This window comes from Leuresthes tenuis, unplaced genomic scaffold (assembly GCF_036924035.1).
Source record: "Leuresthes tenuis unplaced genomic scaffold, fLeuTen1.0.hap1 SCAF_24, whole genome shotgun sequence".
Classification (NCBI taxonomy): domain Eukaryota; kingdom Metazoa; phylum Chordata; class Actinopteri; order Atheriniformes; family Atherinopsidae; genus Leuresthes; species Leuresthes tenuis.
Window position 1 is genome coordinate 5,099,242 of NW_027325378.1, and position 72,089 is coordinate 5,171,330.

At 40.3% G+C, this 72,089-nt stretch overlaps 1 protein-coding gene across 1 annotated transcript; it reads right to left on the minus strand.

Moving 5' to 3' along the window:
- Nucleotides 1-830: 830 nt before the first annotated feature.
- tmtopsb (teleost multiple tissue opsin b) lies at nt 831-42,088 on the minus strand. The gene is made up of 4 exons (XM_072378364.1): nt 41,722-42,088; nt 29,909-30,237; nt 15,515-15,748; nt 831-1,616 (listed from the first exon to the last, which is right to left on the minus strand). The coding sequence occupies exons 1-4, from the start codon at nt 42,086-42,088 to the stop codon at nt 1,320-1,322; spliced, it is 1,227 nt and encodes a 408-aa protein (XP_072234465.1). The 3' UTR covers nt 831-1,319.
- Nucleotides 42,089-72,089: the final 30,001 nt, after the last annotated feature.

Below are 72,089 nucleotides of genomic sequence, written 5' to 3' on the forward strand. Positions count from 1 at the left end.
ATCCTCCTGGTTTACAACGGCTTCTGAAACAACAATTATTGTGCAGTTCTCAATGAGGTGAAAAAGAACTAAAGGGTTACGGTAAAACACCCACAGAAATCGCTACAACATTGTTTTACTTTCACACGAAAATAAATCAACAATTAAAGAAGAAAATCCATGATTTGAAATGGTTACAGCAGAGGAAATGCTGCTTAGCTGAAACAGTTTGTGGGGAGGACAGGTTCAAGATTTGTTCCATACAAATAAGTAATAAGAAACATTTAGAAGATACTCTTTCCAGCCTGCATCACGAGGGATTACTCTGTGTTTATTATAGACATTAGTTCAGTCAGGTTGTGTGTCTGAAATTATGACGATGATGAAAATCTATCCATGTAAAATCCATGTATCTTTTGCAACTGATTGTAATATACTGAGTTTTGTTAAGGATCTCATAAAACCTCATCTTAAATCAAAACAAAAAGTCCCTTTAGGTCTTCCTGTCGCAGTATATAAACATAAAATTCATGGTTTATGACACAACACAGCCTTACTTTGCAGTCGTGGAAAACATTCTGTTTTAATGAATGCTTAAAAAATACTTTTGGATGTCCACAACCACATTATAGCGCATTATAAATAATTTAGTGAACTGTGAGAAAGTGCTAATAGCTACTAAATAATACTGGGATTAAAATAAATCTTCTCTCAAACTAAGTTGGTGGGTCAAACATTTTAAAGACGATGTTTATGAGGGCAACGGAGCCTGCCACCAACATGAGTCATCGCTTTGTTAAAATGCGCACGCTCACTCCGTGTGGGCCGTATTCTGACCCCACAGCCCTGACCTTTTCCCACAAAGAAATTAAAATCAAGTTCTGCTGTATGGAACAAGTAGCTGCCCTGACGAACTAATACAAAGTTTGTTGAATGTAAATCTAAGATGAATCCCTCGAGGCCCTTTTTGCTAAACTTCAGGCAGAAATAAGTAAGCTTCAACGCAACGCTTGTGCTCTTGTGCATGACAGACGTGTTTATGGCAGATGTGTGTAATGTCAGCATGAAGCAATTGGTAGCCCTAATCTTTGTATCTTCCCTCTGCTTTGTACAGAGTAAGCAGGATGAGATATCTTGTGTCTTTTGTTTGCTGACCTCGCAGAGCAGCGATAGCCTGTTCTGGGATTAAAATGTCCCAGTAAGTATTTAAGATTCTGTCTGCTCACTTTGCTTTTGCACTTTACTGTTTTTAAGAGGATTTGTCTTCATCGGAGACCTGCTCCCCTGTTCATTTGTTCCATCTCTTATCAGTGAAAATCAAGCTCTTGTTGTTTCTCCCGTTATTCTTTGTAGTGAGCCACCAGAATGAATTTAGGTTTGCAGCCGACAGCAGGAGGATCCTCAGAACGGCCGCAGCCTTGATTCGTTGAAGACGGCACCATGTGACTTGCCCCCTGTGAGGACCGGTGGATGGAGTTGGGCGTGGGCAGGACTGTGGATGGGGCTGCGGCGGACACGTGGAGGTCTCTCTCCTGGCGAGGTGTGCGGAACGTCTTAGTTGCCCGTGAAAATGTCTTTAAAGTGGAGCCATGCTCGGGGGTGGAGCAGCAGAAGAAAGCCCGAAAACACCTGTAAAACTACGCACACACACACACACACAGGAGGGGATTAGATCACTGTTTGTCGTGTGGTAATAACTTGCAGGAGCAGTGTGCAGGAACATCTGTACTTAGGGTGGGTTGGAACTCCAACAGTCACAGTGGGAGATTACCTCTGAAGTTGATGGAAAATGACTTGGACTTCCAGATCCAGACTAAATAAACTCATGATGGCTAACCAACCACATATTATTATTATCTGACAGAATACAGGAGAAGGCAGTAGCGATAGCAATTCTGCTTTCTTTGAAAGCTACATTAAGAAGAAGGTTGTCCAACACCAAGGCCTAAGATGTGGGAAGTGAAGACAACGGTGGTGCCAGAGGGAATCAGCCCTTGCAGCCATGACCCAAACTGGGAGAGTGGCTCCAACAGATCCAACAACATCAGAGATCTCTGTCCAAGGACAATCCCAAGAGCTCAGTCCTATGAACGACTAAAATACTGTGCAGACCCTCATGGTTCCAGGCCTCCGGTAGAGGACCTAATTTCAAAAGCATGAAACATCTCAGCACCAACATGTTTTGATCTTCTTCACTGTGTATGTGCATGTTTTTTGTTTAGTCATTAAAGCTGCTGTTTTGATATGGGACTGCTCTGCAACAGAGGTCCAAATCACCAGCGCAGCTGCTGACCATAGCAAACATGCCACCGGGAGAGTGGGGAGAGCTGCGGAGAGCTGCGGATAAAAGTTCAACCTCTGTGTTAAAAAAACACTGTGTGCACATACTTTGTGGTTCTGATTGTAGTACTTTTCATTTGTATGCCAGATTGGACATTAATACACATTGCACTGTGCACATTTTATGCAAGTATCTAGTACATTTTATATGTGTAGCACATATATGGTCTGTGTAGTTGGAGGGTAATTACATAGTGGCTGTTCTCCCTGATACCTAATTTTCTCAGAGTGGACCTTCTAGTGCTTGCTGCATTTTTGCTGCAAGTTTTAAAGAGTTAGTTATGTGATTATATTGGAAAAAAAAGTGGTTATCACGATGTGTACAGGAACCCTAAAAGTGTCTGAGGAGTCTCAGGGGATTTGCAGCAAGTCAGTTTGTATGCCACACTCACCCTGCTGTCCAGCTCCACAATCAAACTGAAATGCATTGGGAAGAAAAGCTCTCATGACGATGACAATACTTCTGTTTTTATTACGGCTTTTCAAAGATGGCCAGAATAGACGTCTTGAAATCTCTCACTCTGGCTCCTCTGAAGACGCCATCCAGACGTCCATGACTCTGGATGTGATCTGGACTATTTCTGCTCAGTGGGTAGTTAGCAAAAATCCAATATGGCAGACATTAGAGGGTTTTTTTTGTAAAGCATTTTAAATTTCAAGTCAGTTTGACTTATGACTGTACGAAAAATGCATTTTTAAACCTTAATTACAGCGCCACCATGGTGCCACATTTAGACAATTTGCACAGTCGTTTGGCCACGCTTCATGTTTCGGGCTCATTCCAGCTCACGGTATTTGGCATAAGAACAGAAATAATATTAATAAACCAGCACCAACATAATGGTTCAACCCCTTTCAGAAAAGAACCCTAATTAAAGGCAAATACAGATACAAGTAACATACTGTAACGGTGGCAATAATAAGTCTTTCTGTCTTCTTTCCTCCGTATTTGAAGCCAAGCAGGCAGCCCCTGGATAAACGTAGTGTACTTAGTATACTCTATAGTTCCACATGTATACTTAAAGTCAACTACATTTCTCCAGGGTGCCACAGATGCAACAGGCGTACTGCATGAAACCTCACACTCCATTGTATCTTATTACATCATCACAGTGCCCACTTCCCCCAGCATGTTCCCATCCTTGAAAGAAACAAAAATTAGAACAGTTTGAAGTGGGATACTAAGCAGTGGCCTGACAATGAATCGTATATTAACCACTTTTTGTCTGTCACAGAAGAAATTATACATTTTACAGAATCAGTTCTTCTCTTCTTCTAGTTTCTCAAATTCCTGTGTATTAATCTACTGGAGAGCTGTGTTTGTAAGGACTTAAGAAGGTGTTTGTGTGAAAGCAAAACCCTGGAGGAAACAAATAGGCAGGAAGTGCGAAGCGGGGGTGAAAAGTGTGAAGAAAATGGAGGGGAGTGGAGGGGAGTGAAGATACAGGAGGATCGGCTGACGTCAGGAGGGATTACAGGCACAGATTGGGATTTTAAGACTGTCGAGAGAACAAATCCTCACATACAACTCCAAACCTGCTTCTCTGAGAGATTCACCAATGATACTGAACTCAGCACACTGCTGTGCAGGTTTATGTACATTTGTGTGGTTTGCATTTAGGGATGTCTGGTGGGGGGTTGAAGGAGGATTTTATTGTACTCCAAAATGAAGCTGGCAGTCTGTTTTCACCCTGAGGAGTGTCTGCAGGCACACACATGCACAAGAAAAGGGAAGGTATGTGCGTGATAAGAGCGCAATATGGAAGCAATGTTTTTAATGAATTATAAAATAAAATAAAAGCATTTAATACAGCACTAGCTCAACCTGAAAAAACAGTAAAACTAAGTCAATCGATGATGCCAAATCCCAATGTTTCATGTTTTAGATACCTAAAAGAAGCCCCCGTTTGCCTTGATGAGAGCTTTCTTGGCACATTTATGAAGTTGTCACCTGGAATGGTTTTCACTTTGCATGTGAACCTTTATGACAACTGAATGAACAAATTCAACTAACCCCAACAATTCATAGTTGACTCCACAGTAGAAAAGTAAGGAACACAAGTAGTAGATACAACTGTGCAGGACGAGTTTAAAACCAGCAATCTCCTGCATGCTGAGAGGCTCTTATACATCATACTGATGCCAAAGAGGCAACAAATGATGACAGCAAAACCCCCGAGCTATATCTCCTCAAGTTGGCAGCATTAGAGAAAAAATTTGCTCTTGACCACTGCAAAGACAGCCTCTAACTGTACATTGTATACAAGACGTTGCTGTGCATAATGGAGCAGGAGTCAATAAATTACTCATAAAGGTAAGGTTGTATGTGTGGCAATATTTCACACAAGCCCTGATGCTCAAGCACACCTGTTTTGTTCAGTATTACTGCAGACATTAACTCAAACGAGTTGCAGGACGTTCTGTCTGTAGTACAGACAGTGTGTGTAACATTGAAGAAGTATTTTATCCAGAAACTGGACCATGAAGAGAAAAATCTAAGGGGAAACCTTGCTGCTGAAATAGAGGCACGTCAAGTGAGAAGGTGGTCCTTCAACAGGCACCAGGACACATTTGCACTCTCTGAATGTGGCCAAGTTGCATCCAAGATGTTTTATTCTGTTCTGATAATCCAAGGGTGTTAACACCAAGTGTAAAGAGGATCAAACCCCAAAACCCGGCCAGTCTGGAAAATGATATGTTTGAGTTTCCCTGCTGAATGACCAACTCTTCTTCTCATTCCCCAGTTTGTGTGTTCTCGGTTTCTCTAGGTCCCTCTGACTTGTGATGCAAGTTAAAGACACAAGGAGTCATGAGGAGAAAGCAGTCATTGCAGCAGGCATGCAACAACATAACAGAACTGCTTCAGAGCCATCATTTAAAACAGACATCAGTAAAATATCGACAGCTGCATCATCTGTCGCATGAATGATGGGATTAATATGTCACACCCTCTTTAAACAGACCACATGCTGAAGACTACACTTGTGCATCTTCACTCATAGATCCTCTCTGCGGCAGGTGAATTACAAGAGGTGAGACATTGCTCAAGCTGTTTGCTGAGATTTATATCTGGTCAGACACAGGACGGACGGAGGAGACAAGGAGGCAGGGAAATTAAAAGACCCTCCAGACAATCATTAGTGTTAATTAATTGTAGCACAGCTTCGAGTCCACTTGCCTAAGTTTGAGCTGCAGACACAGCTCAGCATCAGCTGTTTGGAGGAAACTTTGTAAGTGATTGAATGGATGCAAGGAATCCACTGCAGAGGGAGAAAACTAAGATGAAGATGAAGAGAGCCTGCATGGACATGAGAGTATGAGCAGATGGCATCTACAGGTGTGGCTCCCACCATGAAGCTTAGAAGAGGAGCAGTGAGGGTGTGAGGAAGGCTTTGCTGGTGATGCTGTGGGATATTTAATTAGAAATCAAAGTAATGCTTCCAGTAACCAGCACGCCATCCATTGTCACCTGGACAGTGAGATAAAACACACATCTAGGCATTGCATCATTGGACCTGGCCTTCTCAATCACTGACCCAGATCCAGCTGAGCAGGTGATGGAAAAGCAGCCGAAAGGAGCTCAAAGTATGAGATAACACTGTTGGAAACACTGCAGGGCAGCAACTTGAGAAGAAAAGTCAATACGGGGAGGAATCTAAAATCTCAAACACAGGATTTCTTAGTTTTTGTCTTCATTATAAACCCCTTATCTCACAAAGATGAAGCAACTTTATCCGAGAGGCATTATTTATATATATATTTATAAGTCATATAATATTGTGATAAAACATACGATTTATTGCTTTACAGTATGTCTTTGGAAACTTTGACAGTCTGCTAACTTCAATCGTAAGACGCACTGAGAGCCTCAATAGGAAAATAATTCAATTACACTCTATTACCCACATTCATATATTGTGTTACTTTGTTACATTTGATGAAAAAGATTCTTATTGTGTAGATAAAACAAATTACCCTGGTGACTTTGCTTCTTTCAGAACACATCCTGACAATTTGCAGCTAATCAGCAGCCTGTAAATGTAAAGGGAAGCAACAGCATGACGGAGCAAAAACCAGTTCAGAAAAAGCTAAAACTTCTGATAAAACAGAGAGAAGAAGCTATAAAACGAGAAGGAGCAGAGCTGTCAGCATTTGCAGTTTCACCACAGCAGCTGATAAAAAACCCTCAGGAGACATGATGGGGAAAAAAATTGATTAATGGGAAAACACACATGACATTTATGGTGCCAAGAAGCCACGGAATCCTGCAGAGTATCAGAGGTCACAGAGACAGTGTTCGTCCCTTAATATTAAGCCACACGTGGTGAGATTATGAAAAGCTGAGGATGATATATTCTAAACGCGATGCTTTAAGATTCTGACCTTTTCAGACCACAGTCCCTGGAGGTGTTAAGAAATCTTCAAGTGGAGGTTATTTTTCCAGCACATTGTTATCCAAGTCAATTATACAAACTTCTTACTACTTCAAATCTCTAAAGATTAAATTAAAAACAGTCACTGTTTCTGCACATGCACACATGTTTCATTTTAACCCACTCACACCTGATACAAGAGATGTGTTTTTACCTTAGAGGCCTCATTTTCAAGGCAACTAATGGGGGATCACACTATTCAGCCTCGCTGGGAAAGTTAGCTACAGGGTAATGGTTTGACTGAATTTAAGGTTTGACAATCACTCAGACATGTTGCACTCCAACAGGGCTGCCCTTGTGACCGATCCTGGATCTCGAGGCTTTGTCGCGGACAGGAAGGCGTCTGGTTTGTGAATCTCTGCTTTCTGTGGATGATGTGGTTCTGTTGACTTAGTGGTCGGGATGAAAGTCTTAACTAGAAAAGGGTGGAGCACTCCCTCCAGGTCAGGGAGTTTCTGCTTCAAGAGGAGGAGATTAAGTATCTTGGGATCCGGCTCACAAGACACAGATTGGGGACTTTGTCAGCACAAATAAGGGTGTTGTGCTGGTCTGTTGTTGTGAAAAGAGATTTTTATTCCAACCCTCACCTATGGTCACAAGTTTGGATAGTGACTGGAAACATGAGATCCCAGATAAAAGCAGCTGAAATCAGTTTCCTTCAGTGCCTGGCTGGGCTCAGTCGTAGAGACAGGGTGTGGATTGAAATGAGTCAGCTTCGGTGTTTCAGGCATCTGATTAGAATGTCAACTCTCTTTGGAGGTTTTATTTTGGGCATATCCAACTGTGAGGAGGCCCTGGGGAAGACCCAGAACACACCGGAGGGATTATATGTCCCTTCTGGCCGAGAAACACCACAGGGTCCTCCAGAAGCAGCTTGACAGTGTCACTGGGAAGAGTGTTGCCTCCATGACCCAACCTCGGATAAACATATAAAATAAAAATGATGGATGGATGGTTTCTCTTCTCTAATGGTCATGTTTCTAGTATCCATAGAGGCTGAGAAAAGAAAAGGTTTCCTCACGAACCCCTCAGGTATTAGAAGACTTTTTCAAATGAAGTCAAAGGTCTGAATGGTTAAAAAAACAAGAGAAAGAGAAGTTCTACCCGAGCATGTTCAGAAAATCTGAAAAAAGAAAGTAAGAAGTAGAATTATCTATTGAATACAGGAAAAACCTTCAAACTAATAGAAAATTCATTCTTATTGTAGCCTTTGAGCATACATATGTAATTTAATCGTAAGCAAAAACATTATTTACGCCAGTAAAGGTAAACAAAAACTGTGATAAATGAGTTTGAACCAGAACATTATGCATTATGCAACACCCCTGGATTAGTGAGCTGAAACCCTCCTTTTGTTTCCAAAACAGATGAAAACGTAATATTCATGACTTTCAGTGCAAATAAAAACAGTTGTTTTTTATAGCTGGTACAAACTTAAATAAAAAACATGTTTCTTTTTAAAAAAAACCATCCTCAGTTTCCAACAACAACCGTTATTTCCTACTGTGACAACACCACGCTGAAAGAGATCCTCCACAGGCTATTTTAACCTCTGGATCTTATATCTTTTTTTTGCCATTCAGCCACAGAAAGTTGACATTGGTTTCTCTTTTAGCCGTGCACTGAACTGACACAGGTTGTTGAACACACTGAACCACAGAACAGGCAGTTCCTTGTAATTCCTCCATCACACGTCGGCTCACCTAACCCACGACCTCACCGTCAACCCGTTCCTTTGTTTAGGTTTTCAGAGGGTTTATTCTTAAAAAAATGACACAGCTGCTGATAATCAGTTTAACGACAAAATTAAAATCTTTATAGACTTTAGAAACAGGAAAAAAGTTAAGAATGCCACTTAAAAGTCACATCTTCTTGTTGGGATATAAAGCATTATATAAAGAGGTGGAAGAGCATTACTGTCTTGTTTTTTTTCTCAAGTTAAGTGAAGTTAGTCAGTTTAAGCTAATGTATCCATGTGGGTGAAACATTAAATTGTATTACATGAAATAAATTGTTTTATTTATTTAGGTTATATTTATGTTAAATGGGACAAGTCACTTGCTACTGTCCCTACACTAGTGACGTAGGAATAGTTGAGTGGGTTTAGGCTCTTTTCAACTTGTTATCTAAAAGCTCACGACAACAACTGGGACTCAACCTCAGCTGATGGTCTGTGCGGTCAGATGTGGGCATCCTGTTAGTGTAAGTAGCCATATTTGAGGCGGATCACATGCCGCAGCATTATGGTGTGTTGACAGCTTAGCCCCAGGGGTGCAACTACCTACTTTCTGAGGGGTATGCAAGTATGGCCTATGAAGACCTAACTGTTTATTCTATGCAAAATGTATTATTTGCAGTTTTAAATGGGGCTGGTGATGACAAGGTCTCATACTGCAAAAAAAAAAAACATTGTCTTTTAACCACTTTGAAAACGTTTCTTTCATACCTTCAAAAGCCCCAGAGAGCTTTCTCTTCTGTTTCTCCATATTTCGCACCCCGTCATCAGATGATTCAAATGAAAACACTCGCGCACGCTCTGGAGCGCGACTAGTTTGTGTGGCGAGGGGGTGTGAAAGGAGGCGGGGGCGCCTAATCAGCAACATGCCTCTGTTATTTATCATACCATTTACACATGCACAAAAGCTGTTAAATAACAAAAATGCCTACTCAAAATTGTTTTCCCCATCGCTTTAGCGCCCCTCCATTGCAGCGCCCCAACGCGCCGCAAACAGTGCAAATCCACTTTTGGCGCCACTCCAAGAATCCAAAATGCAGACCACCCGGCGCGTCGTTGCATGATTTTTCATCAAATGGAAAAACTTTATACGATATAAAAGCTTATTACGTCTATGGTTTGTCATGATATTGTGCAATAAGAACTTTTACTCAGAAACACAGTGGACACAAAGTATTCACTGCAAAACAGAGCCTGTCCCTGAGAGGCTGGAAGCCATTTAAGCACTCATTCCGGAATCTGTTCCACAGTCGATTGTGCAATAGATCTTTACCATTTTAGGCACTTCTCTGTGCTTTCCAGATGGTCAAACAGTTAGCGGCCATGCAGGCATCTGTCTCTTTGCCACTCAGTGGCTAAAAGTTGGCATAACCAAATAGATTTACATGTCTGATGACTGAAGGTGCATTCCAGAATATGTCCCCTTTAAGTTAAGACTTTGTTTTTGATTTACAACAATACATCAGCGTTCAAATATTAAAATATAATTATAAACTGTTTGCGAGGCGATGCTTGCAGAATGTTCCCATTTATTCACAGCTGACCAGCTTGACCAACGCATCCACTTCTGTAGGTGTGTGTTTAATTTCAGAACCTTGTTTACAACCCAAAGCAACATTCTTTATAAAAGTCCATGCAAAATAGCTAACATGATGAACTGGAAATCTGTACGTCAGTGATGGCACCTCAAGCGTGCCAAACCAGAAGGTGTCAGTTGTTCGATGACAGCTGAGGTCCAGGGTGTGAATCTGCGCAGCGCTTGAAGTCTTCAACTCGCCTCAACACACTGCTGCTATAATTATGGGCTGGGAGGAACTGAAGACTGAAAGCGCCACACAGCGCAGCCTCCTGTGCGTTCATCTGCAAGTCCAGTTAGCAGTTCAATCTTCCCTTTTCCACTGCTGCAACAAGTCAGTCATCAAAGAGAGTTAAATGTCTCACAAGCTTGAAAGTGACGACCTGAAAACCTGAGTGACAGATGGAGGTAGAGGCAGATAAAAAAAAAAGACAAAGGTAGATTAAAGAGTGTGTGTGTGTGGGGGGGTGTCGCTCCCTGATTGTAACATCACATGCTAATCAAAATCAAAGCTATGTTACCTTTAGGAGATTAAAAGAAGTTTCATCCTTCATGTCTCCTGATGGTGACCTTTCGCTTCCCCACCTGTCTTTTATCTTAATGTCTTGCATTCATTTCCAGTTTTTTCTGCAGTTCTTTCTCTCCTTCTTCACCTCTAGCCTCAGACTCTCATTTCCATCCTCTCTTTCCATCCTGATGCCTTTGCCTCCAGCATCTTTCCTCTTTCCGCTTTCATTCAAGCATCTCTTCTTCTTTCTCCCTCCATCCTCATCAGGCTCTCTTTCCTTAAATTCTCTGTTTTTCTTCTTCTTCCACTGTGATGTCTGAATTAAAGAGCTCCAGTTCTGTTTTGCTCCACAGTGCAGTGCAGTGTTTCTGAGGAAACCCGTCCTCCCATCACAAAATACCACAAACACTTTACACAGCATCAGCAAAACATCGAGAAAGCTCAATTTAATTCAACTGAAAAAAGGAAGCAGATCATTTTCTGATGTTTTAGCAGCTCTTAAGGAAGCAAAGTCATGATTTTATGTTGTTGTGTGAGACAAATGACTGTTAATAATATGGATTTTCTGTCAGGCAAATCTTGAGGACTTTATAGAAACACTTGCTTATTCCTTTAGCTATCTGTCCTCATTTATCTACATTTTATTCATTACTCATACATGCATGTGTTTGACTCGTCAGTATAATCTAAATCAACACCAGTCATCACACACTAGATCACTGATGGTCTCTCTAGTGCCAAAAAGAAAGAAAATTTAACTCTGGTCTAAATAACGTTTAGGTTGTCTGGTCCGTGTGTTCAGGGCAACAATCAGTTAGAAGTCCAGGAAAATAATATTTTGATATTATTTGTTTGTTTGAAAGCAGGCCATAAAGCTTTCTCAATCCTACCCGAGTACTTCTTCATACCTTACCTTCAATATATTGTAAAGTGGAAAACAGCAATGAAACAGCGAGTGAACACAAAAATGACATTTAAAAGTTTCTCGGCTTGATAGTCGTGTGTGTCGCTCCACCAACCAACTCCGAAGACCTCCAAATGGGTTTTTCACCAGCTAAATATGATGCAACAGTTGTCTGATGACTATTTCACGAAATTATGTGACATTGCTTCTAGAAGTAAATTAAGCAAAGTTGGTTATATTGTAGACTTTTCTAAAAGAATATTGAAGAAATTGTTGTTGTTTTTTTTATTTAGTTTAATCAATTATCTCCACAGCAAAGAAAGACACTCCACCTTCATGGTTTCTTTAATATGTGGAATCTTTCTGCCTTTGTTTTAAACAATTAATCTAACTAAATTGTAAAAGATTAAACAAATAGCTTACTATTTATGCAAGAAACCTCAAATAGTCTCTTAAGGTGGATTTCTTTCAAGCCTGTGACTTTTAAACATGGCAAACCTCAGAAACCTCAAAAGTTCAAGCTAAAGTGCTGAGGGTGCTTGATCAGACACAGACCCATGTAGGCTCCACCTTTTAATTCAATGTTTGCAGTAGAGAAACCTCAGACATCGGTATCCTGTTCGAACTAAAAAAAATGTACAGACAGGTGTATTTCACTTGTGATCCAGCAGTGGGCGCTTTAGTATCGTCTTGACGTAAATTGATAATATCTCAATGAATGAAGTTAATGTTTGCAGTGACTAACAGGTGTATTTCACTTGTGATCCAGCAGAGGGCGCTTTATTATCGTCTGGACGTAAAGTGCCCTGATAATATCTCAGTGAACGAAGTTACTGTTTGCAACGCTGTTACAAAAACTGGAAAATTCCAAAACCAAATAACCTGATTTTACACTGTAACAAACAAAGGCTTTTTGTTTACTTTGTACAAAGCAGCTGACAACAAATCTGCAGACTTGCCTGCTAGCTAACCCGCCACTCGAGTGAGGGAGGGAAAGTCCCCCATATAAACGTGTTACAATCGGCCACAGTCAGCCAAATTAGGTGCCTTATCAAAGATGTGTAAATATTAGAATATTCTAACTCAACACGAACACATTTGAAGAATTGCGCAATCATTTAAAATCATTTAAAAAAACTCTAGCATCGAAGCCTTTCTGCTATCCTATGTTAACGTTTCCCCTTTCGAAACTAGAAAACACCTCTTCCATAAACTGCCGTGAAAATTCACTCCCATGTGTAATCACGTCCACATACACAAAAACAAACTACAGTCAAAATGTGTTTGGTTTTCCCTTCATAAGGTTATTTACGGTCTATCTGATTCAACTGATTTATTGAGACAACACGTAAAAAAATAGAACTGAAATATTTTGCTTTCACGTTATAGGGACGAAAAAAGATCCTCGGTATCAAAACCTGCAACACAGTGTGAAACTGTGCTGCTCATACTTGTCCAGAGTCATTATATTAATCTACTAATGACTTCTTTAATGATTTATTGATTGTGAAATGCTGCACAAAGCACCTTGAAATTGGCTCTGCTGTCAATTAGGAGCAGTAGTGATGGAAACCAGATTACTTCCTCTTATCATTCTTTTTTTTTGTTCTGTGCTGCGTCCTTGAATGTCAGTGATATGTATGGCAGCCATGTGGGAGTGTGGGGGGTGGGCTAGTTTATGTGTACTCTGTCTGAAGGTGTAAATAAAGGCAGACAGAAAGTGCAGTCTGCTCACTCCTCCAGTGGGTATAAATCACATAAAAGTTTAATTAGTGGCCTGGTTGTCTTGTAATTACACCCAATCTGCTGTTAGACACAAAACAGATGAGTGATATTCAACTTTTTTAGTCATTTGTTGAGTATTTCTTTAACTTGGGCTCACTGATGATTCTAAAGCAAACAAGTGAGTGGTATGATGTGGTCTTCATTATCTGTTTCTACAAATTATAGATGTTCACAGGAGGAAAGCAGTAGTTAATGAACACATTAACATTTTATATATCTGCTCTCAGCTACATTGTAGTATGCTATAAGTATAAATCAAATGACTGTAAAAACTTCAGAAGTGCTTCATTTTTGCTGAACTGTGATTGTTCAGATGATTTTTGCTCAGTAGAAAGCCCAGCTTCCATTAGGCATAATAACCTGACAACGTGAAAGTTTAATTCCGGCTTCTGAACAAGTAATTTATGGAATTAAGGGTAATTAGCTGATCTATTCTGCTGCTGGCAGTGTTCATTTCAACACGCGGAGGCACTGAACAGTAAGCTCGGGTGTAAATCAGTAGTAGCTCTGTGATGTACTCTGCGCTTTGCTTAACAAACAGAGAACACAGATGAAAGTTTGATTCATAAGCCTTGAAGCATATTTTGCTACTTTGCTCATTTCAACCTGCTACTGAGTCACAATTCTGCAGCCACCACATCACACATGTTCAAAGATATGGTTGTTTGAATGCTTGTGGGAAGAATCAAAGGAGAACACTGAACAGCTGAGGAAAAAAAAGGGGGTGATGCACTTGTCAACAGAGAGAGTCAGACTGGTGTTTGGGGGAGCTGTGCACCGAAACAGAAACAGGCATCCCCGAAAATCACAAAAGAAAAGAAACTGTTTATTTTGCTAATATACGCCGTAGCTTGTTTGCAAAGCCAACCGGAAGCAATGGAAAGTTCTGGGATGGTGTTTGGAAACACAGGGGGTACAATGAAGTAGTTTTTATTCTCACACAGCCCAACTTTAATAAGAATGATGGTGGCTGCATATAGTTTCAACAGCTCTCTTTAAAATTTCTAATGCTACCATCAGGGTTCATCTATAATTTAAGTGCCGGCAATTGCTGTTTCTTTGTTTCTATTAAAATATATAAATGAAAAAGATAGATGGAAACAAAGAAAATAAACTTTTATTAGCAAATTTAAGGTGGTTTTTACCCATTTCAAGGAATTGTTGATGTGCATTAAGATGAGTAAAAAAAGACTGTGAATCACATCTGATTAACTCATTGATTAACAATGACATGACTCACCAGCTGCTTCTGGTTCGAGACAAAAAAAACCAATACCTCACATGACTGATTAGCGTCTTCTCCCATGTGATATCATATCCCAGATATTCCCAGAAATCAATGTAATTCCTGAAGAAAAGCTCTCTCCATTTCCCTTTTTCTTTTCCTCCTTGACATTTGTTTCCAGTTAGTACAACTACTTCCTTTACTGAATTACACCCACAAGTGCCATAGACTATACCGTCACCCTCTGGTGACCCTTCACAGCCTAGTTTACTCAATTCAACGGAAACGTGTCTGCTTCACATTGATTATGTGCAACTTTTGAAAAGATCACTTTAGATTTGCTTTGCTCATGAATGGAAATCCGACTTGTGAGAATACTCTATCAGAATAACTGAAAGCCTAACCAACTTAGGCCATGTGTTGAAAAAACAAGTGAAATGTCCTTTAAGTGTAGTACTATGATTTAAAAGTTGGGTTTCTTGTTGGGAAATGACATTGAAATCAGATTTGAAAATGCAGCAGCTGCTCTTTTCATGAAAACAGGTAAAGTCCTTAAAGAAGTGCAACACAGTGCCTGAGAGCAGCTCTGGACCCTGGACATGTCCCAGTTAGTCGTGTTAATGGAGCTTCTGTTCAATCATCCAGTCAGTCCTGCAGAGTTTGCTCATTTTCTTACTCAGCATTCAATAATTGTATCTGCTCTATGCACCACAGTGTTCCCTCATTTGGATGTTAAACTCCTCCAAATGATCCCCCTCAACCTCCCATCGGCTTACTGCACAGGGAAACTTATCTCTTCATTTATATTGTGCTTATTCATATGCAACAACTGACTTGGCTGAAGTGTAAATAAGGCCTCTGTCACAGAGATGATGACATACATGGAAAGAAAGCATTTACTTTTGGTTTAACTGTGCAAAGTTTGAATTTAGAGACATCTTGAGCACCTGAATCTGAACAAAAGTTATTTAAATTATGCAGCAGAGAATTAGCAAAGAATTAGGGGGATACATCAGAGAGAAAACTCACCTGTTTGTTCATGAATATGTATATCAAAGGGTTGACAACAGTGGAGAATTTGGCCAGCAGAGATGGCGTGATGCTCGCCTCCGGGGTCAGCAGGTCATGGGGGCCAAAGGTGGCGAGCAGGGCTGCGACTCCATAGGGCAGCCAGCAGACCAGGTAGCACACCACCATGGTGATGACCATCGCCAGCACCCGCTGCTCTCGTCGGCGGGTCACCACTGAACTCATTCTGCGGACCTGAGAGACAAAAAAATGCTTTATTTCTGCACTCTGACGGCTGGAAAACAAACCAGTCATCCGTTTTTCGTGGTGCCTCCACTGCCTTACTTGAGCTAGCAGGTGAGTGTGCAGCATGCAGATTTATTGTTGATGCAGAGTAAGACTGCTGCTTTGTGCAAAGAAACACACAGTTTTATACACTTTTATACACAGTGTAAAAATCCCCCAAACTCCCAAACATGTTCAGGACGACTTTGCTCACTAGTTTCAATTTTAGTAGTTAAGTAGCAAACACAACATTAGCTTCTTTTACCAGCTAATTCAATGCGAGGTGTCTGTGCTACCAGAGACTGTAGTTTCAGGACCCATATTTTCAACGTGATCTCATGGCAACACATTAGAAGTAGTTCACCTTATTATTATTATTATTTTCATTTGAGCGGTTGTTCGAACGTTAAAGAAAATTTCATCAAAATGACCTGATCCAAAAAGAAGAAATCAATATTTTATTGACTATAAAGCGAAAGGCATACACTGAAAATTTAGGCAGTTCAGTTATAAAAGGTAATAATGTTATTTTTGTATTTTAACTTCAGTTTTCCCACAGGAGCGAAGAAACAACAAACATAGATATGTCTAATGAGTTAGATAAATTAGTGTTATGCAAGAAAGAAACTTTACAAACTACAGTATCAAAACTCTAAGTTAGCAAAGGTATTAAGTACTAAGTGGTAGGTTTGTAAAGGGTCAGGAGAGTTTATTCATACATCGTCTTCATATTTCATGTAACTGGCCTGTGAGGTGAGCTGCACAACAAGTAATGCTCCTGCCTAAGTCGATCCCCACTGCTTTACCTTGTTTTTCTGCTCCCTGCTCCTACTTAAATCAGGATAATGCAACAGTCTGTGAGGTAAAGCTGACGTGGAAGTGAACCATGCATCTGACAGCCAGAGAGACACATGACAGATCAACTTATCTATTGATGGATCTCCCGAGATGACAACTGAATCTATGAAATTTTTCCTTGCCGAGAGCTGCAGTAGCTGAACTGACATTCAAACCTGCACAATCAGACCCTTTTCTGCCAGCATGAATATTGCATTCAGATGCGTCTAAATATTCATAAACACTGCAATATAATTTTAAAGTCAAGAGTAAACAGAGAGAGATGGAGAGACAGAAAGGTTCAGCCAGTGCAGATGCAGGTTTGATTAGGTTTAAAAGGACATATCCAGCACTAATGCTGCCAACTCCTCTGAGAGAATTAACCCCCGGCAGCTCTCACTTAAAAAATATCAAGAGAAATTCTGTTCCTGCACAGTGACTTACTTTTCATGCAAAGTCCAATCTAACCTTTCATGACTTTATGCGTTTTTTTTTGTCAATTTCTCATGTCTAAGAATTCAAATATCCACTTTAACTTAATCTCAGTCTTTGCCAAAAACCGTTGTTTCCTCTGAGTTTTCACAAATATTTTGTGTGCTTCAAATCCAAACGCCTCAATTTGGTCAATTCACTGTCAGATATCAGTTGTTTTGAAGAGGCACTTTTTAAAAAAAACTTTTGTTCAAGAAGAATTCAAGAAACACCTCATATCAAACAACAAATCCCTTCAGTTGTGAAATTAAGATTTATAATATAGAGACAAACTAATCTTAAACCTAAAATCATGGATAAAATCCCACTTATTCACTCCAATGCATCCAAAGGCTTCTGTTTGAGCTCTAAGTTTCTGCTTAAAATACCCCCTGATTCAACAACAGCTGCGAACTACAGACGACTTTGAAATACAAAGGTAATTTCCAACTTGGTTGGGAGGTTTTAACAAAAAATGTGGCAAAACTTCAATCTGTACCCTGTTTATTCCATTTTAAGCATAAATTAACAGACACAAATCCAAATGCATGATTTTCACTAATCAACCTCATTGTAATGACAACATCTAAACAAATGTAAAACTTGATGCCAGCAGCACATTAAAAAAAGTCAGGAAAATGAGGAAATAAGACAAACAATTAGTATAACTATTAGTTTAACTATTAGTTTAGCCTTGCTATTTCCTCAGTTCCCTCCTGCCAGTCATCAGCTCCACTCCTTTCACCCGTGTTAATCCTCATCAGCTGCACTCAATCTCTAATCACTCTCCCCACAGTATTTAGTCTCCCAGTTCTTTTCAGTCATTGTCAGATTCTCACCGTCTAAATGCTCATGATTTTCGTCATCTCTATGATTCAGCTGCCGAGTTTTGTACAGTATAGTTTTTGTTATTTCTCCCTTATGTGATTGTTGTGTGTTTTAGTGTTTTAGTTTCATGTTTTTTCCAGTGTTAGCTGTGATTTTTATTACAATAAACCCTTTAAGTTTCCTTCTGGCTCCTGTCCCGTGTCTGCATCTCGGTCCTTCTTCGTCTCCATCACCAAACATTGACAAATTAATATCACAGTACAATGCTCTGGAAGAGTCTACAACCAGCAGATTAATTGGTGACGGGTCATTGTGTCACAATCATTTGTGATTGTGTCACAAATGATTGTGTGAGACAATCATCAGCAAGAACTGTGAGATTTTCAACATCTACAAGGTATAATATGATGCAAAAATGGATATTATAGGAATCTGGCGAAGTGCATAAAGGCCTAGAAACCACAGCTGGATGACCTTCGAGCCCTCAGGCAGCAGTTCATCAGAAACTTTTAAGGCACCGTAATCAATATAGCCACATGGGCTCAGTATTCATACTATTCTTAGCATGAATAGTGTAATTCCAGCTAACACTGGATAAGATGTCAGTTATACCCTAGATAAGTTGCTTCATAATATAGCCAAACTGTGGCCTGCTATACTTGCCAAATCACATAGGACCATAAATGTCGTACTGTTAGGGTAATGTGCCAAGTTTTGAGGTGTGACTTCTTCAACAATGATTCTATGTTACTCTGAGAAACCCGCAGCCTTTCAATCTAGATGACAGCTGCTGTGTCAGCTGGATGTCGATGAAGTTCTAAGAATATTTCAGGCTCACATGGAGTAGTTTTTAATGGCAGCGTATGCAGGAAAAACTATATAATATGTTACAACATGTGACAGAGTCAGGTCAATAATGGAGCAGACAAGGTGACGTGATCAAGGACATGCTCCATCGTGTTAGTGAGCTGACAAACATCAGCGACACTGCACACGTCACCGTCAGGATACAGGGAGCACTGTGAGTAAAATGGAAGGTCATAAGGAAAAGCAACGAACCATGATCTGACACACATCTAACAAGGAGTAATTCAATAAACAGCAGAAAGACATGAATGAAAGCTAAAGATTGCACAAAATTTGTATTTCGAAGGTCACAGTCCACGCCTGAGGGAGAATCCAAATGCAGTCTTTACTCAAGAGACGGGAACATTTAAGGCACTGCAGAGGCGTGGTATCTAAGTACACAGAAAAGTGTACTAAGTACACAGAAAAGTGTATTTAGATACTTTAAAGGAGCACGCAGTCTTTTGTTGCCTTTGCACAGACAAATCAGCTGTTTGCACCCCTTCCTGCCTACTTGCTAAGCTAACTGGCTAACATACAAAAAAAAATTACACTGTTACAAATGTTTGGAACTTAAATTATCTAAAGATAGATTTTTTTTAAAAGTCAAAACAAACAGGATGTTCAAACCTTGAAAAGGGAAGCCTGAAAATGTTTAACAAACAACTAAGTTTTATATTCTGCAGAAGCATTCTGTGACGTATTTACAGGAACTGGTCATACAGTTTGCCTCATACTCTGTTTATCTCTAAGTACATGTAGGTTTCATTAGTATTATGACTACTATTTGTAGTCAAGTCTTGCACCTTTAACTCATCAGGACCGCAACAGGCAGAAACACAACCTTCGTGTTTTCAGTATCTTCACCAAGATTAGCACCCTGTAATATATGCTTATCTTTGCTAACACAAGGACATAATTAACCTTGTGACATCATGAATGTGTTATTCACTTCACTTGCATCAGTATAATATCACGGTTTACTTTGGCTATAAACACAATGGAACAACCTATGAGAAAACACACTTAATCCTCGAGATTCCATGTCTATTAACTGCTGCAACAAGCACATAAACAGGACTGAAAGAGAATCGGTCATATCACATCTCCTCTAAATGATATCATATCTCCTTTTACCTCCATCTGTGAGATTTATCATTTAATCACACACACACACCAGTATATATTCTGGTTGTTTCACTTCGACAAGACTGACCTCAGGCTGCTCTGTTCTGTTTCACACCAGTTTCACACAAACAGCTCACCTCAGTTTAGCCTCGTGCAATAACACCACATGACATGGAGTAATAACATGCCAAGTTTCATGTTATTCCTATGTGTCTGTTCTCATTGTTGAGCATCAATCGGTGGAGTCACGGAGTACTTAGCAAAACAGGCATACAAGGCAGGATGCTTTTGTACTGGTTGGCCTGATGTTGGTGGCTTTTGACTCATGCTGTGATTTTTACATCAGAGATAACTCTTGGTCTCAAATGATTACGTTTGTAATGTCTTTTTACTGCGGCCTGTATGAATCAATTCGGTCACAAAACTAAAGAATTACAAATATTAATGAACCAAATGTACATTAAATGTACAGTAAATGACCCTTTACTCCTTCGATAAGATTATATCAACTCAGATTTATACTAACACAAGAATGACTCGTTAACATGAAAGCTTTAAGCAACGCATAAAAAAGGAGCACATCCACAAGCCAAGTATTTCAATTTTGCATTTAAGTAAGGCAAGAATACTTCATTACACCTTCCTTAATCAAAGGCTTAAGTACAAAAGTATACTTAGACTTTCTTTCTACTTGTCATTATAAGCCAAGCAGATTTAAATGTAAAATATCATTGATTACATTGAAAATAGAATCTGATTTTTAGTTACTAATAATAATAATAATAATCCTTTAGGCTGCATGGTGGTTAGCACCGTCGCCTCACAGCAGAGGGTTCCAGGTTCAATTCCCAGCTGGGGCCTTTCTGCGTGGAGTTTGCATGTTCTCCCCGTGTATGTGTGGGTTCTATACAGGTACTCCGGCTTCCTACCACCCCCCAAAAACATGCATGTTAGGTTAATTGGTGACTCTAACTTGTCCCCAAGGTGTGAGTGTGAGTGCCGAGCCATTGGGGAGCACAGGCCAGTGAATTTCTAGTACCAGTCCCAAGCCCGGATAAATGATGGGGGTAAAATGTGCCAAATCAATGATGCGAGATCCGACTCATGGTGGCAACCCCTGATAAATGGAGAGGTCAAAAGAAGAAGAAGAAATAGCATATTTCCTTTATTTTAATAAGGAAAATACTAATCAGTGTGAGCCCCAGCTCCAAAAGCAGTTGGAATCCCATAAAAAATCATGACTATGCCGTTAGAGTTAAAAAGCTCTGTGTGAGAGAAAAGAAGGTTTCATTTTCAGCTTTACTGGCAGAGGGATGCAGTAAGTGTTGGGTTGCCTCATTAAAATTTCAAAGACAACATCTCATAACAACAAGGTCAACCTCCTGACATTGGGGACAACAATGCTACGGACAGAGGGCAAAATCAGCCCTCCAACGCCAGGGATGACCACAAACTCGTTCATGTCACTCGCCAACCATAGCATGACACCAAGCGACCTACAAAAAGAACGGTAAATAGTAGCTGGGGTGCGATGCATGGAAAATGATAGACTGAGAAAAGTCTGCAGGGGTAGAGATGAAAGAAGGACCTCATCAATGTAAAGAAAAGAGTCAAGGTCATGTTTACAAAAGGCGATAAGAATTTGATTGTAGTGGACAGAGGTAAGGTCATCTTTTCTGTCCAACTTTCACCTTTGCCCAACATCTGTCTCATAGTTAGACACAGATCTGAAGAGATGCACAAGAGGGCACCCAATGTGAAAGATGCTTACATAACGCAGGCTGGCCTTTGAGAGGGAGGTGTGAGTCAAGCAAGGTTATCGTGAAATTTCTGTTTTTTAAGTGTATTGGATTACAAATGGTTGATGGATAAGCAAACTTTTCAAATACCGTCTGACATAAAAGAATAATTCCAAGATGTGAGCTTAGAAAGGAATCTTGATGATGTCGCTACCATTTTTTAGCATATTGTCTGCCCTGTTGTATCAAAGGCAAACATTAAATACAGTCCTCCTGTTTGTTCCAAATAACTGAGCTGAAACAACTATTCTATGCATCACCACTGAGATCTGAAGAAGTCGGAAAGTCTGCAGTCTTATTATCTTTTTTATTCTGAAGGGACTGAAGGACAAATGAGACAAACTCCGTACAATAGTCAGCAGAGGAGAAGCCTGCATGTGCTCCCTGAATGTAAATTGGAAGCCTCTTCAGACACAAGGGATAAAAAGTTCTCCTGGAACTGTATATACATACAGATTAATCTCAACTTTTTTGCCCCTTTCCTCATTAATCAAATCTTTCATTTTTTAAAAAGATTTCCATCCATCTTCTATACCTGCTTAATCCAACTGTCGGGTCACTGGAGCCTATCCCAGCGGTCATCGGGCGAGAGGCGGGGTACACCCTGGACAGGTCGCCAGTCCATCACAGGGCCACACGGAGACAAACAACCACACACACCTAGGGACAATTTTAGAGACACCAGTTGACCTAACATGCATGTTTTTGGGGGGTGGGAGGACTCAGGTACTCAGATGAAAAAAGTGAAACATAATAATAACCAAGTCACGTGCAAACAGGGCGACTGGTGTGAATGATGCTATTTCTTAGAATTTATCGGCTCTATTAGTCTTTGGAACAGTGACAACAAGAGGCTGGAAAGATCTTAGCTTTGCTTTTTGTTTCTGTGAGGTGTTTGCTTATTAGTGCATTTATTTATTCCTTGTGCACTTTGTTTCTAGTCCCTTTTGAGAGACTATGTTTTCTCGTTTGTCAGAATTTAGATTCTGTTTTGGTTTCTTTCCCCAGTTTAGCTTCACGTGTTTAAACTGTTGGTATTTTTTGTTCACGTGGTCTTGAGCTTGTATTCATTGTGTTTTCTGTTTAGTTTTTAGTTATTTTCTCAGTCCTGATCTTGTTTAAATTCTACTTTATTCTGTTTCAGTTGCTCATACAGTAGTTGTCTTCAGTTCTCTGTAGGTCAGTTCCTCTCACATCTGGTTATCTCCCTGTCTGGTTGTTCTATCATTTTGCTTTCCAAGCTTGGTTCATGGTTGCCCGGCTCAGCTGCGCTTTCTTTTTCTTTTGAATAAAGACTTTCATCAATCATTTATCAGCTGCTGATTCCTGCATTTGGGTCCTCCATAACCTTTCACTAGCGACATTGTAACAGTATTACAGAGAAACTAGAGGAACACGTTACAACTAATCACGTTAATTGGAAACAGGTCAGTAACGTAATTGGCTATTTTAAAAAAGAGCACCTTAAAGAGGTAAAGTCTACCAGAATAAAGATGGGTGGTGGTTCAGCGGTCTCCAAAATAATTCCATCTACAAATTGTGTAAAAATTTCATAACAATGTTACTGGGTGTAAACTTGCACAGACATTGAATTCTCCATAATGTGCAGTACTTAACATAATGAAAAGATTCAGAGAATCTGGAGACGTCTCTTTGCGCGAGAGACACAGCTGAAAATCAATATTGGATGCTCGTGACCTTCAGGCCCTCAGGCAGCTTTGCCTCAAAAACAGACATGATTCTGTCATGGAAATCCCTGCATGAGCTCAGGCACACTTCCAGAAATCACAGTTCACCATGCCATCCACAAATGCAGGTTTAAGCTTTATCATGCAAAGAAGAAGAAATATGTCAGAATAACTACAGAAAGACTAAAGAGGAGAGGCGCCAACCATCTTGTTATCAGCGCTCAGTTCAAAAGCCTGCATCTCTGATGGTATGAGTGTCCATTAGTGCCTTCAAACTGACAACTTGCACATCTGGAAAGGCCCAATCAGTACTCAAAGTTATATACACATTTTAGAGCAACATATGTTACCATCCAGATACTTTTCAGAGAAGGCCTTGCATATATCAGCAAGACAATGCTAAACCACATACTGCATCTATTACAACAGCATGGCTTTGTCATCTAAGAGTCCAGGCGTTGGGCTGAGCTGCCTGCAGTCCAGGTCTTTCACCAACTAAAAATATTTACAATACAAGAACACCCAGAATGATTGAGCAGCTAAAATTATATATCAGACAAGGATGGGACAACATTCCTCTCCCAAAGATCCAACAACTGGTCTCTCCAGATGTTTACAGGCTGTTGTTATGCTGCACAGTGGTGAACATGAACCTGACACTTTTATATGGTACTTTTATATAAAGACAGATCATGGGCAGAACTAGTCGGTGTTATATTTCTGCTAGTTTTACCAGCTAGAATGTCGTACATAACAAACCTAAAGGTCTAAAACATCGACTTGTGGGGTACAGCACACCTGACAGACCTGATGAGTGTTTACAGTGTGCTTTAGTAGTCGAGCTAAAGGCTAATTTTCTGTATGTTCTTATTAGATTCCAGCTAACTGTGACAGACTACTGTTGTTCTGCTGCTTTCTTTCTTTTCTTTGTGTCTTTCATGTAAAATATGTGGTTCCACTCACTTTACTGAGCAGCTTCAGTCATGGTTATGGCTTCACCACAATTCAGCAAATGTCACGGGTTAAAATACACACACACTCTAAGCAGAGTTGAGTAAAACAGACAACCAGCACAGCAGATGAGAGATGAGGGAGGAGAGGTGAAGATTAGTAACTTGAGCTGATGACGGCACATCATCAATCAAAGTGTCTCAAAAAAATGTTAATCTAGTGAAAGAGAAGACACAATATGTTCCAAGACTTCCATATTTAGAAATTAGGCACAGAGTTTTCCTCTTATGCTCCAAAATAACTTAAGAAACTGATGATCAGTGTTATGTATGCCTCAGTGGACCGGCAGTCCAGGCTGCCTTGGGTCTTTTTACAGAGGGAGGGTGAGGTTTGCCGTTCAAATAGTGGAGGGGTAGATAGGAATAATTTGAATAGTGATAGATCTCACAAATACTCAATGACAAAAAGGTCTAAGGTTGCATCTAATTAATTTCAAGGATCAATGGAATTACCCATCCATCAATTTTCTGTATCCACTTTATCTTGTTCATGGTCAAAGAGGCGGGAACCTATCAAATCTGACACTGGGCAAGAGGTACTTCCCGCACAAGCTGCCTGTCCATCAAATGATAATATTATTTTCTGATTGGCTAACTTTAGGAAGCCTGCGGGGTGGCAACTTTAAACGTTTTTGAGCTTCATTCCTTGTATTTTGCAATACCTTGACAGTCTGAGACAGTCTGTGATATAAATGTATCACCCAAGATTGAATATTTTCACAAGATTTACTTATATGTTCTTGATATTACACTGAAAAAAAGTTTGATATGGAGCAAGCTCTCATGACAACAGCATCTATTTTGTAAATGAAAGCTATTATCCTGCAGTAATAGATCATAATCATAATTCACACGACTGTACACATAGCTGGAGAAGTGCACTATAATATGTATTACTGCTGAATCATTAGAAGTTAGGGGCAGCATGGTTTATAACAGAAAATTTGTGTTGTAAAAATGATAAAAAGTCACACATAAAATTCAAAGTAAAGACAAGAAACTTGTGCTACGAAAAATGGACCAGACTAAGTGAATAATTCCCTAAATTCAATAATTAACCTTCTAATACTGACTCAGTACCTAATGAAGAACCTCCCTATAATATACAAACCCTGGTTCGGGTTGGGGGTAATGAAAGTGTAGAGGGTGCCAAAGGTGGCTGCAGGACAAGACAGAAAAGAAATCATGCAAAAAACTGGCAAGATGTGTGTTTTTGCCCTGCAAGTGCAAAAAATGCATGCTGCGTAAGCAAGGGATTATCTAACCCTCAGGTAACCTTACACCTAGGCTGATGCGAAATAACAATCACACACACACTGTCCTGCTCAATATTACATACAAGACAGCACATCATATTTAAATGCACTGCATGCCTGATGCCAATCTTCATCACCTTCTGCCTTTGTCCCTTTTTTTTATTTTTTCATTAATGTCTCTAACCAACAAATTTTAAAGAGATCCTCAGACGTTAGATTATCAAATCATTGTATCATTCCAGAGCTTTTAGACAATAATTTGGATCTTGCACAATGTTGTATCTTCCATGCAGAAGAAACCTTCTGATCAAATTAAAATATAACAAATAGAAGTTATCTCATGAATAATAATTATTCGGACGGACGGTTAAATGCACTCCACTCCATTTAATCTACTGAGAGCTGTAGCAGTTATGTAGTTTTACCTTATTGACTTACAGTGGACAAATAATCCTACCTGTACAAAAATTGTGAATTGAAAGTACCAGAATTAACTTAAACTGCTTAAGTAATAACTGCACAATCATCGGTGTAATTAAATGAAGCATAAACCACATCCAGAGTAGAGAAATGCTATAATCATTTAATCATAAACATAGAAACATATGTTTGAACGCTGAGGTAATCATTTAACAATATTACATGGATCACTTTTAAGCTAAAGAAGAGTTAAATTATTAGATTCTAAGCGGTTATAACCTGTTTTGGCTGTGTTAAACCCTTTTTACATTTGTCAAAGACACCCACCAACACTGCTAACTGACTGAGTGCAGCGGTTAGTCGTGTATTCTGTCCCACGTCACATGACTGCTGTAGTTGCAGGTATTCATCAGCTTCAGCTCTAATCAGCATTGATGGCAACAGAACACCTGAGTGCACACACTAGTCTTTAATGAGGATGCTGCAGTTGGGACTGCATCTTTACAGAGATACAATTACTTACTCAACGTCTGGCTCTGACACTGACAGCAACAACTTGCAAACAAAAATACATGAGACTGATTGATTTCACCTGTCTGTGAAACAGCTGGCAGCTCACTTTAGTCCCACTGTGTGGGCTGACATCCTGGGTCCCTTTAAAAACAGTGAACAACACTAATTATCTCAGAAAGTAGAGCATATCAGAAACGGTTGTCCAATTCAGCCAGTTGTCTTAGTTACAGACTTCTCCTCTGGGAGGTAGTAGTTTCTGGACCTGTTCTGAATTAATTGTAGCCCCCCAGAGTACTGAGGATAAACATTCTACTACTGACAGTGGGAAAGGATTTAAGCAGCTTGTTTGAGAGGGTGAACTCTTATATGAAAAACCTATTTAAGGTGTAAAAACGGCACAGCTGGTGAGTAAATGTAGAAAAGTAGAAAGTCATCTGTATTTCTGCAGAATGGCAGGCTGTCTTTGTGCTTTTTACAGTTACACATTAGGTTCAGCTAGAAAAGTTCCTGCATAGCTGTTTGATTTCAGTGCAGATGTTATGTACTATTGCATAGATTGAGAAGGCAAATGGATGAAGCCAGCAGCTGTGTCAGGCTTCTTCTCCATACTTTCATTGTATTTAAAGAAGGCATAACTTTGAGCTAAATACTAATGCTGGTGTGGAGTTCAACAGTTGTGAGTTTAACTGTGTCTACCATCTTACTTAAGCTTGGAAGGATGTTAGTGATCAGTTACCAAGTCATGTTTCCTGTCAATCAGTCGAGTGCAGATTTAACTTTTTGAAATTTTAATTCAGAACCACTTCAGAGATGCAGTGCAGAATGAAATACAGAGGAGTTTATGGTGGACTCAATGACTGCAAGGTGCCCAGGTCCTGTGGTGGTAGAACAAGCCCAGATCATCAGCCCTCCACCACCGTGCTTGACAGCTGGTATGAGGTGTTTGTGCTGATATGCTGTGTTTGGTTTCCTCCAAACGTGCTGCTGTGCATTATGACCAAACATCTCCACTTTGCTCTGGTCTGTCCAAAGGACATTGTTCCAGAAGTCTTGTGCTTTGTTCAGATGCAGCTTTGCAAACCTAAGCTGTGCTGCCATGTTCTTTTTAGAGAGAAGAGGCTTTCTCCTGCAGCCCTTCCAAACAAGCCATCCTTGTTCAGTCTTTTTCTAACTGTGCTGCCATGACCTTTAACCTTTAACATGCTAACTGAGGCCTGTAGAGTCTGAGATGTAGCTCTTGGCTTTTTCACCTTGGGGTGAACTTGCTGGGACGTCCACTCCTGGAAAGATTGACAGCTGTCCTGAATGTTTTCCACTTGTGAATAATCTTTCTCTCTGCAGAACGATGAACTTTAAATAGTTTGGAAATGGCCTTATAACCCTTCCCAGATTGAGCAGCAAAAATTGCTTCTCTGAGATCATTGCTGATGTCATTCCTTCTTGGCATTCTGGTTACACACACCTGAATGTTCCAGTTTTTATAGGAGGTGCTCACACTTACTGATGATCAATTAATCAGTGCATTGATCACGGCTGTAGCTCAGGAGGAAGAGCAGTCGCTCACCAATCGGAAGGTCGGTGGTTCGACTCCGGCTTCCAGGCTACATGTCGAAGCGTCCTTGGGTAAGACACTGAACCCCACGTTGCCCACGTTATCACTGGGGTATGAATGTGTGTGTGAATGATTGGAAAAAGCACGTAGTTAAGTATCTTAAGACGTGCTGTGTGAGTGGGGTGAATGCGGCATGTAGTAAAGCGCTTTGAGTGGTCAGTTAGACTAGAAAAGCGCTATACAAGTACAAGTCCATTTACCATCAGAATTACTGACCCTCGTAATTTCAGTGTGCTTTGTTTTTGGCTTCATTTTCTAAAATGAGCAATAACATTGTGTAATATGTCAGAAGGTGCTGTTCATCTGAGGGTGTATTTACATATTTAAGGACAAGAATATTCTAATATGCCCTTATATGTAAAAACCCACATGACTATTTGTAGAAACCACAAGAACAAAGTTTTTATAGGAGGTGCTCACACTTTTCTGTAGTGTAGAAACCACAAGAACAAATTTATTCATACAAAATATGTGTTTCGACAACTGACTTTCTAGTCCTGCAGTGCGTAATTAGTGTGTACGTGTAAAATATATCCTCCTCCTCAGGTCATTAAAACCTCTGCGCTTTCAAAGACAATATGAAGGTATGCACTAAGTGTCATCTGTTATACTTAAAGCCTCTGTATTACACACCCAAATGCACATACACACGGCTACATGTAGAATTTCTGTCTCTAGTGATAAGCTGACAGTGGGTAAAAATGCCTGTAGCCTTGAGGTTTAATGAAGCGCCTCAGCAGTGTGTAATGAAGACAGTTGTCTGTAATCCTGTCATTAACACCAGCCCGCATCTGTGCTGCTCTCTACTCCACTTCTTATTGCGAGGAAACCTTTGAGATGAGAAGTGAAACACCTTCAAGAACCAAGCAGAGAAGTTCAGTTGCCTTTACTCAAGATTTTAGGATTACCATAACCCTCATGACTGGGAATCCAATGTAACATGCAGTTTCCTCTGCATTTGTCAGTCAAGTGAGGGGAGATTCAGTAATGTTACATCTTGCATTATATCTAAGCAGGGATATGTACTCACATCTTAAAATCTACTTCTTATTTTCAAATCCTGCCCCAAACCTCCACCATTTGCCTTTGCATCCACATCATGCAAAACTTCGGCGCAGATCTCACATTCAGACAGAAATTTAGGTCATCGCTCAAGATTTCTTGAGTCTGCTACTTCATCAAGACCTAAACTATGCTTCTGGAAATACGACGTAGCTTCAGACGTTTTGGCCTTAACATCTCTGACAGTTGGAGATGGTGTAAAGCTCACAGCAGGACAGGGAATTGACGTTGGCAGGTTTCATGACTATGTTGATCAGATGTCACACCCAATTCTCCAATCAGGAAGACATTTCTTATCTCTCAGGCTCGCATCTCTGGAATATCTGAACTTGTGTTCCTTGCTATGTTGTCAGCCGAGCAGCCCTGTGCTGAACATGCAGACTGGACAGAAGCTTTTGATGTAGTCATGGTTGAAATAAGGTTACGGATAAAGAAGAACATTGCTGGTGTGCACTTGACTTGCAACTAGATTTACTTTTTCTCCTGGAGTCTTATCTCCAGTCTACACTGGAGTGATTTCATTGGCTCTTTTACGGACAGCTGGAGCAACGAAAACCAAAAAAACACCCTAATAACGTAGGCAGTATAATCTTTTTTTCCAGAAGCTTTCTAACTTTGGAAAAACTCCCTCTTATGACATTTACATCTGCAGAATCGCACCTGTCTGATGGCGTGCAGTAGCTTGCCATAGGAGTAGACGATAACGCTGAAGGGCAGGACCAGGCAGAAGGTGAACAGGCAGATGATGTAGGATATATTGTTTGGTGTCTGCGTCCTCCAGTCCACAGAGCACGTGGTCCCGGGACCCTCAGGCCCGTATTTGCTCCAGCCCAGCAGCGGGGGCACAGTCCAGGCCACAGAATAGAACCACGAGAAGCAGATCCCTCCCAGTGCTGAGCGAAAGTCTCTGCCGTCAGCCATATTGGGCGTCATCATGGTGCAGTAACGCTCGTAGGACAGAACCGCCAAGGAAATCAGGGACACAATACCTGAGGGAGGAGAAGTTCAGAAAGAAGTGGTCAGCGAGTGTGCGACTGTCGGTGTCACACAAATGTGGCAAACAAAGAAGTAGACCCTGAAATCAGCTCAGTTTATACAAACTGGAGCATCTGTTCCAAGATGACTGAGATGCATTTAGATACAAAGTGAAGTCAATTTTCCACATTCTTTGATCATCTTAATGATTTTCGGTTTAGCATTTTTGAGCCGCAAACACGGAGCTCATCAACTGATATTTCCTGCGATAAGATGTCACTACTACTTAAAGCGCAACTAATTCCAATATGTATGTCTAGAGACTGAACTCATGAAGGTCTTTTAATCATTTTGCAGAATTTCAACCAGTATTTTTGTTTTTATAATGATTTTATGTCATAGAAAACATTAAATCCCAGCTGAGGCCTTTCTGTGTGGAGTTTGCATGTTCTCCCCGTGTGTGTTCTCCCTCTCCAGGTACTCGGGCTTCCTCCCACCGTCCAAACATATTAGGTTAACTGGCGTCTCTAAAATTGTCCCTAGGTGTGTGTGGTTGTTTGTATCGTTTGTCTCTGTGTGGCCCTGTGATGGACTGGCGACCTGTCCAGGGTGTACCCCGCCTCTCTCCCAATGACAGCTGGGATAGGCTCATACTTGAATAATTCAGTTTATTCATTTATATTGTTTCATTTTTCCTTATTACTTCTCACATTGCCTTTTGGCTTTTTTTTGTTGTTTGTCAGTAGCTTTTGTCATTGCCATCTCCACATTGCTTTCACTGCTTCCCCACTTGGTGAGCTGCACTTATAAAAGTTATTGTGATTATGCCAATCGCTTGGACATTAAACCCGGGGTGAGTTTTACCACCTTTTAAACATTTTTCTGTGGATAGAATTGGACAACAAAATGCAACACACAAGAAAAGCGTGTTACTGGTACCAGAGGAAAAGTTCACACAGTCTTGCGTATACGCTGTATGACTGCAGCCGCATTTTAAGGGTAGGACTTCTGCAGGTCATGCCACATTGAAAAGCTCCTGCTTAGCCAGACTACTTGTTTTCTCCAAGAAGGTGTAAAAGACACTGCTCTGCACAAATATGAGGTCCAGCTATGATCAGAGAAACCTCTCCCATGTTCCCACCACAAAATCTGGCACCAGATGTTGGCAAATTAATTTTTACAATGAAAAGATTTGACGACAATGAGCAAAATTGGGGCAGAAAAGTGCATTCATTTTTGTAAAAAAAAAAAGGTGTTTGGGGCGGAAATGTGCATTAATTTTTGTAAAAAAAAAAAAAAAAAAGAACACCTCTCCAACTCTTAACCACAAAGAAGACTGAAGTGTCATTTAGCCTGCGTGGGTCATCCTGTCTGTAAAATATATGAAGATAAAAATAAAATCAGTGTTATTGTCCTCAGCACATCTAAAAATGCACAAGATTATTTTTCTTTTTATTATGGCTCAAACAAACAAAAAATCTGTGGACAGACCTGAGCAGGGCAGGGCATTAAAGAAAGCCCAAGAATGTTGCTGAATTAGAGGCTCTCGCAGAAAGCCTGAGTAAACACCCCACCCATTAAAGAGCTGAACGATTCTTAGCTGCTACAGAAAATGTTGAAAGCTCTAAAACTTGCCAAAGGTAATATTATCAAGTACCGAGCACATGAAAGATTCCTAAACTTTCTGATGTCTCTATTCATTATAATTACAATTAATATAAGGGCTGCATTCATTATTATTGTCCATCATTGAACTGCTAATTATCTTCTTGGACTGTTACTGGAGGACATTTTAGTGCATGTGACAAATCCCTTGACCTCGAAACATGTCTTTTTAAATGTCACTATAAGAATAAAAGGAAAGTCTATCTTTGAGGAGAAAGAAATGCAAACTGGTGATTCCTGGCGATTCGAGGGGCTGTCATTAGGAGAAGGCGGCAAGAGGTGTTATTTAATGCCCTTACCCAAGCAGAGATCGGGGTGAAAGTGCGCTACGTCAGACTTGATGCGAACACAGCTGTTTCCATCCCTTTCGAATCAACCAAAACCGGCGCTTGCGAGTGTATTTTCATTTGTGTGAATCAGGGGATTTTAATTCAAATTATGGCGTTTCTATCATAATTTTCGGATGCGATACTTCTCGATGTACATCTAAACAGGCTGATGGAAACGCACATAATAAGCAGTGGTGGAAAGTAACTAAGTCCACTTAAGTACAATTTTAGATGTGTTTACTTCACGTGAGTATTTCCAGTTTTTCATACTTTTACTTCTACTCCACTACACCTCAGAGGCAGATATTGTACTTTTACTACACTACAATTATTTGACAACTTACTAGTTGCTTTAAATATTACTATTACAAAACATACAGTAACCACCTCAACACTATATATACTTCAGCTATTTGAAAATAGCTGATCTACAAGCTCACAATATGCAATATGACACGTGAGTGTGCAGATCTGCTATTAACAGATTAACATTACCACGTCTATTAATTTTAGTTTGCAGTATACTGGGTCCGTAAGGCTTATTGTCGAATTACATTTAGCCTTTAAACGTTCTATTAAGTAATTATTATTTTCACCTCTTTTTCAGTAAACTATCACAGCCTCTTATGGACAAGTTTCTGCAAAAAGCAAAAGCCTGCACCTCTGCACAGTCAGCTGAACTGACAGACAGCGTTTTAAATATGCTGGTCACAGAGATGCGCCCGCTGAGCACGGTGGAGGATGGCGGCTTTAAGGCGATGATTTCCACTTTCCATCCCAATTATGAACTTCCATCAAGAACCGTCTTCACAAAACTGTTGCACAAAAAGTATGACGACATCAAAGAGGAGATGAAGAAATTGGAGATTTTTATTGGAAATTTTGACTTAAACGGTTTACTACTTTGCATAATATGTATAATAAATAAATGTCAGTTTTTCTTGAAAAGGAAAATAATTGGTTGTTATTATCAAGTGCTGTCTTGTTTTCTATTGTATATTTATAACTGGGCTTTAATTAAGCAAAAGTATGTTTTATCCGAATACTCGATCAATCGATAACCAAAATAATCGATAGCTGCAGCCCTAAATTAAACCATGAGTCGTGACATTGTCTGTGCTCACTTACACTACGACTATCCACCCAAACAAAAACACTGACTTGCACAGCCATGCGCTGTCCCTTTCTACACAACAGTTCTTAGCTAATGAGAGCAGTCCACAGTGGAGTAAATTATTGCTGAGGTGACTTGTCTTAAATCAGAGGATTTAGCCTGTACACACTAAAAGTGCTGATCCAAAGGCACTTTACCTCAATTATAAAGAGTGTAACAGGAACGGGGATTTTGATTACAGACAACCACAGCAACTCGGCACATAATAAGGCCCTGTGATTGGTTGAAAATGTTCAATGTTTGGTGGACCTGCAGGCTGTGGCTGCAGACCATATGGTAGCCCATGGCAACAAATAACAATGGAAATTAGTGTGCTTGTCAGTCTATGCAAGCTGGATATTAGTGAAAGCTGTATGTGCGTGTGTTTGCAGGTGGTTGAAGCAGGATGTAGAGTCCACAAGTGTAGCTCTCCTGTCAAGCAGATTATTAACATTCAGAATTAATAAATCAATAAAATATTCCATGTTTTATCAAATAGTGTATAATACTAAAAATGGATACAGACAAAAATTAAATCTAAACATAAGAAAATTTGTATAACTTTACGAGTATCTAAACCCACCACTAGGGGTCACTAAAGTCAGAAATGTTTATATGTGATATTTAAAAAATATAGAAAGCAAATTCACTGCACAAGTATAATGTCATTAGAATAATAATTTCTTACGCATCTGTTCATGTTAGTATAATGTTCGGTTAGTGGCAGGTACAGCCTATCGCAGCGGTTCCCAACCTGGGTATCAGAGCATTATGGAGCCCCTAAAAGTCCCCAGTATGGAACATATTTAACTTTACTTTAGCACCTCACAGTAAGTTTTGTTATTGTTCTGACCCTGGTGAATTGGTCATTTTCAATTATAATACACTACTCATGAAGGGAAACACTCGGCAGATACTACAGAAAGGAGATACAGTGCCTCGCAAAAGTATTCACCCCCCATGGCTTTTTACCTATTTTGTTAGATTCCAACCTGTAATTTCAATGTTTTTTCACTTAATGTCTTATGTGATGGATCTGCACAAAATAGTCTAAGTTGATGAAGTGAAATGAGAAAAATATTTTAAAAAATGGGATGTGCATGTGTATCCACCCCTTTGCTATGAAGCCCCTAAAAAGTTCTGGTGCAACAAGTCACATAATTAGTGAAATGAAGTCCACCTGAGTGCTATCTGTTGGATGATCCATCAGTGTAAACACACCTTTTCTGAAAGGCCACAGAGGCTGCAACACCACAAAGCAAGAGGCATCACACCATGAAGACCATGGAGCTCTTCAAACAAGTCAGGGACAAAGTTGTTGAGAAGTGCAAGTCAGGGTTAGGTTATAAAAAAATCTTTGATGATCCACTGGAGCACCATCAAATCCATTATCTTCAAATGGAAAGAACATTGTACCATAACAAACCTGCAAAGAGAGGGCCGTCCACCAAAACTCACAGACCGGGCAAGTAGGGCATTAATCAGAGAGGCAGCACAGAGACCAAATGTAACCCTGAAGGAGCTGCAGAGTTCCACAGCAGAGACTGGAGTATCTGTCCATAGGACCGCAATAAGCTGTACACTCCATAGGGCTGGAGTTTATGGAAGAGTGGCTAAAAAAAGTCATTACTTAGGCACGTTTTGCAACTCCCCAAATGTATGGAGGAAGGAGGAAGTCAAACCCAACCCACAGTGAAACATGGTGGTGGCAGCATCATGCTGTGGGAATGTTTTTCAGCAGCAGAGACTGGGAAGCTGGGCCGAGTCGAGGGAAAAAAGGATGGTACAGGGATATTCTTGAGCAAAACCTGTGTCAGTCTACCTGTGATTTGAGACTGGGATGGAGGTTCACCTTCCTGCAGGACAATGACTCGAAGCATGCTGCTGAAGCAACCCTGGGAAAGATTTAAATGTGTTGGAGTGCCCTCGTCAAAGTCCAGACCTCAGTCCAATTGAGAATCTGTGGTTGAAGATTGCTGTTCACAAGCCAAAACCATCCAACATGAAGGAGCTGGAACAGTTTCACCTTGAAGAATGGGCAAAAATCCCAGTGGCAAGATGCTGCAAGCTCATAGAGACATACATGTACATTATGTGTACAGCACATTATTTTTGGTGTACTATAGAGGGAGTTTGTACTCTACTTTATAGTGAAATTAAAGTTTCAGCTGAAATAGGACTACAAAATGGCTGACTCACTATAGTGCACTGTATAGTGTGGACAGTTTCCTTTGACTACCCTCGATGTATCGCTGAGCAGGCATAGCAGGTCTTACAGCTAAAATGTTTACAAGTTTGATGAAAGCACCAGATTTAGAGCCAAAAGACAAAAAAAGGAGCTAAAAGAGGCTAAAAAGATTTTTTTTTTTAAGATAGATTCATAAGACTGCATCTTAAACCATGATTTTCTTTGGGTTCATCAGTGTTTTTGCTTTCATATTTGGAAATCAGATATCATGATTGACATGATTATTCAATAATGTGTACACAAATCTAAGTAATGATACTATTCAAAACCTCACCAGTCTGGTAAAGTGGCCTCCCTTTGTTGGAGTGGACCGCTTCCTCGGCAGCTGGGCAACTTCTCTCAACAGTCTGTAGTTTTCCAATTATTTCCTGCAACAATTGTACAGTCTATATCCTGAGTCTGGTGGGAATATCAGTCCCTAAAGCTGGCTTTGGTCCAAATTGATTCTTCAGCATGCATTTTAATAGGTTTGTCACCTGAGGCCTCCTCTTCACCCAACTCAAAGGTGTGGAATGAATTAACAGTAAAATGAATGACCCACTGTCCCAGGGCTGAGTCAGCACAGGAGCTAATCATCTGTCACTGTCTCTGGCTTTTGCGGTCATTCTATTTCTACTTCCTTTAACTCTGTTCCTTTGTCTGTCTCACTGCATCCCTCTTCCTTTGTTGCTACTTCATTTTTTTATTGCTTCCGATCCTGATAGCAAAGCAGAAGGACCTAAATCATACCATTTGTCAGTGTGGAATTCTTGCTTTCTCCTCAGCACAATCATACATGCATCTCCTGTTAGTAACGAGGTTACTGTAACCTGATTCATTCAACGACAAATATTAGAGTCTGGTTTCTGTAATCAGGATAGATTAGTTAAACCTGATTTCACCAGCTGGATTTCTGGGGAAGGAAACTCTCAACAATGTGAAGCACAGCCAGCATGTGAGCATGACTTCGAATAAAGAGTAAAGCATCATTTGTACTGCACAGAAAATGGACCTCAACAACTGTACAGCTTTTATTACTGATTAACTTGCAGGCAAATGTTAAAGAACTGATCATCATCAAACTAATCTATGTTTCCATTTGTATAACTTTTACATGAATCGACTAAGAAGAAAGTACACCCTCTTTCACTTTTAAGGTTTTATATATCAGGACACAATAATGTGGTCGTTACGGGACATTTGATAAATAACTGTGCCATCATTTATTTAACAAAAACTAAGAAAAGTGCAGAAGCAGTTTGTGAAAAACTAAGTACATCCCATAGGTAAACCGGCTTTAGCAGCAGAAACCTGATGTGTGACGTTATCAGTCTCTCACATGGTTGTGGAGGAATCTTGGCCCACTCTTTTTTCCAGCGTTGTTTCAGCTCACTGAGGTTTGCAGCATTGGTTTCTGCACAGCTCTCTTAAGGTCCCACCACAGCATTTCAGTCAGGCTGTGGTCTGCACTCTGACTGGACCATTGCAACACCTTGATTCTTTTCTTTTTCACACATTCTGCTGTAGATCTGCTGCTGTGTTTGGGATCATTGTCCTGTTGATGAGCCAGTTTCAGCCCAGCTTTAGCTGTGGGACAGATGGCCTCACATTTGACTCTAGAATACTTTGGTATCCAGAGGAGTTCATGGTGGACTCAATGACTGCAAGGTGCCCAGGTCCTGTGGCTGCAGAACAAGCCCAGATCATCAGCCCTCCACCACCGTGCTTGACAGCTGGTATGAGGTGTTTGTGCTGATATGCTGTGTTTGGTTTCCTCCAAACGTGCTGCGGTGTTGTTAATACCCAGGAATCATTTCTTGAATAACATTTGTGCCAGTTTCTTTAGTTTATTTCCTCTGTCTGTGATCTACTTTATTACCACCACATATCCCCTTCAACAGCAGGAGGATTTCTGTTTGCAGAGAGGCAAACCAAGTACATTCTTGGTTGAGTGAAGGAAAGTGGAAGATTATATTATTCCAGTGAGAGTGACCTAGTGTCAACCATCCCTCACTACACGCTACAGTAGTTCTCATGTTGTCTGAGGTAACTGCATTGTGGAAGACAAAGTCTCATTAACGAATGAACAAACAGAATGGATTTTACCTCCTCTCGCGTAGGCGGAGGGTGAAACAAGGTCCCAAACTGAGCAGACCTATTTCTGTTTAGTCGGCTTGAAATGGATCCAATATGCAATATAATGTACAGCTCTGGTTAGATACAGATGACTATAGGCTGAAGATAATTAATTGCAGTAACTGCTTTTGCTTTACTTGAGTGTTTTTTTGTGCACTTCCACTTTAAATCTAGATTTTGCAGAAGGCTTCAAATTCCCTATTGTCTAGGTTTACACACTTTTCTTTGTCTTTGTGCACTTTTATATGGGAATCCATTTTCCTGCAAACAAATTACTGAATTGTTGAGCTATCGCGCACATTTGCTGCAGCTATGTATTCTCAGGAGCTAACATAATTCAAACTGAATCGCCTCCTCAGGCAGCAAGTAAGCACAAGTTTCATCTCACTCCTCAAAAGATGTCAGGACCGAATTATGAGCCATTGTATTAATAAATATCATCATCTCGACCTCAGTCAATACGATGTGGAGTTATTTGACCCTGAAGAATTTTCTGCCAGAACTAGGCTGCATATTTCCTTGTTCTTCCACTACGTGATCAATTCTAACCATCACTTACTCACTATTACTTGGTAGATTTACGATGTCAGGGAGCCCATCTCTCCATTCCAGCAGTCTCACAGATCTAATAAATATGCCAGTCCTAAAACTGAATCTCCAAAGCGTCTCGTTCAGCTCGTCTTCAACAAAGAGCCTTTGATCCTGTCACGTACAATTCTGATGCTTTTAGGTGCTCCTTAACATGTACCACTGAGAAACATTGTGCAAAATCAATCATGCGAGTTCGCTAGTTGTGGAAAAACAGCTAATTAGATCAATTTAGGGCTTAAAAACACCGTTGACCGTATCAGAATTATTCCGTTCAGTGGAAATAAGAGTAAAGGTTGAAAACTGCGCTGAGCAGAAATCTTACCACCTGTCCAGACGTCAGAAACATCCGGGGGAAAGCTGAATATAAAGCAGCGTACCTCACTGCACTTCGCCTCAAGTGCAGACTCCAAAGTGAAAACATGGAAAACTGAGAGGTTTTGAACTGGTTGATGCTGAAACTTTAAGGAAATTTGTAATAGACTTGAATCCCTCCATGTGTTCCCTTGACCTGTTTCTAAATATTTCCCTTATTAATATTTTCTACCCTGCTGTAACTCCCAACAGTTTGGTGTTTGCCGCACTTATTCAGAAATCTGTGAAAAGTCTTTGAACCCTTTAATGTCTGTATAATGTCAGTATATGTATAGTGGCATAAAATATATTATATTTTCGCATTAGGCCTATTTACTAGGGGTGTGACTATGTGAAATTAAACTCGACGATATTTCTCGTTGCGTTAAAAATCGACAAACATGGATCGGCGTGGACTATTTATGTCTGCCAAGGATGATCTAAAGCCTGTTTATGGGAACTGCACCATCACTGAACAGAAGTCCCTGCAGCGGACAGCAGAGGGGATCATCGGAGCCCCTCTCCCACCCATCAAGCAACCCTTCAGGAAGCACAGCATCTGCGTGCAAACAGCATCGTGGAAGACCCCCCCCCCCCATGGACTGTTCTCCCTCCTGCTCTCTGGCAGAAGGCTTTGGAGCATTACCACCAGATACTGCAACAGCCTGAAGCCACCCCCCAACCCAAACTCTGTGCACTACCTGTGTTTGAACTCTTCACCCCAAACCACTTTGAATTTGTCCCTTTATCTTGCTTTCTTATAGCCCTGTGATAGAACCATGTCGGCCCAAAGGTAGCAGCATTTCAGTGCACTGTTTTCTGGTATATGGCTGTGTTGACAAATAAATTCTCTTGAGTCTTGAGTTGGAAGGCCGGTTTCAGACATACAGAACCCATTTCAGGCATCAACGGTCTCGACTCTCATTCACAGACCAAAGGGGGGGGGGGGGGTAAATTAAGCAACAAAGACTTTGGAAAGTATCAAACCTGTGCCCACATGAGCAGAATTAAAAAGAGAAATTCATGTCCCAGGACATAAATCGCTAGATTATGTTTTTCTCTTTTCCAAACATCTGTGGGACTATTTTGCACTTGAATAACATCACCAAATATATCCTGTTTGTCTTTCAAAACCACACAGAGCTCATTGGACACTTTTATAACTTGTAAGGTTTTTGGAAACACTCTCCTCTCTGGTGTGTAAATCAGTTAGAATAAATAAAAAATCTGCAGAATGAGGGCCTGCTCGGACTAATAAAAGAGCACAGATTATGCACATTTAAAAGTCTTTATCCTGTTATTTTTTGTACAGATTTTAAAATTCTTTAAGTTTATGAGGCACCATGTGGCCTCACATGAGAAAACCTCTGATATGCTTAGGGTTTATGAGTCTGGAAATCACCTCAGATCATCTGTTTGGGTTTTTTTTCTCTCTTTTAGCTGTTTCACAGAGCAGAACAAAAACATTTAGTGATGCTCCAAAACACAGCATTCCAGAGGATGTGATATGAATGCTTCCACAAAGCCATTTAATAAGTCTGGTCTTTATGTCATGGCTCATGATGTAATACTTTTTTTTTTTTAGCTATTTATTGTCATTTCTTGGCTTCTAATTAATTGTATTATGTTTAGTCTTATCAATATTTCATTGGTTATCATTATAATTATTTATTTCAGTTTATTCATTAGCATTGTACTGTTTTACAACAATCAATTTATTTTGCGCAGTGCTTCATAATTCATTTTTTCTTTTTACTGCTTGTTTCCGTTTTTATCTTTTATTATCCTTACTACACAGCTTTTAACGCTGTCCAATTCAATTAACTTTTTAACTTCTTCCGCATGCATTTGTCTCCAAATCCACCCCCCCATTCATTTAGTCACTTCTTTGACTTTGTTGTTTGAAAGATGCTGTATAAATTAAGTCTGACTGACTGATTGATTGAAGTGATTAAAGACCAACAGCACCTTTCTGCATCCCCAGACTCCACAAAGAAAACAGGAGATTTTAAAGCCAAAACCCCTCACTGCATAACACCTAAAAACCATGGTTCCAGAGAAAAAACAAGTGATGAAAAGAGACAGAGCCAGAATATATGCCTGAATGCATCTCCAAACTGCACTGATAAAAACCTCTGCATCTTACTGCATTGCACTTAAGTCCAGTCTCCAAAGAGACATCTTGGAATGAATGACTTGGCAAGTGGGGATAGGGAGTTCTTTAAAATCTATTAGAAGATTGATTGTTCTCTTTAAATTCAAAGACCTTTTAATGCAAAGAGTACATTTACAGTGAGAACGCTGATCAGCACATCACCCCCCTCCTACCCGCCAATCAACATCAACACACTCCCCGTTTTTATCACTCCACTGGCTGGAAAATCTGGATCTTTCTGTTTGTGAGCATCAGTAATTAGAGCGATTGTCCTGAATCTTAAAGGTGACAGGTTTGATCCCAGCAGGAGGAGCTCTGTCAACCTTCCAGCATGCACAAATAAGACAAGAGTCCATCTCCTCTATGTCTGTCCTCTTTCTGCCAGCATTTAGTTACATGCCTTTGGAACTAAAGGTGAAGAATGGCAGTTCACCACGTGGTGCCATTAATGTCTCAATGTATTATGAGATTCATAATTTGAAAACATTGTTATTAGTATTTGCTGTTATAAAGATGTTATTAACTAAAAAATTAACAGGGTTGTTCATATGGAGTTTTATGCTGAGTCTGCTGCAAGCAGTGCTCCTCGCTTCTTCAAAAAAGAGGCAAATTCATGTCAATTTTCTCCAAAAACCGATGCAATGCTTTGACTTGATGCTTGTGAGGTCAGTGCATGATGAGCCCGAAGATTAAATGAGATGCAGACAGAATATGTTGGGAAAAGAAGTATGTGTCTGAAAATTAAACACATATAGGCAGCAGAGAGAGGCAAAATCAGAATTTAATTCTGTTTTCAGTCGGATTTGAAGACTTCATATGCGTTCCTCTGCCGTTCTCTGTCCAGACAGTCTCCAGTCACACATGCCAAATGAAATTAAAACAGATGCTTACCCAGACACGCGTTAACGAACCCATACCAAATACACCCAGCGCGACCGATCAACCACCGCCCCTGGGTGCTGGCCGCGAAGCTGAACGGGGTCCCCAGCACGCTGACCAGCAGGTCGCTCACCGAGATGCTCACTAGCAGGAGGTTCATGGGCGTGCGCAGAGCCCGGTATCGGCAGAACAGCGCGAGCACCAGGAAGTTACTGAGGAACCCGAAGGTGCCGATGAAGCCGAGGCACACCGCCACCGCCAGGTGCCCATTTGGGCTGAGGGACGGAGGGGGAAGAGAGCCGGATACCTCCTCGTACGCGTCCGTCGTTACTTCCCCGTGACAGCGCGCACAGCTTAGGCTCACGTTGGAAATGATCATGCCGGACTGAGCCTCGAAGTTTGGACCCGTCGGAAGTTTGCACCTCGGGATTGGACCATTCGGTCTCGGTGCTTTTCACTCGGTCAACTAATCTGGAGAAGCAAAGGCGCACAGATGTGCTTCAGTTTTTGCGCATGTAGCAGAATTATTGGAGAAATCTGTAAACAGACTATTCCTTTCTAAGAGAGCGACTTGGCGAATGAATGAGGACTCAGGGAGCAGACTCAGGTGTCCTGCAGACCCGCCCCTCCTCCGTGCGCTCTCAGCGCAAAGTGCGCCTCAGCTTTTATCACCAACGGCACCGGGGGACAGAAACCTGAACAGGAGGCGGCGCGGTGTTTGTGTGCATGTAAATGTGTGTAAAGCGACCACTAATACTTCACCATTAACAAAAACACTGCATAACAATCCTCAGTCAGATAACAACACAATTAAAGGAAAGTGGCGAAAAAGATGCGTGGCTGGTGTCTCAAAACGAGACTCGACGTGATCGATCCAAAGTCCGCTGCTGAGCTCCTGTATATGTGTTTGATGAAGAGAAATCATTGATTTCTCATGTTAATAATGGTATGTTTGGGTAGGGTGGTGGTGGTGGGTTGACAGGAGATCAGCCCTTCTCAGCCTAAGGACTGATTCCACTGAGCTCACTTGAGAAGGGTGCTCATATACAGATGGAAAAGTAGAAATATATATCCTGCCTGGCTTATATATTGACTGACTGGGTCACAGCATGACGTCATGGGTCAAAGGGCCAAACACGATGTCAGGAGGAGGTTGCTAATTAACTGTCAAAAGAGAGTCAGTCTAACTGTCAGTCTGGGCTCTCCTGCTCTTATTCAGACATGATGTGCAAGTTGTTTTCTCTCTGTCCTTGAAGCAGAGACACATTTCATCATTTCACTCATATAGGAATACAAGAGTACGCATAAATTTGACTGTTGTATTCTTATTCTGCACCTCGTGGTTAGAACAAGTCCTCAGATGGAAAAGAGACTCACACAGTAGTGTATTTCTGTGCTAATGCTGGTTAGAGTCGCCCCATTCTCTCAAAACAGCCTCAATTCTTCGTGTCATGATTTCAACATGATGTTAAAATAGTCCTTTGAGCTGATACTGCGGGTTTGTCAGCTGCGTATTCATGCTGCCCAAAGGTGTTTTTCTCCAAATCTGCTGAGCGTGGAGGCCACTGCAGTCCAACAAAATTCAATTCCAGAGTCTGTTGTGGTGAAAATGAAGGATATCCTAAGAAACACTCAAATCAGCCCCTAGCAATCATTCTGATACTTGATATCTACCCCCGCCTGTATTCATGTGTCATGTTGAACCTCACATCCTGGCTTGAAATCAGATCCTCAACTATTCTGCATGTCATTTAAAGTGACAAAAGAAAAAAATTCAATGTGCAAAAACGATGAAGGAATGTACCTGAAGTGGCGTGTGATTTTTACGCCATGCCACAAGATAATGTAGGACATATATGTCCTCACTGAGATTATTCAACTTGTTTTCCATCTCAAGCACTTTTGCCCTATAGCAAAACTGGTTAACTTTCATTCACAGGGATCAAATGTTGCCAGTGAACAAAATCAAATTGTATCTTCTGAAAAGAGTAATGAGCAGCATGTGTGCTCTTAATTAGTGACATGCTTCCATCTGCTTTTAAAGTTGCAGAAGAGGAAGTCCAAAACGTTTTGGATTTGATCCATTGTCCGATATTTCAACCATCTGCACATTAAATCAAGCATATCTGCAAACACACTCCTTTCTCCATCATTAAAAATGACCCTTCCTGAAAAGAGGCTGCAGTTTGAGTAAATATGACATTACTGTACACTGAAGCCATGCTGTCATTTTACTGAAAAAACAGGTGGCGGTGGCCTTTTTAATGGTTTTCTCCAATCAAACTGGATAAACAGCAAAGAAGAAACACAACAACACCAACATGATGTAAGATATTTGTCTCATTTGTCAAACTGGGTTCTTTATATCTACTTATGATGTCACTGTAAATGCCAGGGCAAGAAAAGAAGAAATCTTAATTTGAAAGCATTCTTTGATAAATCAATAAAAAAAGTATATATATACATTTTATGATGAGGAAAATGCCTGTTATCTCAGACATGCATCAAATGATCAATAAAGAATGCTAACAATCTTTGTTCATTGACAGGGAAACTCTGCTGGCTCCTTTAAATACCCACTGAAGCAGTTATTAATCCACTGAGAACTCATCTGAGATCCTCATTGTTGTAAATATAAAAGTTTTTGCCATGGAAGAAGAGCCGTGCCTTTAAAGGGACTTGGATATGACTCTCAATCTTTTCCCTCCTTCACTGAATGGAGATTTATGAAGATGCTAATCTGCCCCCACCCACATCTCCTCCCGCTAGCAGCTGACACCGCCCACCCTGTCTCTGCTAGCTTATGCATTGGACACGATTGATACTGGAGAAATTCAGGTCTACATGTTTGAACCAGAGAGCATTTTTCAAGAGGAGGAAACTCATTTTTTAGTCACTTGCAAGTGGAAGCATCAGAAAGGCAGTTTATTCACTTTCTCTCGCCTTCGATTGCTGTCAATAAAAGTTCAAATGTAGGTTCTCTGGCTGCTGTCCCATGTTTAGAGATGTGTGAAAGCAGGACTTTTATGGAGAAATCTTACGGAGATGATAACAGGGTTAAAACCTGACTATATTTACTTTGGCTGTACTTACATGTACAGTATGATGATCTTCATCAGAGTGTTTGACATACTTCAGTCAATAACTACATTTTCTTCCTTAGCGTATATACTGGGATAAGGACAGTGTTCAAGTTAAATAGCCAAGTTGAGCTGTAACCGTAGATTGACTCCTACCATGCAGGTTTATAGATGGTAAAGCATCACTTCAGCTTTGATTGACAGAGAAATCTACTGCAAAGCGAAAACAATCAAGCTCAGGTTTTTCTTAGTATTGAAGTTTATCTAAAACATCTGTCTCTTTCATCATTATCCACACAGATTAACTATGACTTGATGGGAACTCCTGTCTGCTGCACAGAAACTTACTTACTTTCAGCCTCATTGCATTGCAAGCATCCCGCTAAGTTAACCACATGGCACAAAGTGGCCTGGATGGTAGAGGTGGAACTTATACAAATTAATCTTGGAGATAATGACCAGTTGGTGTCCTGCTGGTCACTGGTTAAGATGGTGGGGACACTGAGCTGCTGTATTTGCAGCAACACATTGACTCTTTTATGCATTTAAACAACTGACCAAAAGTCATATTCTGGTGCAAGAAGAAGAAATGAGGACTTTTCATACTTATCAAGCAGGAAATGTAAGTTTTTCCTCTCCCACCCTCTCATGCCTGTGTCTGGGTCACTCTTCTTTTGATTACAAATATATTCACAGGTGCACTCCAGTGGGAGTGAATTATAAATTAAACAAAATTGGTTAATCTAAAGAAATTTGCTAATAAAATATGTAACAGTGTTCATGAATATTTAACTATAGGACACATCCCCGGATCTTATATCTTCCAAGAAAAGATATCCATGTTGAGAATGTATAATTTTCTTAATATTTGGTAATATCATCATATTCAACATATATCTGTGCAAAGATAATCGTCCAACTCTGTACAAATAATAAAAGGATTATTCATATATTTCTAATATAGCACTGTTTTCCACTTTGCCCTGATAAAATTATATGAATAAATGAATATCAAGTTTGGTATTTGTTTGTTTGAAGTTTGAGTCATTTAATCACAAAACTGCATAAATGTCTCAAGTAACATTTATAGCTGCTTTTTCTTTTCTGAATGTTTTAAAAATGTTTTGATGTTTTTGTGCTCGAAGCGAAAACCTTCAAACAATTTCTGCAAACAGGCAATCTGGAACATTTAAGATGTTCTTGAAGTTACTTTCATAGCATTTCATGTATGTGCAAAAGGCGTTTGCATGTGTGTTTGATAAGGAAACTTGTCAGCAGGAGGTTTGTTACATTCAAAGAAAATCATCAAAGCTTAAAGTCGTCGGTCTGAATCAAAGGAATCATGGTGTGTCGGCCAAAACCCCTTCACCCCCCAGCCTGAGAGTTAGGCAAACATAAACCTGGGTGACTCACAAATAAGCTGAACTGTTGTGTCATAAACACACACAGGGGGGCTGTGGTGGTTAGCACTGTCACCTCACAGCGAGAGGGTTCCAGGTTCGATCCCGCCTTGAGTTTACACATCCCCATGTATGTGTGGGTTCTCCAGCTTCCTCCCACCCCCCACAAGCATGCATGTCCCTAGGAGTGAGTGTGAGTGTGTGTGTGCATGGTTGTGTGTCTTGTTTGTGTGGCCCTGTGATGGACTGGCGACCTGTCCAGGGTGTACCCGGCCTCTCGCCCGATGACCGCTGGAATAGACTCCAGCCCCCCCACGACCCGGGTATAGAAAATGGATGGATGGATGAAACACACACAGACAGTTTAGGAAAACATTATTCAGTGAAATGATATCCTCTGATTGGTGCTAAACTGAATCCCTGAAAAGCCAACAGTCTGTCAGTCTGGTCTGATTTAACTGGAGAGGAATGAGGCTCTTTGTTACCGGTCACACTGTAAAAAGAACATCTGTCAATGTTAAGCTGACAAAGTAAAAAAAAGGCTAAATGGTTGCAGTCTGAGCTGTACCACAGCATCAAAACCAACCAAACAGGGTCTCTGTCCTCTAAAGTGCATCAGTTGTCTCACTGATTAATTGAGTGACTGATTAAAAGAGTGAATAAGACGCCAGTCGATTTTTGCTGGCCAACTGCCTGACTGACTTTACAGTCCAGCTGATGCTGTGTTTGTGAGATGCAACAAATGTTTGGGGAGCATGCGTGGATACTGTAGACCTCTGAGACTGATAAAACAAGCAAGGAATTTAGATGCTCTTTAAAATATTCATGCTCATAACATGATACATAGAGCGGACAAAAAGTCAAAGACTCATGTAACTCCCCATCATGTGTTTGATTCTCTCCTTCACATCTTTGGTCATAGTACAGGGGCTGAGCTTTAAATATAAACACATAAGCATGGTTGCTGAAATATCAGTAAGCATCTAAGCAAGTGAGAGATTATTATAGATGAATGATCAACATATGATTAAATTATTAAGAATGTTTCAAACTGAGTCTACTTTCACACCAGCTGACTGATCTACTGATAGACCAGCTCTCTTGTGATATTTATCTGCATCTCGGGTGATTTAATCTGAAGTAGATAGCTCTGAGTATGTCTCAGAGGACATTAGAACACATTTCCACACACAGTTCAAGAAACAACATACAATCAGACCTCAGCTCCTCGATTCACAGATATGGACCTTCCTCCTCACCCTCTTTTATGAAGATCATGCTGTTACTATAAATACAAGCATTTAGCTGCTCAAATAGTCACTCGATAGAAGCTATTTGCAATATCTCCAAATGCAAACATACACATATAGAATTTCCATTTACAGATATCACATGATGTTCTATATTGATTGCAGGATCTCTGTATTAGCCCTGTGGGTATTGAACATGAATGAATGATTGAGTAAAAAAAATCACATTCATTGTAGTTTTTATGAAATAAAAGGAAAAGGAGACAAACTCTGAAGGTTTTCTGACAGAAAGTGACAAAATATTTTGTCATTTCACCCTCTAAATTGAAGCTTTAATGTGTTCCCTCACTTATGAGTCACACTGGATTACAGCATTTGCTAAATGACTAATTGTAAATATAAATTGACAGTCACACAATTTACTAATGTTCTAGCAACCTGCGACCTCTAACCACTTCAGGCTACATCATGTCTTAATGAAATAATGATAAAACATGAGAAAGCATTTTTTCTGATAATGATCATGAAACCATAGTTTCTGACGAAGAGATGCTGGTAATTGGTTTAGATTTTGTTTTAATGGCCAAGAGATTCTTATTGTTGGTCTAAAAGTGATTGTCACCTGGCAAGAGATGCTTTAGCTGCAAGCTAATGTTAGTAGCCTCAGAATGCTAGTTTCTTTCCTGGAGATGCTAGTTGCTGGTATTGGAATACTAATTGCTGGCCTATTGGTTCTAGTAACCCACTAAGGTTTGGTTTAAGTAGTTGCTGGCCCATAGATGTTAGTTGCTGGTCTAAGAATGGTAACTGTTTGCCTGCGTTTGCTTTAATCCAGTCACATGTTAGTTATAGGCCAAGGGATGTCGGCTGCTTGCCTGTAGAGGTATTAGTATCAAACCATGGGGTGCTTGTGTTGGTGAAGTCTCAACATCAAGTGGGTTCAAGTGTAGGTTTTGAATATTCCCAGTCTTGGAAAGAAATGAGGAGTTGCATTTAGCACCTCTGTCTCTGTTATTTTGACCATGAATGACCATGTCACTTTTTGGTGAGCAATAAAGGATCATAACATGCTCCTTCAGAGATTCAAATCTGCAGTCAGACACACCCTGACCCGCTTGTTTGTTTCCTTGTCAAAACATGAAATAGACTATTTGAATAAGAGTCTTTTATGCCAACTGGACAAACTGATGAAGAGCAGCATGACTGCATATTTCATATGTCACTGCCTGACACAAAGGCTTCGTTAATGCTTTCTCTTTTTTTTAACCTGCCTCATTCAGTGAAACTAAAGACTCAAATCATAATATGTATTTGACTATCTTCAGTTTTGTGTGTTCATTGAGTTGACTTTATTCAGAACCAAGTACTATATTGATTTGAGTTGGGAAGTTGAATTGGAGAGCTATTGTTTTTAATGCTTTAAGATTGTCTCTGCTGTGTCTTGCATTCAAAACACTTTGTGCTACAATCTGTCTGTGCTCTACAAATAAAGTCTGATTGACTCATTGAGACAGAAATTATGTTAGAAAGCAGCAATGATCAGATGAACACAATATGGTAGACTGAACCATATTGTTTTTATCAATTATATAACACTTGGTCCACAAATGCTTGTGCAGTTTTTTGTGCAGGAGGCTTAAATTTCAGCAAAATGCTCTCCATGTAGCCTCGAACTGAACCAAATAAACACAAGATTAAAATATGGATCCAGTTTTTCAGTGTCATTGCTCCCACTGCTGCAGTTAGATGGAGATGGACTGCATAACTGCAGCAACAACAGGAACATTCCTGGTACTTCTAGGTCAAGTGAGGCTATCAAGTGTTTTGAAATTATTAAATCTGATATATTGTATAAATCATCAGATGCTACCTTAACATGCATGAGCACTAGTTTTGACTGCTGAAGGTTATAAGATAAATTCAGAAACCCTGTAACTGCCTGGCAAATTCAGATTAGTGCATGAATGAGTGGCATGAGCTGGATTATGATTATCTGAGGTTTTGACACTCACATGCGGAAGTGCACACAATGGGAGGGAGACTGACTGTAATTATTGTGTTTAGCTATTTAATTAGATGTTTATTTATGCAGCTAGTTGATGTTCTTATTAAATTCAGCTGCATTGGGTGATTTTGCCAAAAGCTTTCATTAGAGTTCATAACAGTGCACTGACTCAAGCTTGGGAGAGTGAACGCCAATTAGACAGGGAAGACGTTTGTTTTAGCTGGGTTTCAGAGTAAACAGAGGTTAAAATGGTAACACGGGAGGCAGGTGGTGTTAATTAAGGTAAAAGCCTGTAGCATGATGTTTCACAAATGTTCTAATTGAGCTGAAGAGAATGAAGCACTGGCCGTTTCTATGGCTGCTGTAAAGATATTTGCTTCAAAAAGGTAAAGAGAAGGGGAAATGGGGCACGTTTCTAGATGCAAAAGATAGCCAGGAATGTGGAAGTCAGGCTTTGTTTTCATAATTAGCTCTGGCATGTGTTCATGTGAAATATCAAAAAGCTGCTTTACTGCATGGCGTGGAAAAGTTGTGCAAAAGAGTTTATATGTATAAGTGAGGGGCTGCACGGTCATGTGATGGTTAGCAAGAGGGTTCCTGGCTGGGGCCTTTCTGGGATATTTTGGTGAATCAGAATTGTTCCTAGGAGTGAGTGTGGACCGGTGACCTGTCCAGGGTGTACTCCGCATCCTGCCCCGACAGAGAGGAAGCTTGACTTCATTAATTTGGCGGTGTGTCTGTTAACAGACCTGAGCACAGCACCAGGTTTCAAGCCTCTCATGTGGGTTTGCTCAAGTTCCTGACTTGAATCACCCCAATTCATTTGAATATAAGGAACTGAAATAAAAGTGGTGTTACAAAATAAAAGTCTCACGAAATGAGCACATTTATTCATTTCAGTATTTGTTTACTTATTCAATTTAGAATGAAATGACTCTCCATGTGCTCGTGGGATTTATTTAAATTCTTTAGGTGCATGGACACACTTTCATTCATCTTATGGAGCTATTTTCCTTCATGTATTTCTGTTAAAGAAGTTAAAGTCCCCAAAAAGAGCCCAGTCTACTCTTATTGGTCAGCTCCAGTGGCCTGATTAGATCCCACCCACTATTCTGTCTCTAAAACTCTAATAAACCATTATGAACATAGAAAAAAACAGTTTATGTTATCGGTGGGTCTGACACTGGTGTACAAGTGGAATATGTTACAAGGCAGATCATGTACAAATATGTACTTAGCCCTCCAAAAACATGTTAACATGCAGTACTCAACAGAAACAGGATTCAGTGCTGTGCCGCAGACGTTTCTACTTTCAATATCTGCTGCTGCTGCGGCCTTCATGGTCACCTGCGCCTCAGGCAAGATGTCATCTGAAGCAGGTCAAGATGAGTGACAGATGTTGGGGTAGGAAGGCGAGATCAACTGTACTTCCTGCCTCTAGGCAAAAGGGTTGCTTTGATCAATTAGGAGACAGGGATGGAAAATATAGCTGACATTGTCCACTCTTTTGTTTGTTCCTTTCTTAACTGAATACTTTTAATTTCCCCTGGCGTCAAGTGTAATTCTTGCTGACTATAACAGTTTGATTTTTGCTATTATTTAACACTAAGCTTTGGCTGGTTTCTACAAGTACATATGTTTTATGACATGTGATAAATGCTGTTGGGATGGCTGTCCTTTGTTTTGTCCATGCAATGGTTTCGAGTCTGCATTTTTACAAAGCTGTAGAGGGAATTTTATAGTTTAAGATAAAACTGTCTTTACTGTATCTACATCAGGCGATTATTTAAAAAACAGTCAGTAATTCAAATCTTAGTCATGATATTTTTTAACCCCAGCAAATGCACATAAAAAGACAGCCCCAGTGATTTATGCATTTACTGCATTTAATGCATGTACTCTGACTTTAAGTGGTGAGAACGTTTTGTCTTGTAAGCTTCACGTAATTTGTTATCCTCTCCTGTATTTCAGGCCTGCATCACATTCCAGAAGAAGTTGTGAAAGGGGGCAAATTAGGGCAAACAGTGAGGTGAAGAGATAGGAAGAAATTAATGTCATACAAGTGATCTCAAGAGGTGATTTTCATCATGATCTGGTACAAAAGTGGTGTTCATGAAAGGTTGAAGCCTTGTTCAAATATGGATATGGATATTCATGTTAGTTTTCTCCTTTGTCATTAAAAAAATACACAAAACATCATATCCACACAGAATATCTAGGGGGGGGGGGGGGACATACTTGCCTCATTATTTAATGTTTAATAGTTCTGTCATGACAACCTAAAGGAGAATATACTGACGTCAAACCAAAGTGATAGCAGGGCAGAATCTGACATAGCAAGCCATAAATCCCAGCTGCCATGTCCACGTGTCTTTAGTTTTTTTTTGTTTTTTTTTCAGGAACCAAGAACTATCTTCCCAGGTGAACATAAATACTCCTGTGCAGAGGCTCTCCAAAAAGAACTTCATTTTAAATGCTCCTTAATGGAAGATTGGAAAGATTGCCGAAGAATCTGGAAGAGCTGAATCTTTTTATTTGAAGGATTATTATTTCTAATATTTATAATTTATTTGTAAGAAGGGTGCGGTGAACAAGCTTGTCCCGTCCCGGTTCTCTGTGCAGTGTGTACTTGATTTGCCCTGCATGCAGCATGTGGTTGGCCAGCGACGTAACCGTGATGAGAGCGAAGACAGGATGTGCTCTGTGTTGTGATAAGACAGGTGGACAGGTTCATGGCATGGACATCTAGCTTCTGCTCTGTGCCCGAGTCAGAGCCTACAACTATATAGCTGCTCAGTGCTGCAAACACAACAAGAGATCGCGTGAAGCGATTCTGCCCACGCACATCCAAGCAGCAGTCTCCGTTATTAACTCACCGTAGGAGGTCTGGTCCATCAGTGACAGAGTTTGTAATGGCCAGGAAAATTGTTCAAAAACATTGCTGGCTGTCAGTGCACTCGCTGACTTTGTCACCAGTGAAATTCTTTGACAAATTTTTGAATTTCAACAGAAAGTATGGCGGGCGCTCCCTGCAGCTGACCAATCAGAGTAGACTGGGCTGTATGAAAATGTTTCATGAAAATGAGTCATCAAAGTAAGCCTTAACCTGATTCCTCTGAATAATCTGGTCTTAGTTTGCATGAAATTGGTAAATATCTTTGTGACCATTGTTACTCCTTATGGTTAAAAAGAGAAATAATTTAATTAAGCCACCAACAGGCCTGTTTTACAATGTGTCATATTTGAGAGGCTCCTCCTTGAAGCCTCTTTATCAAAGAAGCCCAGCATCTTATAGAGAGTGACGGAAGACATTTTTCACTTGCAGCTAGTTTTCCATTTGGATGGTTTTCCATCTGCTGGGCCAGTACAACGATGCCTAAGCAGGAGAGCAGAGAAACAAAGGGAAAAAAAGAGCAAAATGTATCCTTGACTCAAAGGTTTTTTTTCAGAGAAATCTCACAGAAGAAGACAAATTACATTGACAGTGGAAGATGAAGTGGAGGTGTGTTTGTTTGTGTCCTCTGTCTCACTTTCCATTCGCTTCGGGATTTTTTCTCTCACTCTGCCTTGGGACTCGTTTGGCTGGGAGTTGACGAGTTGGGATAAGCATCAGCATCCATTTATTCACATCATTACCCATCACATCCACCAGCACCACCAGACACACAGAGTTCAGTCTCCAATCTCCGGTCCTCAAGATGACACTTTGACTTCTGGGAAGCACTGCCGTGTGATTACATAGCAGCAGAGGAGGAGACAGACAGAGACACAGGGCACTGCTGCTGGAAATGTACCGCAGCTTTCAGGATGAACAGTTTATCCTTGAAATCAGGTCAAAGTCAACTACTTCTATTTCTACTTTGTGATTATTTGTGATTTGGTCAATCTGCAATATCGAGAGCACTTTGAGCCCATTGATTTTGAAGAGTTGGAGAATTTTTATCTTCTCTCCATTTTTCAGCACCGTTGACACATGTTTGACCTGCTTCACTGATGGACTGTAAAAATAATATGTAACACACACAAAACCGGTTAAAAGAAGTTGGGACAATATATAAAATGTAAATAAAAACAGAAAGCATTGATTTGCAGATCTCATAAACCAATATTTTACTAAAAATCGAACATAAAAAACATCAAAATGTTGAAAATGAGACATTGTACTGTTTCATGAAAAGTTGATAAACTTCATTTAAATTTGATTGCAGAAACATGTCCCCAAAAAGTACTGGTACACGTTTCCCACTGTGTAGCATCGCCTCTTCTTTTAACAACAGTCTGTAAACATCTGAGAACTGAGGAAACCAGCTGTTGTAGCTTTGGGAGAGGAATATTGTCCCATTCTAGTCTGACATATGAGGTAGGCAGGTCAGTCCGGCACCTGGATTCTCCTACTATGAAGCCATGCTGTTGGAATAGATGTAGTATGTAGGTCTGTAGGCTGATAACAAACTGGATGGTTCCTCTCCCCTTTAGAACGAAGGATGTGGCATCCATGATTTCCGGAAGAACAGGATATTTTAAATAATTTCAGATCGTCTGACCACAGAACAGTTTTCCACTTTGGCTCTGGAACATGTTCACATTTGGCCTCTATCTATATCGCAGAGAGACGTGTCCAGATTCTTGGAATCTGTTGATGATATTATCTGCTGTAGGTGATAGAATATTCAAAGTCTTCTTAATCTTGAGGAACATTATTTTGGTATTGTTCCACAATTTGTTGTTGTAATTAGTTTTGCAGATTGATGAACCTCTGCCCATATTTACTTGTGAGAGACTCTGCCTCTCTAGGGTGCTTTTTTTATACCTAATCATGTTACTGACATGTTACCAGCTTGTTTCCCCTTGTCCCAACTTTTTTGAGATGCCATCAAATTGAGTATGAGCTAATATATTTCATGAAATAGTGAGACTTTCAACATTTCATATGTTTTCTGTGTTCTATTGTGAATAAATTTCTTGGTTTGTGATTTGCAAATCATTGGATTCTGCTTGAAATTACATTTTCACAGAGTGTAGACTTTTTGGAACTGGGGTGTATGTGTATATATCAAATGTATATTGTTACAAAACACCCAATAAAATTAGAAATATCTGGAGTTTGTAGCCACATGTTAACAGTATAATCAGCAACGAACATGAATACATTACAAGGCACAATGACAGTGTGCTTGTTCACTTGGAACATGAGCTGTTTCCAATATCAGAGCCCCCTCCTCCACTTCAGTCAAATGGATACAGCTAAACTTGTTATATACTTGTTATATTTTTTCCCGTGATCGTCACCTGGAAGTCGAAGGAGACGATATTGTTGTTGTCGCCATCAGAAAGAAACAATGCGATGGAAAATGCGCCGTTGTGCATCGCGTTTGTGCCATAACCAGCTCACCACAAATGTAGAGGGACGCAGCTTCATCTCGCTCTTCGTTCACCATCTTTCTCGAATGCCTGAGTTTTGTTGTTGTTGGTGGTGAAGACGTCAACAGGAAGTGGCTCTATTAGCGATAGTTGAAATGGGTACAGCGCCACCTATCGTACCGGGGTATGACATGCTTTGGGCCAGTGATTTGATTCATTTACCGCCATATATCCAAGGATAATTACCCTCAGATAAGGAGCAGAACCCAACTATAGCTATAATGGAGTTAATCTCATCATGTAGACCCACTGACTGTTTTCTCTTCACGTTAGAAGAGTGTAATTCTCAGCTCAATAGAACCACAGGCTCAAATCTATCGGTTGTGATGGAGAGGAAGAGCAAAATCTGCCTAAAACCTGCCTCAAATCTTTTCAGCAGAATCAGCAGACTCCTCATCTCACATCCAATTACATTTTAGCAGAGGTTAACATCTGTGTGAGAATTTAATGAGGTCTCTTTTTTCATAAGCTGGGGAAATACTTTGGAATCCCTTCTTTTTTCAGCCCTCTCACACTTTTGGCTTATATAAAAGCATGTTGTGGCTTCTGGAGATGATCATTTAGGGGAAGTCAAAAAGTACGAGTGCCTTTTAATGGAAGCAAAGCTTTAAGCAGTACAGATTGTTGGCATTACGTGGTGAATACATGTGCCAAGCCTATAAACAGCTTTGTAAAATTATAAAAACACGACAGAAGAATAAACCAACTTTTATTCTCATTGTAAATATATGCGTCAAAAGTCAGGCTAATCGGGTGATGCTTTGTTTCCTTTTTAGCTCGTGCAACCTTGTGGAATAAGCTGGAACTGATGACAAAAGGACTCAAGGTTGACATTTTTATAATCAGCAGGTAGATATGGAACAATGTTAAAAGTCACACCGCTCCTTTTTCCATTGAATATAATCCACAGCACAAGAACAATACGAGACTTGCAGCTCGTTTCAACCGAGTTCTGCACCGTTGCGCTCCCGGTAACATCAGCAGCTTCTACATGCCTGGTGCGATGCACACATTTACATAATAATAAGGTGTTCAGCTGCAAACTTTTACATTTCAATTACAGCTTTGCACCAAGACTATCATACAATACAGCCCACTCTCAGAGTTAGGAGACATTTCAGTCAGTCCAGCATTGTTTAATGCTTTCATGACAGACGATTATATGGTTTCAGCTGCCATCAGCTCTCCACCCGTGTGTCCGCTAAACAAAAAACAGGTTACCCACTTTAAGGTAATTGGCACCTGAGAAGGCAATCAGCTACAGGACACTGGATGAGCACTCGGCAGTGGAACAAAGAAGAATATAACAAGACTCACCAGAGCATAAAATGACCTTACATACACATAGTTATTAAGAGAGGAACCACTTGTTGAAATCCACAACCGCATCAAAGCAAATTTCACAAATCTAAGTATATTTTCTGTGCAGACAGATCAAAGGGTTAATTAAAAATCTGTTTCTGCCATCCATATCTGTCAGCCACTGCTCCTGTTTGTTCCACAGCAGAAAACATTGCAGCTTCACAAACTCTACCATGACTATCTTTTCCACACTCATTTCCCTTTCTTGATACGGAGACAAAAAAAGAGTTGTCCTCCATATTTTGGCTACACTTTGAAATCCTGTCCATGAACACCATGAACAGAATCACAGACAAGGGACAGTCTGTTCAGAGTCTCCCACTGACACATCTAACGTACCATACAGTTGTGTTGCTTACTTTCAGAGCCCTAATCACATTTTCTTACATTATTTTCAGGTAATTTTAGTTCATTTGAGAACCCAAACAAATTTATTTACATGAATTCACACTGCTGTTTGGAGTAAATCCTGTTCAATCTTTCATTAAGCTTGATAAGATCAACATTTTTAGAGCACCCCGCACTGATTTCTATTGTTCTAATGCAGCGGATTTTGTGTGAAATGAGAAAAATGTTCCCTAAGGCGATGTCGCTACCCTCTGTGGAGAGGGCACATCCAAGATTTCCCATTTGACCTGTCTCGCATATTACTTATTGGAAGATCATTGTTGTTTGAGGCATGTTATATCTCGTGTGCTGTCAATGTGTTTAAGCTGTGGGTGAATAATATTGGCAGTCCTGCTCATCAGTGGGTCACAGGGAAGCTCAAGTGGATAAGCAAACAGAGAGGAGCATCAGATAAAGGCTTAACAGCAGATAAATAAAGCCTGAGACGTCCCCAAGGATGTGGAGTAGGCAGACTATTTCACTCTCCTCCTCCACCTGAAGGAAAGAACAGAACCTGGCAAGGAGCATTAGCCACATGCCAATCAATAACAGCAGTCCCCAAGCTATTTCCCTTTATGCCTTTGCCACTCTACTCTGAGGTTATTGAAGCAGGTAGCATTGTCAAGAGACAAACTTCCTTAAGTGTAAGGTCACCAGATCGGCCCTAAACAAAAGTGATCAATGTGTGATCACAACAAAGAATAATAATTAATTTAAGACTTGATCAACTGGCAGGACTCCGGAGACGAGGGCAGTCTGACGACAGATAAAAGAAAGTCAAAAGGCAGAATAAGAACATGCAGGAAAAGACAAAAATAATGGCTCATTGTTCAAGTTCAGCTCAAAAAGTCAGACCATCTGCACAAGTGTGCTGACGTGTGCCAGAACTGTGCTGCTCTTATTTCCTACATGTCATGTCATGATGTATGTGTTATACTCAACCTCTTTGGCCCTCCCCTCATAAAGAATTGCACACATTTTTCTTTTTTTGACTCATTCAATAAATTAGGGAGAATTTATTCCTGCTGTCATATTTTCTGGTGGATTGTTCAGGATCTATATTCTTCTCAAAAAAATGTGGATGCTGTGTAAAATTAACAAATAAGTTTAATTATTTACAAATCATTCAAATCCTATATCCTAATCCAATAAGGCAGAAATCAAATTTCTGTTTTATTGTCAATTGTTTCATGTTTTATTGCAAAGATAAACGTTTTCCTGTCATATTGTTTTTTTAGAGGGTGGCAGATCAGAGCTTGTGCAACTATAACACTAGTTATCAATTAGGTGATTCAGCCCAAATGTTACTATTCTGGATAAGCACTCCTTGTGAAATGGGTGCAGACACAACAGTTGCGGCCAAGGCTAGGAGCGGACGTTTTTCGGTTGGTGGTTCAGTTCGGGGGGCTGCACGATGGTGTGGTGATTAGCCTCGTCGCCTCACAGCAAGAGGGTTCCAGGTTCAATTCACCCCTGTTTTCCCCCTGTAGCGTGGGTTCTCTCCAGGTACTCTGGCTTCCTCCCACCGTCCAAAGGCATGCTTGTTAGGTTAGGTTAGGTCTAAATTGTCCCTAGAAGGGTGTGTGGTTGTTTGTCTCTGTGTGGCCCTGTGATGGACTGGTGACTTGTCCAGAGTGTACCCCACCTCTATGACGGCTGAGATAGGCTCCCCCCCGCGACCCCACAGTTGGATTATGTGGGTACAGAAAATGGATGGATGGTTCAGTTTGGTCCACGTACAGGAACTGGTTCTTCCAGGAAAAGATGAGGAAGAACAAGCTTTTTTGTCATAGAGTCCAACCATACAGAGAATAAAGTTGCTTGTTTTGTTAAGAATAGTTATACTGTCACAATAGGGATAGTGCCTGTTAGCATCTCAAGTAAGCTAGCTATAGCACGGGATGACATTATAGATCCTGTTCTATTTTCTTTGTTCACATACAGTATATCGCTTCTTAATACAGTCAAGTTCCCAATAAAGCTGCTCCAAAAGTGGCCCATTAAGATCACAACCGGACCGGTTGTGTGGTTTCTAGTCTGCTGTAAGATCCAGAATTTCTAAAGTATAGCGTCATTTGAAAAAGACATAATTTTATTCAGCTAACAACAACATCTGTGCTGTGGTTTTGGCTTTATTTACATGTACAATAATCACTCAGAAGTGGAACAGCAGCTGCGAGCGGCAGCTTTTCTGCTACTCCTCAGTCATTTATCCAAACTATGGACACACACACAGCAGACAACTAGATCCTGGCAGACATTCGTGACTCCTTTGTCAATCTGTCACATGATTTTTTGCAGAATAGGAAAAAAAAATGTTGGCACCCCAGCATTAGCCACAATCATGTTAGCAGCAACATCTCTGTTTAAAAGGAGGAAAGAAACCTGTAGGAAAAAAAAGAAAAAATAACGTAAACCAGTAATAAGAGCTTCAAGGGTAACTGGATTTCTTTTGGATATTGAAGATGTTTCAGCGCTCATCCCAAAGGCTTCTTCGGTTCTAAATTAGATGGTGGGAAGTATCAGCTTATAAACAGAGAGAGTCATTACAGAAACATGTGTCACTGAACCCCCTGACCGATGTGCATGTCATTAGAGTCATTATCACCTCTGAAATGTCTATCTGTCTGAAAGGGCGAGTTGTGGTCATAGAATCCAAGGTTGTGAAACTGCTTGGGGATGAGAGACAACGCTGCATTGTAGATAATGGGAAGGTGATACCTGAGACCACCTCCTCTGTTCAAAGATGTTTTTTCTAGTTTAACAAAGATGGATAAACATGGATAAAAGCATCTGCTAAATGCATAAACATAAAAAACATAGATGGCTTCCTTGACTCCTCTCTCAAACCATATGTCTTCTGTGTCCAGAATATGTACGTTACTGTCCCTTTTCTTTGAGATGTAGGTGCACTGGCTCTCGTATGTTGTGCTATGGGATCTCCAGTGTCCCCCAGTGTGGCTAATCTTTATATGGAGGAAGACGAAAGCAAAGCACTGAGCTCATACAAAGGAAAAACACTGGTTCAGATATGTGGACGGCACCTAGGTCGAGATGAAAACTCAAGAAGTGGAGGTATCCACGGAGCACAGCAACATCAAGTTCACGAGGGATGATGCAAAGACCACAAGTTGCCCTTTCTGGACTGTGCTGTCTCCACTGAAGAGGATGGAAGTCTTAACACTGAGGTTAACAGGAAACCCACACATACCGACCAGTACCTGCTTTTCGACTCACATCATCCACTTGAACACAAACTGGCTGTCAACAGTACACTACACTACAGACGCTGAGGGAAAACAAAAGGAACATCAGCAATCATAGAAAGCTCTTCAAACTGGGCCTTTGTAAAATCAGCAAAGGCAAATGGACCAAACCACAGGCAGAGAAGCTAAGAAGAACAGCTGCAAACATACTGTAATTCCATATGTGGCAGGAGTCTCGTGATATGATCAACGTGACCTGGATGACTGAGAATCTTCATCAACATTATGCAAACTAATGAAGCTGTAAACTGATCAATATCACTTCCATGTCATTAAAGCACGGGTATATATATATCAATTTACCATCATGTGTATCAATGAATAATAGCACTGCAGCAGGGGTGTAATTTAGACGTGGGGAGGTTTCAGTCATATATAAGACTGTCTGTTTTAGGAGCTCTTTGCACCAAATAAAGATTCAAACTAGTCAGTGGTCTCATTGTAAATGTCCATTTTCAGTCATCTGGGCTCTTTTAAAAAAATGTTTTTTCTAAAATAGATGCAGATACTAAAACGAATGTGCAAACACAATTTGATGCACTCCAGTGATTTAAACAAGGTGCACTCCCTTATACCTGAGGAGAAAATGGCAGGGATGACTTTATTAAATGAAAAAAAGTTAGTTCAAAGAATTAAAACCAAGCAGGAACAAGGTTTAAATTAATCAGTCTGTTTTAGGCTACACAAGCATTTCTTGCTTAGCCACTAATCCTGTTTAACAGCACAGGGCCCAGGTCTGCCGTCAGTACAGTTTAGCACTTGTACTGTTTTATTGCAAAGGCATGTTGTTGTGATATGTGTTGAATTTGGGTCTTTTTTGATGAAATAAGCAAACCTTCCCTGAGAAATATGTCCCCTGAATGTTGCCATGTGTTGCTCCAAAACTTCCAGGATTTCATCCAGCCTTAATGTTACCTTCACAGATGTTAAGTTAACAATGAAATGTGCATTAATACACCTCCATACCATCAGGAAAGCAGGATTTGATCTGCACCCTGATATCAGGCAGGATGGTCCCATCACTCTTTAGCCCAGAGGCCCGAATGTCCATGACTTCCCAAAAAGGGAGAAATCTAATGCAAATTCTGAGCCCGTTCAGTGATTGTAGCTACAGAATGATGGCTGTTTTTTAAATTGCAGTACTTCCTGAGGGCACTGCAATCACAACAGCTCAGTATTTGCCTTTTTGTTGCCTAGTCTTTCAACTATAATTTGTGGAAAATGAGCCTTGCTCCAGCTTGAGTAAAAGCTTTGTCAGTTCAGAGAGCTTTTTGTCATGCCGATCACATGATAACTAACAATATCTACATATTTTTGATATCTAAACTGAAGAAATCTCAAGTGACAGCAGAGATTAAAAGTTAAAGATTGCTGGAAAATGTTGGGTCGGGTCTGTTGTGTGATGGTGTGCAGATTAACACCTCCAGCCGTCCCTACAGGTGTTGTGAGCTTGGTAAAAGTTGCAAAGAGACCTATGGTGATTGTTTAATGTAATGCAGTAAACAGGCATGAAAGTTGGGGTTTTATTTGTAGTTAATGTTGTCCCTTCTCATCTCTGTAGCTTTTGCTTCACACACGTTTTATGTTTGGTTAACTGGTACCCGACTGCACCTCTGGTTGGAATCGGTCATGACTCACTCAGTAAATACACTCCTCAGTTTCAGTTTTTCCCTGTCGGACCAGTCAAGTGTTCCAGCACTCAGCCGCTTGTTTCCTGATTTCTGTGTATGACCCCCTGTCTTTTACCGTTTTTCTCCGTGTTCCCTTATCTTGCATATTCCCTCCTGTCTGACTGCATTGATTTTTAACTTGTTCATTGACTCTGTCAGCTGTCTGCTCCCTGTCTGGAAGTTTCCCTTGTAGACCGATCACATGTGCTGCTCGGTTTCATAAACATAGCCTTTTTTGACTTTACCTGGCTGTGTTCTGTGCATGGGGCTACTGTCACTGTTTCATTAAGGCAAACACAGAGTTATTACTTATTATCAGAGATAATTTCTAAATTGTTTGGTCTTTCTCATAGCGGTGAACCCTCTGAAAAGGAAAAAGGCTTCTCAGCCAGTCAACGTTTTATGTTCAGTCACATTCAGAGTTTAGGTGATTTGGAAATCATTGTATTCTGTTGCCCCACTTTCTTTAAACTGGGTTTTTAAAGTCAGGCGTAGAAACCTAAGTCCGCAGTAAAAACCATGACTAATAATCAGGTAGAGTTAAGCACCTGGATTCCATCACATATTTGTAAATTAAATGGGTCATAGGGATAAGATTCTTCAGTGGGAACATTTTGTTTTTCTAAGTTTCTGTGATTTTACTCTGAAGCTCTTTTCGAGGTGCTGATCGGACAAAGCAACACATCTGAAGACTTTACCTTTGGATCTGAGAAAGTGTTGCAGCCCTTTCATTAAAAAGTTTATCTGGGCAATAATCAATACTGAAAGTCATTGTTAATGGCAGCCCGACTCAGGTTTTTTAGGTGATTACCATAAATTATGGCCAAATGGAGCAAAGCCTATTTGTGCCCTGAGGCTAACGAGCAATGGTAGTTGAGTTTGGAGTTCCTCAGAATGAGAAATTAGATTTTAGGCAAGTTTGACAAACAAGCTGAACATGAGAAGCTGCACAGAAAAACTTCTCTCTCTGGGCTCAGTTCCAACATCTACCAGTAATGAGGACTTGGTGAAAACTTAGATTGGTGGAAGGCTCAGTAAAACCATTTCCGCACCTTTCTATGACTCTGTATGACGACAGGGTCTCCTCTCCACCTCCGGGTCTGGTCAGCGGGATCTTTTGATTTCCTAAGTGGTCTGATAGCATGTCACACAAACATCAGCCAGCACTTAGCCTAATTTTTAAACCCTCTCAGACTTTAAGTTATATCACCTGTGTGTGATCAGCGTGAGTGGTTTTAATGTTGCATGACGAAAAGAAAAGGAGAGCACTTTGTGAAATCATACTTTACCTTCGTTGTGGAGCAAGAACTCAATATAACAGGTTTTCTAATGAGTTTTCACCAGGAAGTAAATGATGGTCGTGTCTTAATTAAACAGAGCACAGCTATAAGAGCTGTGCTCACAGTCCTACGCTAAAGCAGAGTCAGCATGGTCCCCTTGTTCTCATTCCCAGGTGGTTAAATGCTGCTGTTTTGTAGCATCTTAAGATATGCTGATGGTGTCCTTTGGCATCTGCATTTGATATCAGGAGCGTACACCAGCTGGATTTTCAGTTGCTACAGTCAAAAATATTTCAGGCCAATTAGTTGGTTTTATGCATTTGGCAACTGCATAACAAACTTTCATCCATTTGTATTTAAAAGTTTGCTAATAAAACATATTCATAAAGCTGATGTGATGTCCATTTGTCAGTCAAACATTTACAATTCAACAATTTAAATGAATAGTATTTGTAATATGGATTTATACGTCTGCTCATAAATGAGGTCTGTGTGACATAAACTTCTTCATCTGCATCAGTCAGCGAGGGTCCACCAGGTTCCTGTGTAGTTGACCACAAGCATTCCTTCAAAGAACTACTCATGTACTCATAGACCTAGAGTAAAACTACTGTTTTATCACTAAAACAACTTTATCTACAGTATATAGCACTTTTAATTCCAACTGAATGTTGCACAATTAACTTTATAGAGCGAAACAAAGTAGAAACAATAAAAAGAAGCATTGAAAACATCCCAAATGGACTCCAACCTACCTCCAAGCCCAAAGAAAGAAAAGAATTCTGTATTGTATTCAAATCCAATTAAAACAAACCAATACAGGGAGACTAAAGAACTGAGGAGCAGAGTAAACACTTTCATATTTGGTTATTGTAAAACTTGTGGATTTGTTTTGATCGAACACTTGGGGCAGATAACCGTATTATAAAAGAATGTTCACGACTAAAAATATAAGAGTACAAGCAGAAACTAATTAAGATAAATTTAATTTATGAACTACATTAGAGATAAAACAATAAACCACACAGCAAAATAAAGAAATTAAATGAACTGAGGAAAATAAACCTGGAAACAAAGAAGAAGGCTAAAAGTGCTGCTCTCTGCCTGGTAAAAGTTTCTGGCTACACCTCAAACAGTAATATGAATGCAAGTGTGTGCAGGTCTGTGGAGTTATAATTTATTCAGAAAACCCTGATGTTCAGCAGTGTTCTGGGCTTGTGTAGCTGCAATCTAACAGAATCTGTAAAAAGAGCTCAAAAACTCTGGGAGAAGGCACTGAAACAGCCTGAGGACTTCATTTAGAGTCAGATTGGAGAGCATCGAGCCGACTTGTGCTTCAACTCTGTAATATTTGAGAAGAAAACATTTCGCCAGATAGCCCTCAAATCAATCCTCAAAACTGGAATCGAGGCCCGAGGTTAAACCGAGCCAGGACTCAGCACTGAAAAGATTTTTAAAAAACCCAGTCCAACAGAAGCCTTGGTTTACAGCAGGTGGGAATAATTTACATTGAGTCACAGGAAGCGACCGCACACCAGTCCTCTCAAATAAAATGTTTCAAACTAAAGGCATGAGCACAAAAAGCCAGAAACAAACATCAAAGACATTGAAACTCAGAAAAAATAAGTGTAATAGAAGAAAAAACCTAAATTTTTTCGCAGTTTGGCTCCAAAATTCTTCCGTAGTAAACCCTCACGACAAAAACTGTGTGATATATGTCCTTTGAGCTGGTTCAATAGATTTGATTCATCATCATCAACGAGAGACTGCAAATATGCACTTTGGTGTCACCAACTAAGTGAGAAATATGGCCATAATCGCTCCTTCTCCTCCTGCATAATGGCCACAATAAGTGTTTTTGTAGGAGATTGTGATCAATTTCTCTTTTCAGACATTTTGCAGGAGCTACTTTATAATCAATGGATTATTAAGATGAGGCCCAAGAGGTGTTATGTGAGGTCCCAGTGACTTGAAGTCTGATTCTACTCATCTAATCGACTAATTATTTGAGTCCAAGGGAATGTTGGGGGCAGATGCACTGAAATTCCTTCTTGGCGTTTCTTGAATGTCGAGTTGAAGGAGGGACACCTCAAAAATAAAACATTAGGAGGCATATAAAGGGGCAAAAGGGTCTATTGGGACTTCACAACAAGAGAAACCGAACAATTTAGTTGTTTTTCCATGAAAGCCAAATGTCATGTCTTAGCTTTTTTGCACTGCAGGTGCCATGAGGCACGAGCGTTATTTCATTGGTCTGATTAAATCCAAAGCACACACCCCATTTTGATTGTATATGTTTGAATTGGTGCATTTAAGAGCACGCTGGTGCCATATCTTTTGGTTGTTGTTTTCATTTTGTTTGGAGAATCATTTTACCTTCTTCTTGCACCTCCAGCCCCCCCTCTGTCCTTGAGTCCTTTTACTTCTCCAGGGGGAGAACACATTTTCCTCTCGGTTTGACTCAATCGATTCAACCAAGTTCAAGGAGGAGTCATTTTCTCTTTCTATATGTCCCGTTCTGTCTGCCTCTCCCACCTTCCCCCTGTCTTTGCACATACTTCTATAATTATCTAATTACCCCCTGTTTTCGACCAATCTGGTCACATCAGATTAAATCAGATTTCAGAGCCTGCCCCCTGCACACAGTTGAGGTTTGTCACAGACGAGGAGAAGACATCCATCAGGCAAATTTAAATGACAGGGTTGAAGCTGTTAACATTCTGTCACTAACAGGATTGTTTGAAGTGGAGCTGGTGGTGGAAAGGAGGAGAAATCTCATCAGGTTTGGACATAAACACATTGTGTGTCTCTAACTACTTCCTGTCTTGAACAAGCTCTTCTTTCCTGACAGATATTTTCTTTTAATACCAGCATAAAATCGTCCTCGGTTTTGATTTATTTGCTTCATATTTGTTATCATTCAAACATTAGTTCTTATTTTCCAAGGACTTCCCCTGGGCCATTATCAAGCATGCTTAAAAATCTCGTCATATTTGCAGCAGCTGTGTCCAAAATCATTCCCCAGCTCACCAAACTGTGGATGACAGTGGGAACCATTTTGTGTCACGTCTTAGTTTTGTTACGTTTTAAGTTCTGGTTAGTCATTAGTTTTGCCATGTTTTCCTTTGGTTTCCCTTGCCCTGCCATTAAGTTCATCCACGTCACCTGTGTTTTGTCCTCAGCTGCACTCCATCACTAATCACCCTCAGTATTTAGTTTCCAGGTTCCCCCATGCACGCTGCCAGATCCTCGCCGTTACGCATGTCACGGCAGGTTTGGGCATATCAGATTTGTCATAGTTCAAGTCAGATTTTGTTTTGTTACAAGTTTTGTATTCCGGCCGTGATTTTTTTTGTTGTTGTTGTTCTGGATTTAGATAAATACATTTTTTTTAAAACATCTGCTATATTCGCCACACCAGGCAGCATCCAAGGAAACCAATCCCACCATTGTGACAATTTTATATTTCTGTCCAAATGCGTCACGAGATCTTGTAGTCGTGCAAAAGTCTTCACCCACTCCTTATCTCTTCATATTTTGCTTCCAAGCACCCAGGGTTTCATGTAATCTTTTAAAATGGTCCTGAGCAATAGTTCTCCAGACTTTCTGAAGGTCCTTGTTCCGGACCATTTTCAGAGAAATGGGTTTTTCTGTTTGTTAAGCCGCTTAACTCTGACCTATGAATCATTCAAGCATAAAAATGGCTCCTAACTCAAGGGATGAACTTAGCAATGAACAAATTTTAAATGGTGTTACGAGCGGTCTGTCACAAAGATACTTAATTTTCATTCCCCATTTCTTTAGTTGTATCAATAAACAATGGGAAAGGTAACTTAGTTACATAAAATAGTATTTTTGCAGCAACAAGGTGACTCCCAAAGAGCTATTAGCTGAAAACTTGGCATATCTCCGCATGGTGTGCAGTGTGTACTGAAAACATTTGAGAAAACTGGACAAGTGGAGGACAAAAGAGGAAGTGTCAGGCCTAAAAACTATCTACAGCAGATGAACAGTATCTGAAAGTGATGTCCTTAAGAAAGAGGAAAAAATCCATCAAAGACCTGACACAGGACCTGAGAGATGCATCTGGACCTTCAGCTGATCCATCTACTGTTGGCCCAAGCCTCATCAGAAATGGTCTCCATGGAAGGGTGGCTGTCAAGAAGCCATTCTTAAGGAAGGGAAACAGGGAGAAAAGGCTGAGCTATGCCAAATGACACAAGAAGTGGACTGAAAATAAGTGGCAACAGGTCTTATGGAGGGATGAATCCTCCCCAGAGCCCGGACCTCAACATTATTGAAGCAGTGTGGGATCATCTGACAGAGAACGGAACAAAAGGCAGCCCACATCCAAAGAAGAGCTTTGGGATGTCCTTCAAGAAGCCTGGAGACTATTTCCTGTTTTCCTGGCAATATAGAAAGAAATGAGGGGTGGTTCAAGACTTTCGCACAGGGCTGTGTACCCTCTGCAGTGGACTCAAAGTATTTGAGAAGTAAAAAGTAATGAAGAATCGATGGTCACCAACCCAGCAAATAAATGCCATAATGCATTCTGCTGAGGAAAGAAAAAGACCAACAGTCAAGCAGAACTGCAGCAGCTCCAAAAAAATCCAGAATGGATTATAATGGGAGCCTGTGATTTCAGACACAGCCTATAAATAAAGGAGCGGTCGCCATCTTGTTTTTTTCGAAGCCATAAACCAAACCAAGAGTGAACCTGAGTGAGAACCCAAAGACAGTTTGTCTCTCTCGTTATCATGCATAGTTTCTAGCCTGAATACAAACCAAGGCTCCTTTACCTATACAGCACATTTAAAATAACTAAGCTGAACAAAAGTGCTTTGCATTTAGAGTGAGTAAATAATGAAAGTACAAATGATTCTAATGTAGCATGAAAAACGTGGCACAGAAGAAGAAAAGTAAAACGGAAACTAATACAAGTCAATTATATTGTAAAACATTGAAAAAATGACAGCTGGAGTTAATTATTAGGAATAAGAGGCTGTTAAGAGTGAAGAAAATGCAAGAAAAATACATCTGTCAATCTATTTTAAAATGACCACTAATGGAGCAGGATTTAAGGTGCAATGTGGACTGCTCCAGTGTGTGGAAGCAGCCTCTGATAAGGTTCAACCACCCTGGGATTTGAGGTGTAAGTGAGGGACTGACCGTAATGAGTGCGATGACAACCTCAGCGACACGCTGAAGAAAGAAGGGTTAACTGTCAGTAACCTCCTGTGGAGCTGAACCAGAGCCGGGTGGGACCCATTTTCAGCCTGCAAGCCTCATGTCAAAGAGCAGGCCACTGCTTTTAGATGTGGAGGAAAGTGGATGAATTAATCAACACTTCAATTCTTACTGTCATGTAGTTTTTATTAAAAGGCATTAATTAAATTTAAATAGGGTCAACAGTTCACATAAGGGCTCTCCTGAGCCAGTGAGCTATTCATTGTAACAACTTTAACTATCATGCTGCACATTGAAATTATATAGAAACTATACTGATTAGATGTTATTCTCATTAACTTGATAGATGCTTTGAATCTACGATATGAACATTTCACGTTGAATCCATCTACACTGCGTGTTTGTGTGTTTTTGGCTGAGCTGTGATAGTTTCTGTTCATATATACCGTGTAAACTGTGTCCCACCGGCTCCCTCTCCAGTCAGAGTCCTCATGTTCTAGATGCGATCATCTTTCTGAGCAGGGTCGGGTTGTTTGCCGCTATGAAAGCATTCGATGATGGGGTTATTTCACTGCACGTGCAGCTCTTTGAGTAAGATCGATCTACCTCGTCAAATGAGGTTTGAAGAAAATTCGGATTATTCTCTTTTAAACACCCTGACAACAGGACATTTTATGGTATTAACTAAACATCTGCCTGTTTCACACATTAGGCTGCATCCCGATTGTATGTTTATACCGTCCATTTTCTCCTTTCGACCACCAAGTCATAAGAGTTACTTACTTTTGAAGCTGGGCTGTCAATCTGTGATGGAGGGGGTTGATTCTCCTGCTGCAATCCTAACGGTGAAAAACTCAATGTAGAAATTAAAATGTACACAATTGTTAAGCGACACACCGGTTTTTCTCAGGCTACTAAACCTTCCACGGTAGAATCGGGCTGCCGACCAGCTTTTACGGCACATTTTACTCAGTCAACGGGGTCACGTACTGATGTCTCAAATGTTAAAATTGAGCTTTCTGTTTCATTTACACCAGACGCGAAAATGACAGTTTTTGCTACAATGTGTTCAGATCTCGATAAGAACAAAAATAAACTGATATCTCTGATCCTTTGAAGCCAAGGCTGTTCATTTTAGCCTCATAGAGCTGCGACTGATCATCGAAATGGTTTATTAGGTTTGAAATTCAAACAGCAAGCCCAAAAAAAGGTTTTTTCATTTATGAAAAAAGTCAAACATTTGTCACAATTTTGCAATGTTGCACTATATATAATTTCAGTTTCATTGTGAAAAATAGCTTGTTACAGAGCATTTTTCTTCATTTGAACACTTTTGCAAACTTTCACTCCAGGAAGAAAACAAATCCCCTTTTCAGGACCACTCAGGTCGTCTCGGTTAGGAGTTTGGGTTTCTTCAGGTGGGGTATATTGCTGCGGTGTGGCCTACAACAGAAAATGTGTAATTAATCATTTTCTAATTGGACTAATTGAACGTGAGTGTGTGTGCTTCATTCCACTAAGATGTGGACCCTTCAAGTACATCCATTAGAGCCCCAGCCAGGCGTGGTTTCCAGATTGTGTTTGGTCAGCCCTGGCGAGAGCACAGGCTGACTGCGCTCCTTAGCTCCAAGATGTCTGGATCACAGTTCAAAAACACTAAAAGGGTGACATGGTTTTAGGTCCTGCACGGTGTCTGAGGTAGTTTTCAACTCTTACATTCATGTTATTGACTAGATTGGACCCAAAGGCAGATAACGGGGAGCAGCAGAGAGAGAACGTCAGCTCAGACCTTCACATGAAGACAAAACAGATTTAGGAATACACTCTAAACATCTAACGGAAGTTACACTTTATTGATCTATGCTTCTTGATTACTTAGAAGTAAGTCAAGTTCTGAGGTCAGTTAGAGGAGGGTTGTGTGAGTCTTCAGGGTTAAAATGTTCATTCAACCAAAAGGGACTAAAAAAATCAGCTTCAGAGAGGAGATCCATTCAATTAACCTGCAGTGGCCTGAGACAGGAGAAACAAACATGGCAATCAGACAAAGTGTAAATTGAGCATAAAGTTGCCATCACACGGAACTCCTGAGTTTACGTTCTTTTGTTTTCACCTCTACAAACAGCACAGCAGAGAAGACTGAACGTGCACTGGATCTTCTTAAAGGGACCAAACAAACTCCTCCACCTTCTTTGCAAATACTAGAATATGTCAGATTGTGCACTCTGAGACCTGAATACCTGAAATCTTGCAATATAGGTTCTGAAATGGTTGAAGTCTGAGAGAAAGAGGTTTGAGAGATGCAGAGACCCCTAACATCTGAGTGGTCTGAGCTTTTTCCAGAGTGGGTCAGGTTTTGTTGTCTTCAGAGTGAAGAGAACAGATAAATGTATACTATTAAATACATGTGTCTGGGGACCAGGTTAAAGTAGCAAACAGGGATGTCTGGGCTTCCTATGGTAAATGGACTGATTTTATATAGTACTTTCCAATTCTTATTGACTGCTCAAAGCAGCTTACACTACAAGCACCATTCGTCCATTATCACACTCATTCATACTGTGCTTAATCAATATATACGTACATATGGAGTTTTTCTATCACACACGTTCACACACATCAAGGGCATTAAAGAGATCAGCTTTTTACTCAAGAACTTTAAAAACTACTAAAAGCTAAGTACACCTCATAATTCAACCACCTTTGGAAGCAATAACTAGAAGTAATCGTTTTTTGTGTGTTATCAGTCTCTCACATCGTTGTGGAAGATTTTCAGTCCAACGTTGCTTCAGCTCACTGAGGTTTGCAGCATTGGTTTCTGCACAGCTCTCTTAAGGTCCCACCACAGCATGATTATTTTCTTTTCCACACATTCTGTTGTAGATCTGCTGCTGTGTTTGGGATCATTGTCCTGTTGATGAGCCAGTTTCAGCCCAGCTTTAGCTGTGGGACAGATGACCTCACATTTGACTCTAGAATACTTTGGTATCCAGAGGAGTTCATGGTGGACTCAATGACTGCAAGGTGCCCAGGTCCTGTGGCTGCAGAACAAGCCCAGATCATCAGCCCTCCACCACCGTGCTTGACAGTTGGTATGAGGTGTTTGTGCTGATATGCTGTGTTTGGTTTCCTCCAAACGTGCTGCTGTGCATTATGACCAAACATCTCCACTTTGGTCTGCTCTGTCCAAAGGACATTGTTCCAGAAGTCTTGTGGTTTGTTCAGATGCAGCTTTGCAAACCTAAGCTGTGCTGCCATGTTCTTTTTAGAGAGAAGAGGCTTTCTCCTGCAGCCCTTCCAAACAAGCCATCCTTGTTCAGTCTTTTTCTAACTGTGCTGTCATGAACTTTAACCTTTAACATGCTAACTGAGGCCTGTAGAGTCTGAGATGTAGCTCCTGGGTTTTTTGTAGTTTCTCTGAGCACTCAGTCTGATCTTGGGTTGAACTTGCAGAGCATCCACTCCTGGGAAGATTGACAACTGTCCTGAATGTTTTCTACTTGTGAATAATCTTTCTCTCTGTAGAATGGTGAATAGCTTGGATATGGCTTTCAAACTCTTCCCAGATCGATGGGCGGCAGCAATTGCTTCTCTCAGATCATTGCTGATGTCTTTCCTCTTCACTGTACGTTTTTTGTTTGTGAATTTAAAGGTCTTTTTTTTTTTTTTTTACTCCTTTACAGTGCATTTTTGTCGTAAGGCAAGAATTGTTCTTAACGGTACAGAAACGGGTTTTTTAAAGGTACAGATCTTGCAGCTTACTAAGGTGCATAGTAAAGCATATATAATACATTTTTTGGGACCAGAACTTAACCCTGATGTCTCAGTGTGTAGTTAAGAAAAAGGTCATGGTTTAGTTGGAAATATAAGTGTTTCACAACCCTGCATGTCCTTCACAAACAGGAAGTGAGACTTGTTTACACTGCGATTTGGCTTTTTGTGAATTAGGGAGGGGAAGGATTAGTTTGTTAAAGAATGAAGGTTGTAAACTTTTAGACGAGGTGCGGAGCTGCATTTCCGGCCTCATTACATGCAGAACATGTATTCCAAGGTGTACAGTTATATCATGCTAGAG

Coding starts and splice junctions, on each gene's coding strand:
- tmtopsb (XM_072378364.1), bottom strand. CDS start 42,088: ATGATCATTTCCAACGTGAGCCTAAGCTGTGCGCGCTGTCACGGGGAA. Junction 15,749..29,908: donor TACTGCACGCCATCAGACAG/GTGCGATTCTGC, acceptor TTTGTCTCTCAG/GTCCGCAGAATGAGTTCAGT. Junction 1,617..15,514: donor ACATATTCATGAACAAACAG/GTGAGTTTTCTC, acceptor GTGTGTGCGTAG/TTTTACAGGTGTTTTCGGGC.